The sequence below is a fragment of the Solea solea genome, chromosome 12 (assembly GCF_958295425.1).
Source record: "Solea solea chromosome 12, fSolSol10.1, whole genome shotgun sequence".
Lineage (NCBI taxonomy): Eukaryota > Metazoa > Chordata > Actinopteri > Pleuronectiformes > Soleidae > Solea > Solea solea.
In genome coordinates this window covers 12,240,119-12,310,633 of record NC_081145.1, presented here as the reverse complement: position 1 = coordinate 12,310,633, position 70,515 = coordinate 12,240,119, and the positions used below count along the sequence as shown (strand labels likewise).

The 70,515-nt window shown below is 41.3% G+C and overlaps 2 protein-coding genes across 2 annotated transcripts in view; one reads left to right on the top strand and one right to left on the bottom strand.

Moving 5' to 3' along the window:
- Positions 1 to 11,888, top strand: part of LOC131470560 (homeobox protein aristaless-like 4) — a 19,895-nt gene extending 8,007 nt beyond the window's left edge. Inside the window, exons 2-4 of the mRNA XM_058646463.1 lie at positions 1,156 to 1,469; positions 7,721 to 7,849; positions 9,187 to 11,888. Of these exons, the coding sequence (XP_058502446.1) occupies positions 1,156 to 1,469; positions 7,721 to 7,849; positions 9,187 to 9,507 (764 nt within the window). The 3' untranslated portion in view covers positions 9,508 to 11,888. The remainder of the gene's footprint in view (positions 1 to 1,155; positions 1,470 to 7,720; positions 7,850 to 9,186) is intronic.
- Positions 11,889 to 23,347: 11,459 nt separating this feature from the next.
- Positions 23,348 to 57,293, bottom strand: tspan18b (tetraspanin 18b). Its single transcript, XM_058646618.1, has 9 exons — positions 56,990 to 57,293; positions 36,601 to 36,684; positions 28,838 to 28,933; positions 27,816 to 28,010; positions 27,441 to 27,515; positions 26,988 to 27,086; positions 25,625 to 25,801; positions 24,829 to 24,912; positions 23,348 to 24,181 (listed from the first exon to the last, which is right to left on the bottom strand). Exons 2-9 carry the CDS (start codon positions 36,601 to 36,603, stop codon positions 24,134 to 24,136), a joined length of 777 nt encoding a protein of 258 aa, XP_058502601.1. The 5' UTR covers positions 36,604 to 36,684; positions 56,990 to 57,293; the 3' UTR covers positions 23,348 to 24,133.
- Between the last annotated feature and the right edge of the window lie 13,222 nt (positions 57,294 to 70,515).

Below are 70,515 nucleotides of genomic sequence, written 5' to 3'. Positions count from 1 at the left end.
GACATCACTTTCGACAAAATGCAAAGTGACAAAGTGAAATGGATGCACATTAGCACACAGCTATTAAGTTAACTATCGTAAACATGATCAGAGAAACATGGCTGCACTATAGTAATGCTCACAAATCGTTCATGTGGAGGAGGCCATCATGTGTTGGTTTCAAACCAACACAGTTAGGACAGGTCGCTCCCCGTGCCCATTGGCAGGAAAGGCAAACACAGAGCCTGACAGAGCACACTGTTCTCAGAGCAGCGCAACCAGAGCCCCTCAGCTTATTTATTCACACAGTTGTTTGTTTATTGAAGGAGAAGGGACAGCCTTCTTCATCTCCTTAAAGGAAACAAAAAAGCTGGCAGTCGCTGACAGAAACAGAACTAGGTCTGTCACAAAATGGACGCTCTCGAAATTAAGGGTGACAACAACAATGTTGTTTACATGTGGGGGGCAAAGCTGTGGGATAAGCGTGGTCGCCCCCGCGCACACACACACACAAGGCCCACCATACAGGACACCGAGACCATGCAGGCTTTGCGTGGCTCGGATTTCATGTGGCGTGATTGAGAGATGTGAGGCAGAGGCCTGCGATGGTTGTGTCAGAGGTCACGCCAATGTATAGTGACATACCTTTCAAACAGAAAAAGACGTTTCTGCTCTGCAGAAGTCTACATTTTTAGACTTGCTGGACGCAGACAAGGCCAGTGAACCTAGAGTAAAACATTACAGAGGTGATGTAAGCCTTAGGTTAATGCCATTTCATGTGGATGATGAACAGACTCGCTCACCGACGCCGTGGGTTTTTGTTTCAGTCACATTTGAAAGAAAATGGTGTTTTGCTGAGTATTCCATTTACCGATTAGTCAGTAAAGCTATAGAGCTGCTAATTAAACGTGGCACATTATTTAGAAAATTGGTTGCTATTTTGAAAATATTGCATGAACAAGAATATACTTTTGATTTTTCTTATTAAAAAAAGATTCTAAAGATTCCCATCACACAACTGAAAAAGTGTTTGTTAGAGACAAGCATAAGCTATGGTATCTATCTACTGATGAGTAAAGAACCTCAATTTTAAAAGTGGTCGAATGTACCTTTGAAAAAAAGTACAAAACTTAATCTCCCATATTTTATTGTGGCTACTCTCCTTCACATACACAGGAAAAGACAACAGCGGCCTGACAGAGTCGGAGTTGCCCCCAAGCGTCGACCCTCCTGGGATGGAAGGCAGTTACCTGAACCTCAAGGAGCCTGGTGTGAAGGGACAGAGCGATCGGCCCGGCTCCGATCTTTCCAGCCCTCTGGACAAAAGCGAGGCTGAGAGCAACAAAGGCAAGAAGAGGCGAAATCGCACCACATTCACCAGCTACCAGCTGGAGGAGCTGGAGAAAGTTTTCCAGAAGACGCACTACCCAGATGTTTATGCCCGTGAGCAGCTGGCACTGAGGACAGACTTGACGGAGGCTCGTGTACAGGTAAGGACACCAGGTGTAACATCAGGTTAAATGATGTTACATCAAAAACATTTCAAAACCCAGTGTTTCAAAAAAGAAAAATGTGTGTTCTGTGTGTATAGCTTTGTTAGGTTTAGGCACAAAAACATCTTGCTAAAGTTTAGGAAAAAGTTTGGGCTAAAATAGTTAGGTTTGTTCATGGTAAGGAAACATTGAGGTTTGGGTGTAGATGAGCTGTTGTCATGTGTACAATAATAAATACTTGCTTGAGGTAAAAAAAAAAAAAGAGAAGAAGTTGATTTGCGGTTTGAAACAGGAAACAAACGGCAATCTTCTTGTGTTATACAGTCTGGTGTTTTGTCAACCCGTCCATTCACTCCAAACCTCCTCCTCAAACTACAAACTAAAATGTTCTTTTTCTCCAGGAAAGAAAAATAACTATGGCCACAAGAGGGCTTGAACATAAACGTATGTCATTCTGAGGCACTTGCTGGTTTTACTGATGCTGTCATTCCACCTTAGGATGACAGTATCCAAGAGCCTGAGCTGTGTTGTTTGAGGGCAGTCATCCATGTTTGCATGTTAATAATCACTCGGGGAACTAACAGAAAGCACTGGGAGATTTAAGACTGGCATGTTGACAAAGATTGTTTGGAACAGCAGCGTAACCCATTGTTCTCAATCTCTCTTTCTGCCTGCCAGTTTTAGATCAGAGTGGGATGGGTGGGTGGGATTATGGGAATACATACACTCAACTCATACATGCTGCAGGCTCTGCATAAAAGGTCAGAGGCCAAGGGTTTCTCCCCAACACTACCATGTTCAAACCACTTCACCGTACAACTGTGGAGGCAGACAAGGAAAACTCATGGGAAAAAAGAGAGAAGTCATCAAAGCTATTTGGCAAGGATATAAAAAACACTTTGAGATGCCAGTTTCAATTTCCATACATAGCCCAAGACATAGTCAGGGACAGAGAACCTGGCCTGCTCCCTGTGGTGGTACAGCAAAATAAGTACATTCATGTTGCATTCACACAGACCTATCTATTCCCCAGATGAATATAATTAACTTCCTCATCTGACAGGCACACAACAGACTCTGCTGAGTCTCTGTGAGGTTTGACCCATACTTCTAAACTCATACCCTAAATATGCATGCAATCAAGACTAAACCCCACAATTTCAACTGAAGGTCCATCGAGACAAAGTCCAGGGATAACCAGTTGCTGAATACCAAGGGGCACTTGAAGCTTGGCAAACCATTGGAGAATCCTTTTCATCTCCGTAAGCACAGCCATTGAAATCCAGAGTGCAGATGTTTTCTGCCAGAATGCCAATGTCAAGGTCTTACAGTTTCATCCTCATTTTGATGATACATGTCTTCATAAACTCCGCCGCAGTTTTCCATCATCAAATCTGTGACTTCTGCTGCCACTAGTTTACTCAGTACAATTAGCTTTAAACCTCAGACTTGAACTTCACCACACTGCATACTTTTTATGTAGGAGGCTGAGTGTGAGTGACTGCTGAGGCAGTCTATCAATTGCCGTGGTCCTGGATGACAGAGATGAGGTGAGACGGCTGGACTTCAAAGCTGCTTTTGGAGCTGTGCACTTTGCCCTCCCTCTCTCCCTCTTCCTCTCCCCGTGCCTGCTGGCTCTGCAGCATAAATAAAGCTCTTTAATGGCTCCGTAAGCTGCCTTTTGCTGTCAATGTCTTTAGCAATTACTGTATCACGGCCAAACACATTGCGCTCCAAGGGCAATGAGCTACCCTCACTGCAGATGTCTGCTAAATAAAACAAACACGATTTGTAAGTGTTCACAGTTGGAAAAGGCCAAACCTGTGGGATTCATACAGTATTGGATCATTGTTATTCATTGTTGAGAAATAACAATACTAATAATACAGGATCATTTTAATATTGCTTGTGTATATCCTTCCTTTTCAAACAAATGTAGACATTTTATAGGTTGGGGAATAGGAGACGCAGAGCAGCAAAGGACACATCTGACTTCATAATGTTCCTTGAATGATCTTTCTGCCAAACTATTTGTCTTCCTTCTCAGTTCCTCCTGCTGCTCAAAGGCAAAGCTACGTCGAGCAAACTGTCAGTGAAACATGACACACTCACTAGTGGCAAATATGTGTTTAGATGTTGTTGTTTGCTTGTTTGTCAAAGGTTCCACTCCGAGTGTGAGAGAGTCCAAGTTAGGCAGCTTTTGTTAGTGACTCACTGTGAATTACATAGTATGCAAATGTGTTTTCTGTGTGCATCCTATGTACATTTGTGTGTGTGTGTGTGTGTGTGACTGCATTTGTCTGCACGCCTCTCAAAGGTCAGAGGGGTTAGCTGCGGAAAGCCAAGGGCTTAGGCGTCAGGAAATTAAACATGAAATGAAAACAAGCTCCAGTTTGAACATTCTCCCATCTCACTTTCCAATATCCCCACTTCCCCTCGCCGACTTAAAAGGAAGGAGGGAGGAGAGAAGTGGAGAGCAGGGTTCGACAGTGGGGGGTGGGGGTGCAGGAGTGAAAGAGAAGAGGCTGAGCTTCAAGTGAGGGGAGGCAGTACACAAAAAAGAGGTTAAGAAGAGCAGAAGAGTACAGTTATCTTGATCCATCACAATTAAGATGACTTCTTAAGGACACAAAAAGTAACCTTTTTTTGAAAATGTAGAACATCCATTGCTACACCAGGCAAACTTGTGAAAAGGTTCTAAGTTTCCATTAAATAAAATGGATTTCATCCAAATGGTTTCTATTTGTAGAAAAATTAGATGAGGTAAATTTATTTAATAGACATTTGGCAGATACTTTTATCCAAAGCAACACACAACTGCGGGATGACAGCGAAGCCTCAGTACAGAAGAATCCTAAAGCAAGAACTAGTACCAAGTGCAGGAAATTATTTATATAAAGTGCCCCCAAAGTATACAGAGTAAGCTCATGTTAGACATGGTAGGGTAATTGGGGCATTAAAGGAGGAGGAGTTTTCCTCAAGCGGTGCAGGAAGACAGACAGGGATAGCATTTAGTAACTTGCTCCACCATTAGGGAAACATAAATGGGACCAATGTGGACTGTGATGGCGCATTAGTTTGTAAGATTGGGTTAAAGTAGACGGTGGATCTAGAGAGAGAAGATTTTCTGTAGCCAAGCATTGGTGAATCGGTTTTGACTTGGATGAACAAGGGCAGCCAGTGGAAGTTGATAGTAATGTCGTGGTGATTAAAGACCATGTCCACTGTAGAACATCTGTATGTTTTACTGTGCTTTGAGTGTGAAAGAGGAGTAAGGCGAAAGACAACCATGGTCCAAAACAAGCTTGGCGGTGTATTAATTGTGGCAAGAACGTTGAGACAAATGCGACATGGTCGGATGCCCAGGTTTCTCTTGAAGGTGGTTGGGTTCAGAGATGAAGAGGTCATTTTCGATGTTAAGATATTGTACCTGAAAGACATATTAATCCCTCGCAAGCGAAACTATCATGACTCCCCTGATAATTCCACTGTACAAGCACTTTCCAGCATTTGTGGTGAGGATTATTTTTTTGGAAACCTTTGATGTTATGAGCTAACAAAAACCAATGAATTACCAAAGACGTGACTAACCTTAAAAAAAATAATAAACCCCAAATCCCTGGGGGAATATAAAAGAGAATCCATCTCCTTCTAAACATATGATATAACTCAAAGGGCAACAACCCTCACCTTGACACTGCCGTTTGGTCACAACCTAAAATATCAGTTTACTTGGTTGCAAGGATGATCTGTCCTCTAATCTCGCCAGCTGACCTGAGGAATGTTGGAGTCAGATGACATTTCTTTACGTCAGTTTCCTTCTCAAAACACGGGCAAAAGCCATATGGAGGCTACAGGACGTCATATGTGCTCTTCTTTATTTTACTGGTAGTTTATTTATTTACTGGTCTTTATAAGTAACTGGTAGTTTTGTTCCGTCCAAAATATGACACACCAATTTGTCACATTTATTAATTTGACAGACAGCTCATGTTTATCGTTAAGCTCTTGTGTTTACTTCTGTGTTGGCAGATAGAAATGGACAGAGAGAAATGCGAGGGAGGATTTGAAAAGGATGACTGCAGCAAAATTGCATATCAGGCAATGTGAAAACCACAAGCTGATTGGGCTGGGAAGCAACCCACAATCCAAGTTCAAACCCCAGTGTCGGGGCGGGACCGCTCTCTCTTCTCGCTTTGAAGAAGTTTCCCCTTCCCCCTTGGGAGGACAAGATTCAGACAACTAACAAATAGATACAGATAAACATGATGAGGCTCCCACTCTAACGGTCTATTCTCTTAGTGAGACGTGAGAAAATTCTCTTAAAATCCAAAAAAGACAGCAAAACACAAGGTACAGCTGCTTATATAAGGGAAAACATAGATTTGTGGTTGGAAAAGGAGTAAAGAACATAGGGGGAATGAAGGGAAGTAAATGAAGAGACTATAGTGGATTTAACATTGAATAGCCTTGATTTCAGGTTAAACCCTCCTTTGATCTTCAAATTGACTAATTCATAAACATGATGTGACCTTGCAGTCGATTTGAACCTCATATCCCTTTAAGTAAAACAAATACACCCTCCAAAGGACCAATAATGTAAAATAAGATTCATGGAAAGAAAGAGCTTTTTTAATTGGTTGGAATTATTTCCAAGTATAGATTTTTTTAGTACTAACATCACTGACAGTATATGGTACGGTCCAGCTCTTTGTTTGGAATACTGTGCCTATAATGACAAAAGCTTTGCTCAGACTGCCAACACAAATCTGTTTTGTGGCCTTTTCACATCGGTTGATTCTCGACAGCAAACATAATAAAGGGAAGAAAACAAACATGAGCTGCAAGTTTTTGCAAACCAGATTCAAATCAAATATGGAGATGGTTTAAAATGCAAATATGATCGGATCGACAGGCACGTCTTAGTCTAGAAGCTCCAATCTGATATGATGGTGTCATTTCAGCTGCTTGGTAAACAGTTCAATAAGAATGGTAAATCCAGAGTTGGATCCTCCAGAGATGACGTTGTTACTGACGCACAAATCCAAACTTAGCACTTGAAATAATACTTTTGCCTGCAGTTGGAAACAAAACCATAGTTCACATGGGAATGAAGTTTTCCACTCCTGCAGGTAGAACTGTACGTTTGCATTTTGAGACATTAGACAGAGTTTTGAGTCGCAGTGATCCCAAATACAGAAGTTTATAGAAGGTTAAACTGTACTGGCATGTTTGCAAATCATTTTCCTAACAGGCCACATGTCGTCTCAACATAGCTATATAACACTGATTTTCATTATTAATTACTCTGGAAAATATTCTCTAATATAAATGATCAGAACATCCATTACAGTGCCACAAGTTAAAAAGTTAAATACAGGAGCTTGGATCTCATGCGTGTGCACAACAGACATAAATTACAAGGTGCCGCATGCAATAGTAGTATTAAAAAATATTTCCATGGATTCTGATCATGTTTAAGAACTGAAACTTCTTCGCTTTCTTTCATAAACCTCATAACCACCCCCCCACCACCCCTGCAGCTTTCCTCCAGAGTTGTCTATGTGCTGCACTTTGTCTGTCAGCAAGTTCCGAAAAATGAACATTTTCAGCAAAATGGCAGTCTCTACATGCAAAAAAAAAATAGGAAAAACCTTCTTTATATGCTAAACACAAAACTTAATAAACCCCAAACTGAAACCAAAAACGCATATACTTGGTCAAGAGTTGAACTTTTGTTTTGTGGATCGTACAGAGGGATTCCCCACTGTATCCCACTGTGCTGACATGTGGGGGAGAGCACACCTTGCTCAGAGTGATTTATGAATGGCTACAGGCCCAGATGTGGATCTGTCGACGCTGGCAGTCTGAAGGGAGGCAGACGCCCGTGTATCAAAGGGAGGAGCTGAAAAACACAGCACCAGGGGAGACCCACTACTTTCACATCAATGGCTCCGTGTGGACGGCACATTAAAGACACGTCAAGTCTGAAAACCTGGGCCTGGACTTTCATGTGCAGCAGAATTTATTTGCTTCACTATCTTGGCTTTATGTGGTTCAGTTTCTGACTTTGTCTATAGCTGAACCTGGATAGTGGCTCTGCTTTGCAGAATAAACTCACTGGATGTGAAAAGGGATTTGAAAACTTAGAGAGATATTAATTTATGTCAACATAACATTAAGGTTTTGATTTGTAGTGTCTGCTCTGTATTTTGAAGCATTTACCTGATGGATTATTTTCTTTGCAGGTGTGGTTTCAGAACCGCAGAGCCAAGTGGAGGAAGAGGGAGCGTTTTGGCCAGATGCAACAGGTCCGCACACATTTCTCTACTGCTTATGAGCTGCCTCTGCTGACTCGGCCCGAGAACTACGCACAGGTAAAATAAATCAACAAATAACCCGAAACCAAAGCCACGCTACATAATGACTATGCAGTGTGTTCACACTGGACACGAGACAAACAAAGCACAGACAGACTGCAGAATAAATGCAGTTAATTTTTGAGTTAGCTGCATGGACACAATTATCCCCCAATGCAATGCACAAGGCAATCGGTAGGCAGCACACAGATGGAAAAAATTTAAACAAACTGTGAATGGTGGGGAAAATACTCAGAGGAATCTTGGAAAACGAACAAAAAAAGAATAATCTCTTAGAAAAAACAGTCTAATGTGTTTTTGTCAAATTTAATTGACAGTAGTTTTCCAAGGTCAGTTTGATTCACATCCAACATCACACTAACTGTATCCTGTTACTATCCTGTAACTGTTGAAAGACTATAACTATGACCAGGGACGTTTCGGGAGACTTTGGGAGCCCTAGACAAAAAGGACCTGAGGATCCTACATTATAGCAAGCATTTAGGGGTTTACTACCAAGGTGTAGTCGCGGTTACCTGTACATAGCTGTATTAGTTAGGAAAACTATTATATTATAGTATTTAGTTATTCTCAGGGGCCCTTTCTTAGGTCTAAGCAAGTCTTACCTAACCTGTTGCAATGACTATGACAGTTATACCTCTTTCAACCTGGGTTTAAACAGGGTTTTGACCAGAGGGAAAGTATTTTTTATCAGCATTAATTTGTGGGTCAAAAATGACTCTGCAATGCATGTGAGTTTTTATCAGCTTTAGCTTCAATCTGCATTAGTTGGAAAGCCCAGGCGAACATGCTCATTTCATTTGTGCTTGACTGTTGACAATTCCCCAGTTATTTGCAGCAGAATGCACAAAAAACAATAGTCCTGCAGTTAATACAACATTACTGTTTAGGGATCGTGTTCAATATGTTTTACTTCAACAGTCTGATCAATTGAAAGAGTGATTGAGAGAGGGGTGAAAGTAAAGATGCAAAATAGTAAACACCATAACATTGTAACACTGAGCTCCATGGTAGTGTTTTCATTTTTTATCCCTTCTCCTCCTCCTGTTTTGGTGCTTTTGTGACATCACAATTCCAACACGGGTGACGCAGAGGTGGGAAAAGTTGGGATTGTTTTGTCTGATTCTTCCAGGTTCAAAAATCCCAGCTAATTTAAGTGTGAAAGAACGTTCAGTTTACTATTTAGATTTTGCACATAGAACAGATTTGAGACTATGAGCAGGTATTCATTATATAACACTAAGTATCATGATCATAATGGTTGTAAAGAATGGTTTGCTTCATAAGTTCAGTTGGTTATTCTCACACTGACAATGACAACGACTCATCCTCAGATCCAGAACCCTTCATGGATTGGGAGCAGCAGTGGAGCATCTCCAGTGCCAGGCTGCGTTGTGCCTTGTGACTCCGTCTCCTCCTGCATGCCACCTCACCCTCATGGTCCTGGAGGAGTCTCTGATTTCCTGGGTGTGTCCAGTCCAGGAAGCAGCCACATGGGACAGACACACATGAGCAGCCTGTTTGGGGGTCCTGGGATGGGCGGGGGAATCAATGGCTATGACCTCAATGTTGATCCAGATCGCAAGTCCTCAAGCATAGCTGCGCTGCGTATGAAGGCCAAGGAACACAGTGCAGCCATCTCTTGGGCTACATGATGTCCCAGCCTAGTTCCACCCAGCCCCCACAGGGCCCCCTTTCTCCAGAGCAGCCGTCAGCAAGTGCTGTGAGGAAGGAGGGACTTTTCCTGAGAGCACTAATGATAACACAGGTCAAATGAACAGGGAGAGACTGTGGAGATAACAGAGGCCATTACAGCGGCCAAAGCAACCAAGATAACAACTGTGACAATCAGCAGATGCTGAAAGTGAGAGAAATACAGAGGTGTGACTTAGAAGATGTTATGTTCATTCTTGATTCTTGATCTCTCAGGTCTCATTGATAAACTGGGTATCGTTCAAATTAGTGATAGATGATTTCAGTATAATAAGCAATATAATATATATGGTTTACAAAAAAATGTATAGGATGCAGGAATTCAGTGCCAAATCCAGCCATACCATGCAGTACTTTCATTAACAGAGTTGAGCTTGATTCATATTATTTACCTCCTTTTGCTTATTTTTATACCACCCATCCAACCCCACTCACATTATTTGTGCAACTGCCAGTTGAAGCGTGTTTCTCATATTGTATAAATGATATTCAAATATTTTCCTGTCTCGTTCTAGCGCAAACTGTCCATTAAAGCAAAAACCTTTGCCTGCAGTGTGCAGTTTATGCTCCTGCAATGAAAGGCAGAGGTGCAATGCGAAAAAAAGCAAACAGAACCTAATTGAGCAAGAGCAGACACGGCCTGTGCCAGTTTATTCTGGGAGGAGGGCAGGCATTGGATTGGCAGTAATTTCCAAACCAACGTGTCATTTCCTCCCTCAGGGCCGCCTGCACAGGTTCCCCTGCTCGGCTCAGGCCTCAGGTTACAGGAAACAGTGTGTCCACTGGCAGACGAGGTACAGCAACACACAGCAGCAGCCATCAACACCAACTAACCACGTCAACTTCAATCAGCAACCAACAGGAATAGATGCACTTGATTAGCATCAAAGTGAGCAGTCTGGCCCTGTGAAAACCACATCACATCACAGAGTACATGGCGAAGACAAACTGCACAGAAGCTGCAATAATCAATTCATTGTATAAGTTGGGCTTAGTAGAGATGACACTTGGATTCGTGTTTTGCTAAGAGAACCCGTCACATGCCAGAGACTGCAGGCCAAATCAGTGGCCCTAATCATCCTGCGGAGCATTCTGTAGAGTTTAGGTAATGTGATGACATTAGAGCTGGACTGCAAGAATGTGGTGAGTATGTGCAGTGATTGCAGGGGTGTCTCTGTGTATTACCCCACTGGAATATGCCTGTCACCAGAGCTGGACTGCAGGATGAGGCCTGAGACAGGCTTCATTAGTTTTTTTGGCTGATCCCTCAATGACGCCTGCTGGGCTACATATCTATTTTCTTTCCCCTGATGGCAAGACAGTCTGGTTCTGCTCCTCATAGCTGGATGATTACTTAAACACGAGTTCCCATTACAACAATACTATACGAGTGCAAAACTGCAGCTATTAAGGTTTTTTTTTGAGTATCAATTAATTTATGGAGATTTTTGTTTTGTCGATAAGCCAAAACCCTTTACCTATAAAATGGCAGGAAAAACAATGAGCCAAGGCTCCATTCAGTGAAGGAGAAATTGAATTTTAAAATGATATAGATTGTGTTGGTTGTGAGGGCTGTGGTCAAACCATTATTGTCAAAATTTCAAAAGTAAAAACGGAATAAATTTAAAATAAATAATTTGCATGACAACCTATGTAATTGAATTCCTACTTTGTCTTCTTGCTGGTCCTCCCTCAGAGCACCACTCCTCTGCAGCTCCATCCATGTTGATACTACTGAAATAAAGCAATTGAAATCCATGGTTATAATGTTGTATCGTGTGAATGTGAACAATATAAAATATATTGTTCTTTTGCTTGTACATTTGTTTTGCTAATTTGTCAAATAAAAAAATTCCAGAGATAAGCCAAAGAAGTATTACAGTAATATTGCCAGGAAGTGTAAAATGATGTTCTCTTGTTATTCTGATGAGTTGCTCTGGACTTTTACCAAGGTTGAAATTGCTTTCTAATGTTCTTATTGCTTCAAACTGCTTTTTGTATATTAATCAAGTATTTCTACTTCTGATTGTAACTTTATGTAATGTGCTGTTGCAATAAGTTATTGCACTTACAGTTGAAGGTTGTTGTTTTTTTTTTTGTCTTTTATTTTTACATTTAATGGGACAGTGTTGTCTTTGACAGAGTCATTTGGCTTTGGCAGTCAACAACTGTCTCCTATGCCCGTCCACATTTAGCACCATGAACAGCATCACTGGGATCTGTCTAAGGTGTCGGCCATTTGTTTGTACAGAAGTAACTTGCTGTTTCTGTTGATGATAGTTTTGAAGTGATTTTGAAATAAATGAATCTCCAATGGTTGAAATGGGTCCAGGCAATTTTTCTTTAAAGGCCCTCAAAGTCTCTTACTGATAACATCCATCCACAGTTTTTGTATTCAATTCATCTTTTGGAATAAATAGGAATAGTACTTTTATGCATTTTAATACATATGAAACATTCATTTGACTCATCACTGATGTGCAGTGTCACAAAAAGCAATTTAAAGATACAAGAAAAAAAGATAGTGAATACACACTCACCACCACTGTATTAGGTACACCTATTCAAGTACTCATTAATACAGATCTGTAACCCGGGGGGTGTCAAACATATGGCATTTGACCCACCAGAGGGTCCAAATCTGGCACGCAGGATGAATTTGTGACAATTTTGCAGTATGATTAGAACCTAATCATAATGTTACATACTATATTCTTCAGTTCCAGATATCTGTGACTAAATGTTTTGTGCCTTCGTACATCCACTGTGATCTGGAAGTTGTAATACACATGTGTAACTGGTAAACTTAGACATAATATTGTTGAAATTGCACTTATTTTTCTCAAGAAATGTCAGGTTGTTCATAATATGTTTTGTAAAAAGATACTTCATGAAATGTAAAAACAAAGGGAAACATTTGTAGTTCTTGTTGTTTATAGTTGGGGTATTATTTTACCGTTCCGGCCTGCTTGAGATCAAATTGCCCTTTATGTGGCCCCTGAACTAAAATGAGTTTGACACCACTGATCTAACCAATCAATCCTACGACAGCAACTCAACGCATTTAGCCATTTGATTTAGGCCAAGACAACCTGCTAAAATTCTAACCATTCTGCCCATCAGACATGTCATTTCTTTAAATATGGCATGGTTGTTGGTGCCGGACTGGCTGGTCTGAGTATTTCAGAAACCGATGATCTACTGTGATTTTGATTCACAACTGTCTCTGGGTTTTACAGAGAATGGTCTGAAAAAGCAAAAGTATCCACAGCTGTAGTTCTCTGGGACAAAAATATGCCTCGACGATGCCACAGGTCAGAGGAAAATGGTCAGATTGGTTGGAAATTATAGAAGGGCAACAGAAACTCAAATGACCACTCTTTACAACCGAGGTATGCACAGGACTGCAGATAGCAGCAGAACAACAGCAGAAAACCATATCAGGCACTTTATTTGGTCGACAGTATCTATAAAGAAGTGGTCAGTGAGTGTCCACAAATACACGCACAGAGTTAATGACATAAAGAACGACTGTTAAACACGGGTGATATGTGATCCCATTCTTCTCCTCGCATCAGCAACTTCCAGATGGGATGCTCTGTCTCAGCCATTAGGCCCAAAGTTAAGCCTAATAGTTTGAATGGGCCTTAAATACCTCCAGGTGGTCTTTGGCAAACAGTCTGGCTATGGCTGTAGTGAGAGAAAGCTGCCATGCAATACAGTATGCAGCATCATTTTACACAGATGTTCTTTGTTTCTGCAACACAAGCTCAATCATGCAACAAAACAGTCTTGAGAAAAACATTTTCATAAGCTCTTCTAAATATCCTTCCCTAAGCAGTAAAAGAGGCCTGTGATCAATCCACCCTTTATTTCAAATGTTGTGCTGAATATCATCCACAGAAGGCACAACCACTTAGGACAACTCTTACGTAAGACAAAAGGAAAGGCATGGCCAGGAACAATAATAATAATAAAAAAAAAAACATAATTTTTTTTTATAATGTGTGCCAAATCACATCTTAGCATTGATGTGTTCTTTGCCCTTCAAAGAATGTTGGAACCCTACCATATCTGCTCCCTCCCAGCAACAATTGTCGTCTTTTCCACAGTTGTGCAAGAGTTTAACTGGATCGGTCTGATCGCATGAGAATGTCACCCACTCCAGTAAAGGAACTGGAGATCATCAATAAGACTGCAATGGACGGGTAGATCGACCCGCTTTGATGCAGGTTTGTATCTGTCAGAGGAAGTGGTATGGTACGACAGACATTTTATCCGTTATGTTCTTTAAGTGGCAATTATAGTAACAACAAATACCTTTCATCTTTAAAAGAGAATTGGAAAAATACTTACAGCGCTATTACAATACATTTTTTGGTCTGGAAATCTCCAGTGAAAACACTGAAACCAAACCAACTATATTTTATTTTGTCTGTTTATTTTTACTTTTATAGGAGTAAATTGTGCATTCGCGTAGGTTGAATTAAGCTTCACATTTTGGAGGCTAGATGAGGACGTGTGACGTGGCTGTCATTCAAAATAAAGTACCATGCCCAAGACCATATACAGTATAATGACCACTTATAAACTATAGGTCATTTAAAAGGGATATGCAGAGACTCCACTTCTTAGAACAATTTCAGTGTTGGTGATTTAATGGGATCTGTTGACAGCATGACCCTTGTGAGACCATCTAAGGCAGACAGACTTTGGGGGCCATATGACTGATAAAATCAGAAACTCAAATGACAAAAAGGAGCACTATATAAAGAGGCAACCCCGGGGCCTCTGCACTCTCCGTGTGTCTAAAACGTGAGTATATGAGATAAATAAACACTTGTAGGGAGAAAGAAGAGCAGCCCACTGTGCCCTGAACAGCACTCATTAAACCTAATGGGTCACGCTGCTCCAGCCAGGCTCCACTGACACCCTTAATAGAAGCCTGCATGGTTAAGGGACCATGAAGACCATTAGGGCACTTCAAAGTTCACTCCACTACATTAGGGTCCTGCAGAAATGGCATAGAGGGGACAGATCCAATTCCTCGTTCGCTGCTTTATTTTTCTATTAGTTGACCTGTAGATGCTTGAGCTGCTCATTAAGGGCCTTCATTAGTAAGACCACGGCAGTAAATCAGTGATATATCGCCTTTCAGCACAACATTTCTTATCGGTCATATTTTAGAGCTGACACTTGTGCTTGCATTGTTAAATGATCCCACTGGTTTGAAAATAAAATTGCTGTTTTCACTGTAAATCTAATTAATGCAGTCGCCTCTGGACCAATGAAAGGACACCTATGAACTGCAGAACAGTGGAGCCAAAGGAAAGTGACAAGCACACCAGTAAAAAATAAAACACACTCCTAACACGCAAACCTGGTGATGCACTCACGCCATGTTTGCTACTATGAAACTAAAGTCTACCATATTCAAATAACTTCAAGCTAAATCTAGCTGTAAATCAAAAGAGTTGCTGCTGGCCTCGTATATTGATGCTGTCCTGCGGGACATAAAAGGCAGAGTAGTCCCCTGCCTGCTTTGGCTATAAGTCAGAACTATAGTTCCTCAGTATGGCTTTATGGAGAGGAGGGGGGCAGCTGAGGAGGAAACAAGACGACATGCATCACTTTGTCCTGGAAAACGTTCCTCATTACAAGCATAGCATATGAAAAAAGAGCACAGATTTAGGTAAGCTTTTGACACACATACGAAACTAATCCTAAACAGCATGAACATACCACTGATCTAAAAGTAGTAACATCTGTTTTTTTAGCAAGATTTTCCATCAGTACAGAACTAAAACAGCGTGAACCAGAGACAAGATGGTATTGTCTCATATAAAAATGTTACAGAAGTAATATCCGCTGGGACATTGTACGCACGTTTCAGAACAAAAAAAAAAAATTGCATGTCACCACATCTATACTTCACAGCATCTGACAGGTCATTGTGTCAATAATAGGAAGTAAGTGTAGGAGGACTTGACAGAGGGATAAGATCAGAGCGGAGCTTTATTAAGAGAGGAACATGGATACTTCTCTTCCCTAAGTGCCTTCTAATGGGCTCTTTGGCTCTGGAACAACCTTTCCTACATCAACTTATCTACAGTACAACTCCATCGATGTGAACACTTTCATCTCTTTTAACACTTACACTGTCGTGGACATCTGCAGAGCTTTTAATTTACAAATATAAAGGTTGTTCCAAACAAAATGTGTTCATATGCATGCAACAATCTGTGAGACATTTACTTAGGCAAATGCAATTATTAAAACAATAAAAAAAAAACAGTTTTAAAATCATTTTTGATCATTCCATTGGGATATTTGCAACTCCTTCACACACACTCTGCACCCTGAATCTCACGTTGCACTGTGCGAGTCTGGTGAGTGGGTAGAAACACTGTGCAAAGTTTAACATAATCACTAATGATAGTCAGTCATCATCTTTACATGTACATTTAAGCTGCGGCTGTAGTGCAACTTTTTAAACGCTAGCAGGGAATTTATTATTGAATTAAGTGTGTCCACCTCCACTACACTCTGTGGTGATATGCCCTGGTTTCAGCTTGTCTGTATTAGGCAATTTCTCGCTGACCAAAACAACCAACTGCTAGTTTGTAGCATGTCGAGTCTTCCTATCATTCCAGAAACTATTTAATTCTTTAAGCTGACTCGATCTCCTCGTTAATCCCAAAACGTTATCTGCCTCTTTTTCTTGTTTTCTGTGTAAAAGCCTCTTATTTATCAAAGTTCAGGGGTGGTAACTGTAGTAATTTGACTACATCCTCAGGAGTGTGAGTCAAACTTTGAGTGTTCTGCAAGCAACCAGCAACTTTAAGAGTAAAGTCAAACTGTCAGCTGCTTTCATCATGGTGTGTTTACTACAGTGATAGCAAGGCCAGCATATGTTGCATAGTTCTGCTTTAAAGTTTGCAGAATATGGGATACTTTCCTGTTTTACTAAATTCTGAGTGACATTAAGGACACACTCCTTAAAACTAAGGTTTAAACTTCAATGTGCAGACCATTACTGGACTTCAAGAACATTCTCTACTATACCACGCCAGATTTCACCACTCAGGAGTGCAGATATTGAGTGAAAGATCAATATCTGATTGTTCTTTTCTGTTTTCTTTAATTAAAAACCTGGCTATGGTGCAAAAATATTAGTTGCCACACCTGTAAAAAAGTAAGTGACTCACTAAGTGAGTCTATCAGAGTGAGCATCTTCCCAAGTCCCTGCATCTGAGCAGGCAGCTGCTTGATTCGTTATTGCGTGGTCACTCTACAATTCCTTCTCAAATTTCCCTTCAGCTGACAGCGAGCACCGAACAGCTGATGGCCAGCCAGCTGCCTGACAGGCATCTCTGTGGTCTGTTACCATGGAAACAGCCTCACATTGGCTCACATCATTCACCAACTCCAACTAATAAAACTTTATTAGAGTGTGGAAATATCTAGTGTGGCTGTTTGACATGCTAACATAAACAGAGGGGAGCGATTTGAAGTGGTACTGACACAGAGTAAGTTTACTCAGGCTCAGAATGGATGTAACTGGGTTAGTGGGTTAAATCCCCATTTATATATTGTTGCAAAGCCGCAATGTTGTTAAAAGTAACAGGAAAATATAAAAGTGCATATTTTCAGAGTCATTACATATAAGACCAGATTTATTAAGTTTATACATGAAGCCATCATTTTGCATTTACTAGACGCACGTGGTACAACGTAAATAACAAGCCTGATAAAACATGCTTCAGCTGTCAGATGGCATGCTGGGGCAATTAAAGGACTCACTCTCTTGAAGCCTTTAGTTTTTACTTCCCCATATTCAGCCTTTAATGTGTAAGTCAACATTCACAGAGCAGCAGTCTTTTCACTGATTCCCTCCTCACACATTTTAAGTTTGTTATCAGCTGTGCTTCTAACCCCTCTAACCTCTTAGCTCCAGAGCGGCATTTCATCTCTCCTCTCTGGAATATGCTTCCAATTATGAATCTTGTGAATATGGGGGCGGCGAGGCATCCTCCTGATTTATCGTGTGTTCAAGTCCAGCCTTGTTCTTATGCATTTGCACACGACGCCCTCCCGCTGCAGAGCTCAAAGGTCAGACATACACAACAGTTGACCTCTCACAGACTCATGTGCGCCAGAGCACCTCAGACCTGATTGACAGGCAGAGATGACAGCAAAGGCCACAGGGTGAGAAAATCTGGGGTGCAATGAGCAACTAAATACTGCATTAATCTTCGGCTGTGAGAAAACTCTCTAACTGAGAGAAAGAGAGGAAAGAGAAAGTGATTATTAATGGGGACAAATGAGGTGGCGTCATACAATCACTATCATTTGGCTGACGGGTGGTTGTTAAACTCCCCCCCCCTTGTAACCATAGAACATGTTGTGGTCTTTTCGCATGGAAGAGCTCAGGCCATCTATTTGTAGTCATCAACTAAATCCAAGTCCTGCGGACTGGAAACACATGCTCCGCGAGTGAGTCACAGAGCACAAGAGATCTCTCGAGACACTGGTGACGCTCTGCCTGAGAAACAATGCATCCCTACAGAGTAATATCCCAGCCAAACCAGCTCACTTCCTGTTTCACACTGGATTATGGGCACCGCACTGCTTTATGATGGCTCCATGGACACAGGTCTCATGGGTCTTGATGGCAGTTGGACAATTAATTTGTTCTTGACCACAACAAAGCCTTACTGTTTCAGTGGGCTGCAGCATTATTTGGCTACTGCGAGGCCTGTATTTCAAACTATGCTGTCGAGTGTATTTTCTAGATTCTCACATTTTCACATTAGGTTTTGCGGTCTGATCACAGCAGATGTGAATCGTCTGCCCCCGGTATGGTTTCTATTGAATGGTCCTTAGGGGTTTCTCCAGGCCCTCAAACTCACCACCGGACCTAACACCTTTCACACTGGATAAACACAACACAAAGGAGAAAAATAAGTTTTATGTTAGCGGGTTGGCTATTACATGCAGGAGAAGGGGACTCTCTAAATCCCCTGAGCAGCTAAGCACTCATAAATCATCAAGCAATGAAAGTTTCCTCTCCAAACAGGGGGCTAAAACAAACTGAACACGGAGCCCATCGCCCCACTTTCCCCCATGCCTCACTCTCTTCTTCCTTTTTCCTGGGAGGAATTTTTATGAGGAAAGAAGAGACATAGTGGTGCAAGACTACACTGGAGCAAAGAGCTAAATACTACAACATCAATCCCTTGCAGTGACCCCAAACTACAAAAAAATCCAAGATTATTTTAAGGGATTTTATACAAGTTTCACGAACAGCAGGAGGAGGACTACAGACCTACCACTTTAACTGGTAACATATTGAGAACAAAGGAGTGTTCTTGAATGTATGTTCATCTGTGTTTATTCTTGCATTAAGATTTGTTACTATAGAGAGGATCCAAAAGCTTTTTCAAGTTTTTTTTTTCTAGTGGACAAAATTAAAACAATGTAATCAGAGACGCTCTGAAGGTTTACCACAAACTGTCCCATTTGTATCTCAAATTCTAAAACAGAATAAATTATTTATCTTAGTATTTATTCAGTCAAATTTGTTTAACGTGTATTATTTAGAAATAAAAAATCACACTATGTCAACACACGTTTGTGTCTGGCTGGTTTCTGCCCGATATTTAAACTCAGCTGCATTTAGTTTGATTGCTTGGGCTTCTGTCTAATTTAAAACTTTAATATCTTTCCACAGTCAGAAGCAAAGTTTGCATCCGTACTGGAAAACAGTGATATAGTCTGCTATGATGCCAACAGGAGGGCTGCTCAGTAAACCACCAGCATCAGGAGCTTCTTGTCTTGACCACCAGTAACACTTAGCAGCTGTTAACTACACACTGAGAACCTGACATGCACCATTGCACACACTTCTGATAGAAAGGATTTTTGTGGGGGGGTTGCACTGACATGGCGATAGCTACTGGTGCTTACTTACTGATCAGTAGGTCAAACAGAAAATGTGCCTAAAATACCAAAGACACACTGTTTTAATTTGAGGGTCTGGCCTTATAGTCACGTCAGATTTGCCTCAGTCAACACGTTGAGTTTGCAGGATAAAAATGCCGGCCCTCCTGAGAGTTGTTGCTCTGCAGTTCATGTTTACAGAGTCAACAAAAGGGCACCATGTACCACTTCTATACAGATGGTGTTATGGAATATTAGACTAGCAAACAGCTGCATTCATTTGTCATTCCATAAACTACGATCAAAATAATTTAAAAAAAGGATTACACTAATGAATAAATGAATTAATAAAGCTGCTCGATTCCTCATGCTTATGTCAAAGAGTGAACACAATGTTCATGTTAATGCTCTTGAAGAAAATCAATTTACAAGCGCTGAATGGAGTAATAGAAGGAATGCTACTGCCCTCTTGTGGTAAAAGAAATAATTGTTGGCTGATGCACTCGAGGATAGTGAATGTGGAAAATCTATAAGCATTGTGAGACATGATGATAATAGATTGATGACCTAATGAGTAGGAGTTACAAAAAAAGACACTGATATAAATGTTTTTATTTAATTTCTGTGTAGCTCAAAATAAGATGTGGTTCTGAGATACTTTACTTGGGTTTTGTGTATTTATGATTCAGTTTGGTCATGACTCATGCACTTGACACCAGTGGTTACTGTTATGTGATTATTTTTGATTGCCAATGGCATATATGACAAGAGAAACAAAACTGCACATTTCTCTTTTTATTGGAGGTGACTGTAATGAGCACCAGTATATGGTAATGAAGCAGGGAAACTAAAAAAAGCTCCGTCGGCTGTCTTGAACACGAACAGAATATATATTCATACTACATTTCTATAGTTTTTAAAACCTATGTCAGGAAAACTGGAATCAAATAAACTGCTGCATTTCAACAATTACAACATTATTATCCATTCATTAAAACGTTGGATACAGACTATTAATGCATACAGCAAAATGTGTCTTGCAAAATGTACCTAATTAACCACAAGTATGTTCCATGTGAATAGAACTTTAAAATACATTTTATTTAATGAGCCTAAATTGTTAGCCACTAACCACCCATCTTGAGCAGTTTCAGAAAGTGCTGTCCATATTTTCACACAATATCCTGTTGCCAAACTTAGACTATAACTTTATTGTACCCAGTGGGAAATTATGCTTTCCACATCACTGTATGGTCAACAAACAAGATACAGTAGCCAACTTATAAAAATCAAGATAACAGCACACGACAACACTGTGGTTGAGTGAGGGTGTACTGCCCTGTGCTATTGTGGTTTTGATGGATGTTATAGACTTATAGTTCAGTTCTGTAAGACTGTGTGTAGAAAGACTGATTTTCTTGGCTGCAGATAATCACACAAGCATGTCTCAACACGTGGCTTGCCAACACTGTTGTGGAGAAACCACAGAATTATTGGCTCACCCTGAAGCCATAGATAACTCCCTCTTTTGTTTGAAATGTGTCCCATATTAGCCAAAATATCTGAGTTACAGATCTGTACCATTGAGAAACCATTCTCAGACAAAGGTGAATACAATTTTTTTTTTTTTTTTTAAAAAGGGGGGAAACACCTCCAGGCAGATGAGTTGAAACAAACGGAGCAGTGTAAGGTAGGTGTGGAGAAAGATGGCAAAAATCTGTCTGTCAGCAGCCCAGCCAAGGATGGGGTGGGTTAGAGAAGAGTGGATGAGGAACACCTGTCTTTGAGGAATTTAACTTCAGATACACTCCCAGTTTATTTGGCTAGCCTAATAGTACACTACATTCATTTATCTATAATGGGACAGTACATATTAATGAACATATAACTGTAAATAGGCCCTGTGAGGGACTGGTGAGCTGTCCAGGGTGTACCCCGCCTACTGCTATGTCAGCTGAGATTGGCACAGCACCCCCTGCAACCCTCATGTGAAGGATATAACAATAGAAGATGGATGGACAAGTGTAAATATGCAAGATTATAGCCAAAGGTAATTTTCCTCTTCAGTCCTTTGACAGGCCAGGACTAGCCACACAACACCAGACAACAATAACAGTAACAGTAAAAGGAGATTAAAGTGCAGAATAATAAGAGACAATGTTAAAAAAAAAAGAAATCTCAGACCAGAAAAAAGGACCACAATGACCAAGATGTTAAAGTGCTAAGTGCTAAAGTGCATTAGAGATAATTAAGGTGCTCAGCACTGGTGATATTGCACATTGCCCGATTACATAATTTACTAAAGTGCATTAATGAATTACATAATACCCACATGTTGGTCTTAATGCACGTCAGCCAGTTTCACAGAATTTTAAGTGTTTAGTGAACTGCACGATGCTCTATATGCACACACAGGCATGTGTTCTGATAATATTGCACCAGGTTTGCATACATGGTTACACCGATGTACACTGGATTGAGAAAAAAAATGAATGTATGAATATATATATATATATATATATGTATATATATATATATATATATATATATATATATATATATATATATATATATATATATATATACATACTATACTATACTGAGCCTGAGTCCAGCCTGCCTATACTCTGAGTTCATTGCAATTTAACTCACCTGTGTGGCTTGTAGACTTTTCCAACTTATGGTTTTGGGCCAACATTTATAATGTATGGATGAGACTGAGGTGATCTCATGAAACACCACAAAGCTTCTACAACTGTTTTTATGACCTAAATCTAACGTTTTCGAGAGGATTAACCCAGTAATGGCATACAGTATTGAGCAGCCATTTTGACAACGAAAAACCACAGGTGTAAATAAACAAATAAATGATGTCAAGTTACATTTATCTTCGTCAGTTTCAGTGTGAATGTCGGTTCACTGTTTCACTGTATTGACGCACATGAGCAGAAGTGAGGCAAGTTTTTAAATCTCGATCTGTAGTTTGACTCACCGGATGTCAGCGTCGTGTTTCACGCGTCATCCTCTTCCTCTTCCGCCATCTACGTGTTCCCCATTTAAAAACCCAACATTGTTAACCTACAGAATGAAGAACCCTGAATTTCTTTCTATTTTCAATAAAAGCAGACCGTCCCTAAATTATATCATAAACATTTACAGGAATTTTGAATGTTTAACTTCCTTCAAACTTATTCCCGATCAACTCACGAATCACAAACGCCCAGACTTACCCTGCCTCTGATTGGCTCAGGGTTAGACAAGAAGAGTGCTGATTGGTTGGAATTAAGGCAAAATTGTAATAAGCCAATCACGGGAAAGCTAGGGGCGGGTCTTTGCCCACGATTGGAAAAATACAGAAATCCAAAACTTGTTGCCGGTCTTGTACCAGTGTTGGAGAGGAACTGATATAAAGGTTAATATGTTATGGTTAAATTGTTGTTATATTTTTGAGTATCACATTTTTCAGAAACATTGCCTTACAAATGTCTTGTAAATTGTTGATGTTAATGTGTCATTTTTGCAATGTATCATTTCTCTCAAAAATTAAATGATAAATGGCAACCATGCTTCATGTTCCAATACTTAAAAAAGTGTGTAATAAAGAATACATTGAAAGTGAAAGAGACTAACAACCAAACCAGAAAATCTTTGACAAATAAATTGTACTTAAAGTTTAATGGGAATAACTGATTTTCATTTGGCCTCATGAAAAAAATACACATACCAGCATTTCATTACATTAATGTAATTGTATTTCTGATAAAACTGTGAATAATACAAATAAAATGACCTTAAGATGTGCAACCAATTTAAGTAAAAAAAAAACCACAAGGACAGTGATCCAGAATGCCATTTATGTCACTGGAGAATCAACAATCTAATACAAATGCATACACTTAATGTACAGTTCACTGCCTAAAACCACATAGGCTATAGCCACTACTGCAATAAACATCACCATACGTTTAGAAAAAAGTATCAGAAGTCTGCTTTCAAGCTTGGGTGGGGTCATGACAAACCACAAACTCACATGCTCACAAACACATTCAGAAAGAGCATTCAGTATGTACACACACACACACACGCACACACACACGCGCGCAGACACACAGCTTATATAGTACAGCATTAAAGAAAAGTGGCTGTAAAAAAGGCATGTTGAGGGAGGAGTGTTACAGTATACAGTATGTAGGGGAGGGGTAACAGCCAAATTGTACATAAAACACTTTTTTTTTTTACATTTAAGCCAACTTTAATTAATATAAATATTCTTCATCCAAAAGTCAGTGCAGTGCCTTCTGCTCAGGCTTCACCTGGTCCTCATGCCCGGTCAACTTTATACCCAGTCTGTGCTAGACTTGGTCCACAATTTACTGTTTCCATTTTACACAGAAATCGTTTTACATCAGTTTTGTATCTGCTCTTCACTATGGTTTGTATGAGTGTGTGTGTGTGTGTTTCTGAGACTCAGTACCTCAAAAGTCCAGCTGTGAAGTACAAGAGTTTGTTTTCTACCTATTAGCCAATAGAAAAAAAGATCAACAAATTAACAAGTGTCCATTTTATACTTAACTCCTGAATCCCTTTTTCTTAATAAAAAAAAAGATAAGAACACAGACAGCAGCTCTACTGGATTCCCCTGAAGAGGCACATTGCAAAGACCATGGCAAAGAGCTGATGAAAAGAAGAAAAGTAAATTACTATCACACAAGGAAAAACACAGCTCATTTTTAATACAAGTATAATAGTACAGCTGCTGCACAGTCCAACTTGAAATCAGTCACAACTACATTTTGCATAATTGTTTTTGTTATTATATTTATTATGACTTCACTTTCATATATATATATTTTTAATCTCTTTTATATTTCTAACTACACACTGCACTTTAACATGACCATATGCATTTTTAAAAATTCTGGTCTGTAATATTTATTTATTATAGATTTGAATGGAAACACACTTTTTGTCTGCACTAATGTTGTACATACAGCATAATGATAATAATCCTGTGATATAATGGCAGCTATGTGTTTTTAGTAGTGCATTATGGACATTTAACTTGACATCTGCACTAAGAATTTTAAAAGGTAACCTTGCAAAAAACACAATTATATACAAGCAAGAACTATCCTCTTGTAATACCAAGTTTCACCACTAGATAGAGGTCTTGCCAAACAAAGAGCTTTTCCAATAATATTTATATAGCACATTTCTTCAGCTAAATGCAGAATTCTCCATTTCTCAAATGAACATCACTGGAGAGGCAAGACAAAAGCAGCAGCGTGTTAATTTAAAATAATAATAAAATAGAGATGTACCTCAATGGTGAGAACCACAATGGCGAGTGCACCAGCCACATAGATGTACAGTTCAAAGTAGTCGACGACTGCAGAGTAACACCCCTTTGGATACACAAAAACATGGTGCTCGGTTGAGAATCAATGGGCTATAAACTGGCAGAATTACAGAGACAATTAAACTAACATCACGGCTTAAACTGAGCGATGCTTTGAACAAAGTCTTGGCTGAATGAGTGGGAAGCAAGGCCCCCAGCCTCACTGCCTTTTAATGAGGACTCTTTGTGTTAAAGAACAGAGACACACACTGTAGATATCTTGCATTGTTCTAGTTATATTATTTAAAAAAAACAAAAAAAACAGGTGGGGAGTGCAGGAAAATCATCCTATCAGCTTTCACTGTAATTATATTTCATTCCAAAACTTTCTTTATCCTCAAGGAAACAGGGATGTGGATGTATGTGTGTGATTGTGATACACACCTAATTACGTATATTCATAAACCATTATCCTGTAATTTGCTCACATGCAGTGTGTTCTCCAAAAGAATCCAATTTATCCATGCATACACACATACAGTACAGAACACTGACACACATGCAGAGGTGTCGCCACACTATTCCACATAGTAGGATGGTCTCCTATGACAACCAAAACATGAAAAAGGACTAATCAGCCATGGAGGAGTCAGCTATAGTCCCTGGGTGTCATCCCTCAACTATCTCCTGCTCTAATTAAGCCTAGAGGTGGTTTGGAAGGAGGGCGAAAGATAGGGAGAGAGAGAGAGAGAGTTGACACAGTCGATGACAGAAGTTACCTTGTTATTGCGAAACATCATATTGCCTGATAAGCACTGCTCCTGGCTGATATAGGCCAAGTCCCCGGCCTGACTGGCACGCAGACAGCAGGCTTCTGGCACCATATGATTTTGGTTGATCAGCCTGAACAGGCTGTCCTTAAAATCCTCTGGGCTGTTCACACCACAGCAGTCAAACTGTAGAGAGGAGGAGAGCAGCATATAGAAGAGGAGACATTCTTTCTATTATTCACCTGACAGCAGTCAAACTGAAGGCAGGAGGGAACAGGAGAACACATCGGTATTGCTGGCTGGCAAGGTAATGCAGTGGTTAGTACTAATGGAAGGATGTTCTGCAGTCACACCTTCAGGTCAGCTGGTCAGGGCCTTTCTGTGTGGAGTTAGTATGTTCCTTCACTGTCGGTGTGTGTTTTCCCCGTGTAGTGTAATTTCTACCACAGTCCAAACACGTGGAGTTTGTGTTAATAGAGGTGTGAATCTGAGCATGAGATGTCTCCACACTCAATTAAAAAGTATTAGATTTAATCTAATATGTGTGTTGCTGGACTAAAACTAGAGTATTAAAAATGCATGAAAACATGTTTGTGTGACTGAAAGTGTATTAAATCGAATTTCGGAAAGTTGGACTAACATATTCAGATAATGCAAGTGGGAGTTGAATTACTATTACGTTCAGCATGCAGCAATTTAGCTGAACTCAAGCTGACCTAAGAGCTCCGTGCATGCTCTACAGTCTGAATCCCTGGCCTCTGTCCCAGAAGTAATAGAAGAAGTTTGTTCACAGAACAAGACAACAACGAGAAAACATGACGGAACCAAGTCTAGTGCGTCTTTGGAATGATAAGGAGACTGAATGTCAGTTTAAGGAATTTAAAATTGTGACATTTATGTAGTTTTGTAGAAAAGTGGTGCTCAACATGCTAATGACTAAACACCAGTTGGTGAAGGGGGGGGGGGGGGGGGGGGCATATCACCATGTAGCGTATCGAAGGCAGACACACTTGAATTAATACATTGATTCCCTGCTAGTGCTTTAATACTGGGACAAGGGCAGTAGTCCAATTAAAAGGTATAGTCAAGCTACAGCTGTAGTAGTGACTCTAATGGACTGCTGACCTTTGTAGGATGTACCCTGCCTGTCGCACAGTGTCACCTGAACTGCCTCCATCTCCCAGTGACCCTCAAAGGATAAGGGCTATAACTAATGGATAGGCCTGCATGTTTGTGCTCTGGTCTGTGTTCCAGTATGTGTGAGTGAATCCAGCATGAAGACTGACCTACATGTCTTGGATTTTTATCTATAAAACATATTCCCCTGACACCAGACAGCAGAAGCTACCGTGTGTGAGCTCTGTGGCCTTACTGTAGTCATGATGGCGTTCCATGTGGAGGTGAAGACGTCAGTGTTGTTGTAGCCCTGATAATGTCTCTTCAACTCCTTGGTGAAGTACTCTCTGGTCAGCTAATGCAACAGACACATACAGGTTAGTATCAGCATAAAGAACTGTAACAAAAAAAAAAAAAAAAGTAGTAATAATAATTAATAACAAAAGAACAACACTGGACACAAGGGTTTGGTAACAACTGCCTATGAAAAAAGATATCTTTTGTCATTGGTCAAGTAATGTAAATTTAATGTTTTGTAAATAGAATAAGAAAGATAGCATTTCAGATTCTGCTGCTTCAATTTCTTTTATTGATTTAGGAGTGTTTTAATGAGAAATGCCAGGTTTTAGTTTTCTGACAGACATTTCAGCAATACATTTTGACGTAACTACTGGTAATCAAAGGAGGATTGAAGACTGAGGCAACTTACATGTTCCCTGAATATGAAGGCCAGAATGGCAGCAGCCAGCTCTGCTAAGAAGATGAGGAGGATGAGCATGAAGAACTGTATTCAAAAAACAGAACAAACACAAAAGAGAAAGGGAGACAGGGTGGACAAGGTGGATAAGTATCAGAAAAACTGCACATCAGTCAGTAAAAATCACACTGTGTGGCTGTGCTCACTTCACTCAGCATTAACAATGCATGAGGCTCAAAGCACCGAGGAAAATACAAAGGGCATTTTGCTCTTTAAGCTTTCCGTCTAGGCATGACAGTCCAAACGCTGGCAGACAGAATAATCAACACACATGCACACAAACAAGATCAGTAACAGATCCACATTTTAAATTGTCTGTCAACTCACAAAGAGAAGCAGACACTTGTTTTCACGGATAGCGCCACAGCAGCCCAGGAAGCCCAGAAGAAAGAGCATGCCTCCCATGCCCAGGATGATGTAGACACCGGTGAATAACAACGGGTTGGCTGCTACAATTTCCCTGAACCCGGTTGGGTCCACCAGTACCCACACTCCCACTCCCAGGAGGAAAGAACCCCCAAGCTGATGAAGAAAAAAAGAGCATTTGAAAAGTTAATTGGAACTCAAAGGATCACTCAGTGCCCCTACTGGCACATGAAACATTCAACACAATGGAGGATGAATTTGTGCTTTTTTTCAAAGGAGAAGATAATGGGAATGCAAATCTCTGAACAGTTGGGGTGAGAGTTAAGATAAAAGACTGAGTATCAACTGAGGCACAAAGGGGTGGAACGCTTACATGTAGATATCTACTCTTCTTCAACTAAACAGAACCTTACATCAGCCGGGGGCTGAGATTCAGGAATGAGGAGAAGAGATAGTCTTTTGGAAAGCTTGTTGGGTTTGAAAAATGCTGTTAAGTTGCAATGGCACTAAAAAACAGTGCCTGTTACTGAGTGATCGTAACAGCTGAGTTAGTTCTTTGCTCTACTGGTTGCATTATTGCCTCCGCTTGCCGTGAACCACATTTCAGTGAAGTCTATAAACGGTTTGGTTGCGCTTAATAAAGCAGGAAAGGGGACAAACCTTCTTACTGTGACCCTCCCCCCTTTGTAGGCTCCAACTTAACAGGATTACCCTTGATTGTCTGATCAAGAGTGATAACATCAGGTGCCAGTCACAAACTCCACATGGCACAGTGAGCCTCAGATGTGTGTCAGCACACTAAAATCTAATCAAAAGAGAATTTGATAGAATCAAGATTGCCTCCGTCTAATGAAATGCAAATGTGGCTCCATTAGTCAGTCAAGCAGAGGGCAGCCAGAGGCCCATCTAAAATCATTAGGCTGACACTAACTTCACAGATAGCTAAATTAAGTGTCTTTTAGGAAGAGATGAAAAATACTTACGAAGATGAGGAAATTGAAGACAAACATGAGGTACTTGATGCAGCTGAGACAATCCCCCTCCATGGTTGTGCCACGTGCTGAAGCCTCTCCCTGCCCCTGAGAGAAAACAATAAAAACGTTTTGTTTTTTTGTAAAGTGCTCCTCCAGGAAAATGCATTCTCCTGACTTGAACATGCATTAAGATGAAAGTATCACGGAAAACGATACTTGGCAAAAAAACTGCACACAATTTAAACATACAGCACGCACACTGGCTCGTCACTTCATTTGGACCCATTTCAGCAGAAAAATCCTCATATTATCCCCTCAGGTGCACTGTAGCATCTATAGCTTCTTAACAGTCCTTCAGCAACAACTTTAGTCTACACAATGTCAAGCCAAACTGACACAACTCACCTTCTCACACACAGACACACACACACAGTGACACTTTATGTAATTTTAAAATGTCCTGTCGCGGTCAAACAGCCCAATTTCCTTTCAGCACTTCCTGTCTTTGGACAGATGGGGCTTCAGTTTGTCTCAAGAGTGTGTCAGAGCATCTTAAGGATGTGAGTCTTGACTCGGGCTCCATGTGTATTAACTGACAACGTATGACCTGTGCTATGGAGTTTCTTTTTCTTAATGTAATGAGAGACAGGGGCCTTCCTTCTCCTCAGATCAGGCAGCCCACTATCTGACATCAACACACTTTCACTGATGAAGGCCTGCCCTGGAAGCACTCCTGCTTAATGAAGAACGCCTCCTGTGCATTAAGAGACAACATGGTTGCATGAGTATCCATGACCCTGTATACCTTTATACTCTATAGGTGATGCATTACAAAGCCTTCATTTTTACCTTCCAAGCAAATGAAAAAAAGGTTAATCCATAAGAAGCATAGGAAATGTCTCAGGTAATATTCCACACATTATCCACATAGTCTAGAAAAACTGAAATGTAAACAAGGGTTGATTATTAATATGGAAACTATAACTAGAACTAGAAACAAGCAGAATAAAAAGGGATTTCTCGGAGGAATTATACACCAATTTACACAAGCTATACACTGCCACCTGCGAACTAAAAAAAGTTTCAATGCTCCTCACATCTTTTGTCTGTACCCGGATGCACATCCGTCAGATGTAATCTTATAATCTATAGGCAGTCTTTCCACAGCCTGGTGTGCTGTCAGAGAAGTCCTCTGGATGAACTCTCTGCTTCTCTGAGGCAGTAGTGAAGCCTGAGGTGTGATCAACACAGGTTTTCATTCCTGCCTCTCTTTGTTGTCGCTCATATGGGATTTAGCCTCGACCCTTTCACCCTAACTTCCCACAATGGACTCACATTTTCAGGTGAACCACAACCTCACCACAGCACTGATTTAAACAATTGATCACTGCATATTTTACACCGCAATACAGGTAATGAAAGCAATAACTCACATCTTCTCCTAGTCTCTTCTACTTATCGTGGCACACTTGCACTGATTTGATTTCCATTGTTAGTTTCATGGATGTTATTCTTTTTTTTCTTTTCTTTTTACCTCATTGTAAGCTTGCATTAGTCGGGTGACAATTAATTTTAACAATACAGATGATGTGAAGACAGTCTTTGTCTGCCGGGGAGTGAGTTAATATAAAAGAAGACTACTCTCTTTCACCAGCCTGAGGACTTGTTTTTTTTTTTCCTCTTCTCCTTTCCTATCCAGGCCCAGTGAAATTGATTTAGAGCTATGGTTTAACACCTCCTCTAAATCATAATGATATGCTTAGGTATTGATCACCATCCTTATGGCACTCTGAGAGCAACCACAAGCCTCATTGCCAAAGATAGGTTTTAATTAACCCCTCCTTTTCCTAAGCCCTGCTGGCCTAATGAGGGCACAGGAGGTTTTAATGGAGATTTGCATACATTACAGGCTCACTGGAAAGCATCAGAAAATGTCCTTTCTCATCACTCCCGCTCTCCATTGGCTCCTACAAAAGAGTGCAAACTGTATTTATTGAGGCAGAGGAAGAAGAGGTGGAATGAGGGGGCAGGGGAGAAAGGGGTGGCCTGGAAAAAAATCATAAGGCTCAGCTCTCATCTCTCTCTCTCTCTCTCTCTCTCTCTCTCTCTCTCTCTCCAAACAAAATGTCTGAATTCTCTTCCAGCATCACCCTTCTCTACAGTCTCCGGATCAAACCAACTATAAGATCTGCAGCCACTTTTCTTTTATGCATTAAAATACTTTGCTGCTTACAAATAAAGTGGACTATGCAGGCCAAGCTGAGCTCTAAATAATTAGCCCATGGTGCAAACCAGCTTCGTATAAATCAAAGTGCCACAGAAACCCCAGAGAAAGTGCAGAGTAAACAAACTGGTCTTTCCCATGGCTCCCATGGGATCCCAGTTCTTCATCGATCACAGTTGTAGAGATCAGACCACAAGGACTCTCCGGATATTCTGCAGGGTGCATTGGGTAGACAAGGGAAATGTGGTTCACACTTCAGAAGCTGCAGGGTTACAACATCGACAAATTCCTGCCAGATTAAAGGCAAATCCTCCTCAGGTTGGCTGTTCTACTACAGCTATATGCCGAGTTTAGGACAATAGGGTGGCAATGTGTTTCGACACACAAAACAAACACTCATAATAAGCATCAAACAACATGACACATAGCAGCAGGCAGTGTTTCATTCTGCTGTGTGAGTCATGTTTGTTTACAGACTGTGTTTTTAGCAGGAAATACAGAACGTGTGCCCTCAATCTGACAATCTAAGTGGCAGTCTTTGCCCCGAGGTATATGCAATAAACGCTGCCTCCATCTACGTTGTCTGCTGGGTCTCCCATTACTGGCATCATGAAATACCACATGATCTTATTATTCAGTCTGGCTGAAAACAGATCCACTGGTATGGTATGGTAAAGTTTGATCGTGCATTAATGAGAACTGATCATAACGCAGCTGCACAGTGCCAACAGAAGCTGGAGCTCTGTAATGAGGGCAAACCCATCTGACCTACATTTTTCTCAGTGTAAGGATTCAGAAGTCTAAAACACTGCCATGGGCCCTTTTCTTCATGCTCACTTCGAAAACCAGGGGACGCTTTGGCCAACAACTACACTATCAATCATGATGGTCGTGTCAGCTCACTGTAATTAAAAGATAAGGAAGACATAGAAGACCCACATTGGGAATGCTCAATATAGAAAGCAAGCAGCACACCCTTGGGTGATTCTCCTTGAAGTTGACACTGTTGGCACAATTAATGAAGCGAGTCCATGTCCCCTTGCTCCACTGCCTGGACAAATCGAAGAGCATGACAAGGACACTGTGTCTGCCCCTCGCCAAACTCGCCACCCTCCACAACCTCCACACCCCCAATAACCAGAGCCAGTTCACTTCATCTTGAGCATGAGCCTGCATTACAAATAATCATTCATTCTGAAACCCATGCTGAGATGATCAGAGTTGGAACTTGACCCTTTAAATGTCATTGACCCTCTAAATGATGACTTGTAACTGAACCCTGGGGATGGTGCAAACCATCCTCCATCTCCCTGATGCCGCTGGAGCAGGTGTGCTATTCCATCTACTGTATGCCGCTCTCAAGCTCTCTCTGCCTCGTCCAAATACTCTCTGATGGTGACTCTAAGGGACCACACACATGCCGCATCACCTTTTATCTCAATTAAAAACCCATTTTCAGATTTCTCCACGACTTCCTAAATCAGCCGCAGCAAGCAAACACCCCAAAAAGCAAATAGAGCCAGACTCCTCTGGCAGTGAGCAAGGCTCCCCTGAGGCACAACATGTCCCTTAATGAACCTCCAATTAGGAGAGAATGAGCCCTGGGCTGTGCTGTCACATCGAGGAGCTTTGAAATGTGCTGAATATTAACTAGCTTTAGCACCGTATGCTGCTGTACTGTATGCTGCTCTAGAGGACATACAGCTTGCGGAACAACAGAAAGAAAGTGTATGAATGTGGCTCAAAGGCAAAGCAGCTCAGAGCTTGTGTGGGTGTAGCTCATACAGAGAGCAGAGCAACCAAAGTCAGGCGGGTTAGGAAGTTCAGGAGACTGCAAGGCTTGTTGTGAAGGTCCAAAGGCTGGTTAGATTCCCAGGGTGTAGACAAAGACTCCTCCTCCCTAAGGCAAGCTTAGATTAATGAGTTTTCACAGTACACATATAGGATTGAACATTATCAGCTTCTGCACATTATGGCCATTGTTGGTTTCTCACAAAAAAAAAAAAAAAAAAACAACATTCACTAATGAATTTTCTCTGCTGTGAAAAGCAATTCATCATCTAAGTCTATTGTTCCAACATGTGCAGTGAATCCAAAGCAGTTCTTATCGAAGCATGTGAGTGTTGCACTCCTGACCCATTAGGTTTGGAAATGAGGATGTGTGAATCTCTCGGACCAGGCAGCTGACACACTCCTGAACAACGGGCTGATTAACTCGAGATGACTCCCAGAATGAACAAATACACAGTCAGACACACACTGACCATGTGTTGTCAACAGCACTGCAGGCCACATTCTTGACTTCCCAACTGGGCACACTTCCAGCTGTTGGTTCAGTGCTAACAGTTGCTCTATTCCTACAGTGAAATTGATTCTCCAGCTCCTTACTTACAGACCGGGAGGGGGAAGGGCATTAATAGATTCTTGAGGGGAGAACATGTGATTGTTGGGATGAGCAGATTTTTGCTTATGTTATCATCACCAGTATAACTCTTGTGTGTGTGCGTGTGTATTGCAAGCGTGCGTCCGCGCGCGTGAGTGTCTCAAGCGTGCGCGAGCGTGTGTAGTTGAATGGTCCTTACGCTCTCTCAAAGCTTAACTCCTCACTTAATTGTGTCGGCACCTCTATCTGGCTGAAGATACAAACTGGCTGCACAGTGCTGGATCAATACCAGGCACAGGCACATGGTCAATGATGCATTGATTCCCCCGGAGTTCCAGCTCTGAGTCCTCTGCCTGTCTGGTAGTGAGGGCATGTGGTAGCAGCAGCACACAATGAACACATAAACACTTCCTCGCAGCTGCCGGTTAGGACTCTGCTCGGGCTTTTCCCACGGGGTGCTTTGGAGGATAACGCGTTGCTGTCGGGGCTTTCCATAAAACTGAGTTACAACTCAATTCAAAATTAAATGCTCAATAATCACTATGATAGTAACAGTGGGGACTTATTTCCTAACTGTTAGGAAATAAGTCCCCACTGTTATCATCAGTGGAAGTGTTAGGACCAAACAATTTCTAGTTAGGCCTATTTATTTTCTTCCCTTGGCCAAGTAGGATATATTTTTGGCCAGATTTGTTGGCAGCATAATTCACGAAAAGTTAAGGACAGATTTAAATAAACTTCTCTGGGGATATAGGTTATAACCAAAGGGAGAAAAAAAAATAGAGTTAACCTTGACAGATTAACACTGCTTAAAAAAAAAAAAAATAGACTCATATAGGTCTATATTACTTGGTATTTTCACAGTGGATAAGTGAGTGGCTGTGGTGGAGGTTTGTGCTGTCTTTCCTTTTTTTCTTGCATATTCCTGTATTTGCCAAAACCTATACTTATGTCAGAGTCACAATGAGTGGAATCTAAACCAGGTAATTGTTTTTCAAATATTTAGAAAAATCCAATCAATAATCTTCACAATTTAACTTAACTCTGACCAGAGTTTGACCCTCAGGCAGGAGACAATTAAAATGTTGGTGAAGTTCTCCCTGGACCTTGTTATAAAGACTGTTCCGAGTAGAGATTGCTGTCTTTGTCAAATCTCCTTATGAAGACAGTTTACCTCATAGATCGCCTTTGGCATAAGTAAACAGAGGGAGATTCAAGGAAAGACAATACTTCAGCCTCAGGGGACTAAACACAAAAAGGGCTTTCAAGCATAAACATGTGCATGAACACAAAATACACACAAAGTGCTCTTAACAACGAGTACAGAACAGAAAAAAAAAAAGAAAAATAAATGTGCTTTTTGCTTTTCTGTGGGTGAAATTCAACATTTTGTGAAACCCACTGGGTTGTTTTTAGAACATGTTGGAATCTTTCCAGCCCTCCACTAAGGACACAGGTCTCCACGGCAACCCGGATACAGGGTGAGAGTGGCCTTTGTCTGCAGAGCAGTGATTGGAATCTCCACTTAGCACTAGTTCCTGTTGAAAAACAAAGAGGAGCAGAGCCAAGCACTTTACGACACAGGGACAGCTTGGCCAGCCATTTGTCTAATGAGCGATCACTCACACCGTGTGGCCATATGTTAGTTGGAAAACAGCAAGTTCCCCCCACGTAGAAGACCACAGAGCTGTTTTATCACTTACTTACACACACACACATACACAACTTCATAGACAAAACCAAGCCTTGTTAATGCCTTTGCATAAACAATGTAGTAGAGAAATAATGGTTCTTTGCTGAAGCAAATGCACTTTGTAATATATGTATTAATATAACTATATACTAATGTGATGCTGGAGTTCTAGGCCAATTTAAAATGGTAATTCTGATTTTAATGAAACAGATTAAGATTCAAATTCAAATTCCAAAAAAAAAACAAAGCCAACATGGAGATAATGTTAAAATCCCAGCTGTTGAACCTCTCAAGGAACATTCATGAGATCAAAAGCCCATAGAAAGTTAGACACACTATGTGGTTGAGACCAAGGATCTCTTTATTCATTTGTGGCATTAAGACACATCATGGGTGATCTGATCACAAGTAGACAGTTGTAAATATAAGTATGAATGCAGCCAAGATAGAGGACGCACTGAGATCAGAATGCTCAAACCACATGTGATGGTCTGGACCGCATATGGCCACATTCCTTTGGCACTGTGTATGGAAATGTGTTTTAGTCCAAAGTGAAGAAATGTAAATTCACCTGATAGACTCAGTAGAAGAGGAGGTATATGAACTAATTCATTTACAATAAAGAAGTTTCTCTTATTGTGTCCATGTTACACAAAATTTGAAAAATCAAACATGGTTGGTCTGAAACAGGCTGATTTATCAGTCTCTGGTGTTTACAATGATTATATTGATATTTTTTTCAAATAACTTTTGAGATCTGGGAGCAAAGTACAATTATGGTTTAACTTAGCTAAACTGAAAAAGAGCACCCCAATGTCTTATTATTAGAAAAATAATCGGTGAATTGCACACAAAATAATACCCAGTTTGTCATAAACTGGAATATTAATGGAAACACTATTTTAAAAGGTTATAAACTTACATGTCGCTTTCACGTGTCTTTGTCTGGTTGGCTACTATTTTGCAGTTTTGTGGTTTGACTGATTACGGCTGATGTGTCTGGGTCTAAATTCCCCTTTAACCCTTAAATCTATACATGTCTGCTGCTCAGCCATGCCTGGAATACTAATGTTACAAATGCCAATGAAAATCAGAGGCTAACAAAGACCAGCGCTGGCCTGCTGAGTTTGTAAATGAACAAAAGCACTTGTCTGCCTGTTTCACAAAACCAGCCCAATGCACCCTGCAGCCCTGTGCCTCTTGTTGATGGTAACAATGGCTTTGCCCCTGTACTGTCAGCATTTTTCGCAGAGTCTGTCAATGACCACCTTCTGTTATTTCTCTCGTTCACTTCACATGTGTCTGCTGGTGTAGAACTGATGGTTCTGGTGGAAATCATCCACATTACAAATGCTGTGGGAAAACTAAGAGCAAAAATATGTTCCACAGAGGAATATGCGCTCAAGATTAAAGTTGTGGGTTTTTTTTTTAAGCACACGTATCCTTCACTTGTAGATGGAATACTAACTTACCATGGGTATACGCTTGTGTCTTCCCTTGTTTCAGATGAAAATGATGACTTCTCTTTGTCTCCTCCCCTCTCCTGTTGTCATGGGCTGTTGGACAGAAGCACAAGGGAAGAAGCAGAGGTCAGGGATGAGCTAATGAGATGAAAATAAAAGAGAGAGGAAGCAGCAGCAGCAGCATGATGCGTCACATTTGTCTTAGAATGCGTAATGCATTTTCACGGAGTGAGACCGGGAGCAAGAGAAACACAGAAAATAAAATTGTAGCATGCTTAAAATGAGCGAGGTTGCATTTATTATGTATGAAGCAGTCGCCCCCAGCAGTGAGCTAATCTAAGACTGCAAGTGTGTTTTATCTGTGTGAGTATCTACTTCTCAGCTGGAAGGCAAAATTCAAAAGGACAGAAAAAGATGCATTGCCTTTAATAGCAAAAGTACAGGCCTGTGTTCCTGAAAAGGTAATTTTAATTTGAGTGCACATGTGTGACTTCTCATGCAGTTAATTATCACTTATTAGCAGCTCCAGCACACCAGTCACCTCGTACAGCTTCTGACAAAACCTCGATGAGCATCTGAACTCATGCATTATTCACTGACGTTCTGTAGAATACCTTGTTTTCACATTACTGGCCTGCATTGTACATCTCCAAGCAAGCGTTTCTGAACGCATGTATGCTTTTAGAAACTCTTCCCTGTTTCTACATGTTGTGCCACACATGTCGTCCAGTTGAAAATGATGACGTGTCACTTAAAATGCTAGCATTTCAACCTCTAACAGCACTGGCACGGACAACTTTTGCCTCACATCATCCCGCCGACACACCATATTGCCAGCAAACATCAGACTCACCGGGTTGAGGCTGACACTGGCAGCAGCACACCCTCCCCCCCCCACAAGCACAATACACAGCTCTGATTGTATCTACAAAAAGACAATCAAAGTCTGAGCGAGGAAGTGTAAAAACTCTGAGAAGTGGAGAGATGCACTGGAATGATGCGCTCCCTTATCACAAAGCCTTGAATTCAACCACTACAGAGCACAAGCTCAGGGAATCAATAACATCCTTGCAGTGACTACACAAGCACGGGGACCCACATGACGAACAGCTCATCCAAAAAGTAATTTACACAATATTCACCATATGGTTTTGTGAGCGTATCCCCAGGAAATGCAACACTGTAATCTCTTTTCATTTTGTGTCAGTCTGTAACAGCAGCAGCGGATACAGTCCATACATAATCATCGCGGCCAGGTGGTCACATTTTACCCTGAAGCCTGTTGCAGAGGTAGTCACTTCTAAACCTCTGTTTAGAGAGCTATTAGCCAGTGGAGAGCTACAGTGCTGAGGGTCCGCATTATTTTTCGGTTTCCATGGAGAACCTTTTCATGAGAAAGCGGAGCACCAATGGGATCGCAGAGCCTCACTGAATCAGTTATGGGGTGAGAAGAGACATCGGTGCAGACGGCTGAGAAGGCACAACAATAGGCCGAACCCTCGAGGGAGACTAGAAAGGCCAGGCCACGGAGGGTCCAACAAAGCGGAGGACAGTTCAACACTAGAGAAAAGGTTTCATCTACATACACTCAATGGTTTGCCTTTTAAATACATCTCTCTCACCAACTTGTCATTGACATTTAAGCTCACAAGCATTGTGGGCAATTTCAGCATCTATGCAGCCCTTCGATGATTAGCCTCTGCTGATATTTCAGGCTCTGACAACATGATTGCATCACTAACATCTATCCAGTATGTGAGAGAGTAGCACATTCTAAATGATGCCCTTTACTAACAGGATGCACTGTAGTTATTCCCCACAGCTCAATTCATGACAAAGATAGAAGAGGAAACTGTAGGAGAGCTATGAAACAATAAGAGGGATTAAAGGCGCCAGTGCACTCCAACATTAGTGCCTGTCAGATGACCACTGTATCCGACTATCATTGTGATTGGTCAGGTGTGTTTATGTATTGTTTTTCATTGATCACACGAGGGTTGCAAACTCTGTGCGTTTTCTTTAACCGTTGGTTGAATGAGTGAATAAACTAGTCACTTCATCATTAACAATAAATTATAGAAACTTGTTTTTCTTAGTATAAAAACAAAAGTTAGGTGAGTCAAATAAATAAAACAACGAGGCAGTTGCTTGTGTCATCCTGTCAGTGAGTCAGTCTGCAGAGAAACTTTCTCCAAGAACAGAGATATCGTGGGTTACAGATAATATTCAACCAGTAAAGAAGAGTTTTCAGTAAACAAGGGCCTTTCTGCATGTGTGGGTTCTCTCCGGGTTCTCCACTTTCCTCCCACAGTCCAAAAACATGCAATATGGGGATTTTGTGGGCGTGTCTGCCTGCACTGAGATGAAAATATCTAAACTTCCTGAAATGTAGCAAGTGCTGTCTGTGTGTTTTTTGATAGTAAAGCCAAAGAAGTAGGTCAAACTGGACTTTGTCCTCTCTGAAAGAAGCTTTAAACACAGCTCCTGAAGCAGTTGGTGAAGCAATATGAACCCAGACACAGCTCTTTTTATATTTTTTATCGCAAGTGCACGCAAAGCTGCTGTGACGGACATGCAGTGCTGATAATGCACTCTTTGTTTTGTTAATAAATTTAGTGAGGCTGCAGCTTCCCAGGTCTTAGTTGTTTATTCTCAACAAACAACAGCACAACCCTACAAGTGCCTTGGTTAAGAACCTCTCTCTGACATTTTTTTAGCTGCCGTATGTGATTGACCCTGTGAACAGGTCTGTTTCATGCCTTAACTAAATATGAATTTCGTTAAGAAACTCACTCACTCAGGGCCACACGGTGGTATAGTGGTTAGCACTCTCGCCTTGCAGCGAGAAGACCCGGGTTCGAGCCCCGGTTGGAACAAGGGCCTTTCTGCATGGAGTTTGCATGTTCTCCCCGTGTGTGCGTGGGTTCTCTCCGGGTACTCCGGCTTCCTCCCACAGTCCAAAAACATGCAATGTGGGGATAGGTAAATTGGACACTCCAAATTGACCATAGGAGTGAGTGTGAGAGTGAATGGTTGTTTGTCTCTATCTGTGTGTGGCCCTGCGATGGACTGGCGAACTGTCCAGGGTGTACCCCGCCTATCGCCCGATGTAGCTGAGATTGGCACAGCACCCCCCGCGACCCTCTGGTTGAGGATAAAGCGGTAGATGATGACTGACTGAACTCACTCACTCACTCAGCACCTTCTACCTCTTTATCTTCCACATATAGGGCGGAAGTCACCAGTCCATCACAGGGCCACACAGAGACAAATTTAGAGTGTGCGATTCACCTAATCCCAAATTGGCATGTTCTGAGGGAGGAAACTGGAGAACTGGGGTGGAGTGGCTCAGTGGTTAAGACCCTACCTTGTGTACGAAAGATATCATAGTCGCAAGTTCGATTCCACCCCTGGCTAATTGTACTTGATTCCATTGTAAGTCGCTTTGGATAAAAGCGTCTGCTAAATGACATGTAATGTAATGTAATGTAACCCGGAGAAAACCCATGCACACACGGGGAGAACATTCAACCTCCATGCAGAAAGGCCCTTGTTCCGACCGGGTTGCGAACCAGGGCTTTTTGCTGCATAGGCAAGAGTGCTAACCACTACAGTACACCAACCTTCATTTTTTCCTGAGATAACGGTCAACCTTGACTTCAGTGTCAGAGGTCAGACAACAGCTGGTGGTTTGATCTCGGACGCTTCCTCCGGGGACAGGAAGTGGACAGGAACATTTAGGAAGGAAGTAACCATCTTTACATTTGCAGCTCGCAGCTGCAGTGTTGAAAACACAACATTTCCTATCCGAGCATTTTGACCCATGAATCTGTTGAACACAGTTAACAAAAGGACAAATCTGCATCTCTAGATGTCAACACCCCTTGTAATCTCTTGCCAGCCTCTGACAGAGTCCATATCATGCTGTAATATTTTAAAAATGAGAAAAGGGCTGCCATATAACCCGTGGACATTCATTTTAATGAGGGCAGTGCTGAGGCAGAATTATCACTTTACCCCATGTGGATTTATTGATCTTACAGTGTGCGTCAACCATCAGAGATTAAGATAAACCGCCATGATGGAGAAACGATTCCCATTCTGGTCAGAGAGCATCTCACATATAATCACTAAATCTCCTCTAGCCACAGCTAACCCACTGTTTTACTGTGTTCTTTCTTCTGCACTCAGGCATGAATGTATTCACTCATTTCAAATACACAATTATTCCACATAATAAATGCAGATTGAACTCATTACGCAGTCTCGTTTATTCAGTGTTTAATGTTTTGGGATAAATGGACACCTGATACGCATGCAGCCACTGGAAGTATGATCGATGGTGCTATTTTGATGCTGATGAAAGCTGACACTGTCCGCCACTTCAGTCAATCAGAGACAAACATTCAGCAGGCCTCAGGCTACAGCCCGCATCTCTCAGCTCTGCAAAGATGCCCACATCAAAGAACGGTTCACGGCGGCGTCACAGACGCTTTCAAACATCTGCGACCTGCTTCTGCAATTACACAACACCAACGTCTCACTGGTGACAACATGATGAAGAACAGCAACTGAACTACTTGTTGTTATTTTCTTTAACCCATGCCTGTCTACATTAACAAACTGCTTTATACACCACCTCACTTTCCCTCTTCTTCCCAGGACCCCAAGGCCAGCCTGTGTCTCGGAGCAGCCACGAGCCCGAGGGCATCACAATGCCGCTTTGAAGATGAGCGATTAAAGAGGGGAAGACCTGTCGAATTGGGATGATGGTGCTAAGATTGGGAGAGGGGGAGGATCAGTGCGCGGGACAGGACAGGCTGTGAATACTGAGAGCACAGGGGCCCATGGGACACAATTAAGAGCAAGGCTTTTTTAGTGAGGGTTACCAAAACACAGAGAGGATACCAGTGGTGCAGCCTTCCAAGCCAAGGTAAGAGTTCATTACTACATACAGAGAGGGTGCTGAGGCTGTTGCTCACCAGCTACCTCTGCTCACAGACCCTGCAAGCTGATCCACATGATAACCATTTTCACCCCAGTTAAATCCTAAAGCCGAGTAAAGTTTGAGAATCATGGAGCTCACAGCTCACACAGTCTCCAACTCAGAGAGGAGTGGAGATGAAGATCCAGGCTGCCCGTACAAAAAAAGGACATTTTTACAGCATGTTCTCTTCAAATAAAACATGACACAACACATCACAAATCAATCAATGACATATTATCAGTCAAACTGGTCACAAACCTAACCTAAACTTATCTCTCGTATGGCAGCTATAAAGGTTGATGCTTTTTCATGTCACTACAGCTGAAAAGCGTTATTATTCATTTCTATTTCTGTGCTAAAACATATGGTGACCTGCAACGTTTTTTTTCCACAAAACACTGCATGTAGAAATACGTGGCAACTGTTGTCAGAGAAGTCAAACCAGCCACTAAAACACATGTTATGGACACATCTGTTAACCATTTTTCTGCAAAAGGTTGTTCTGTATATTGGTTGAAATCAGATTGTGCAGCAAAGACTGCTTTGATCATTACCGCAAGGTCTTCAACACAGGAAACTCTCCTTTACCTGAAACGTTGGCTCTTACTGGGAAGACTGGTTCTTATTTGTGCCCTCACCTTGACCTTCTGTCTGTTCAAGACAACATGCATGCTAAATCAAACTCTCTATTTAGACGTGCACATAAGCTCTGTATCAAGAGTAATATGTATCCATACCAACATACTTGAAAGTGCACATCAAATGGCCATTCATATACAGTGCCCAGAAAGCAGATTGTCTTCTCTGGAGCCCGGTTGCTAAATCTAAGAAAATAATATGAACCAGAATCAGCAGTGGGGAAAATTAAATGCAGGGATTTATTTTCTTGGACTGACAATGACTTGGAACTGTTACTGAGTGTTAACAGTGCTTTTCATTCACAGATAGTTGAGTCAGGATTGATAAGAACCAGTCAAGGAGTGAATGAGGGGAAACTGCGTCATTGTTTCCAATCGTTTAAACATTTTTCATGTGTTGTCACTAAAGTGTAACCCAGGAGTTTCTAACTAAAATTAGAGCAGCAGTGTTTCCAGTGTTCTGTTTTAAGGGCTCAAAAATTCCAAAGTAGTGTGGATGGCGGGTGTGACCTGAACGACAGTGATGAATTTGACAATTTAAACCTTGTAAAGCCGTTAAGTGTGCTGACAAACAACTATTTTGCATTAACACTTTTGCTATTGCCAGTTGTGTCCACGAACAATGGCTACTTAACATCTGTGCAACATTTTTATGAAAAAGAAACAAACCCTAAAAGCACACTGACTTGGAGTAAAAAGTGGCACCTCGATATCTGCCAAGTAGTTACAACATCAGTTCTGCCAAAGCCGTGAGGCCCAGTGGGTCTGGTTCTAATCCCTGATGGTTTCACTGCAGACCTTGGTGACCACTCCCCGTGAAGCTAACCACGAAAGTCACACTCCATCCTGAAAGTCAGAGGATGATGACGGTGTGACATTTATTTATTTATACATTTGTTTGGCTAATTTGTGTTGTTTCCACCTATAATTAGTTCAAACGTGGTAATAAAAGAGGCTGACAGAAGTTTCTTCTTTCGTTTACAAGCACAAACATGTGAGTCACATCAAGTTTAGCTCACCCTTCAAGATTTTCAACCAGATAATCTGCTTGCCATCCAGTTTGGGCATGTTGCGGCTAATGGGCCACAGTAGACCCCTGATCGGCAATCCATCACATCACAGACTCAATCTTATTTCCAACAAGCCAGAATTTTGATGTCAGCAATTTCTCAAACCACCCTACACCATTCAGAGAGTGGGTGCAGGCTGACAGAGGCTGAAATCTGAACAGGAATAAAACAGTGGTCCATGAGAGAGAAGGAAAATGGAAATACAAAATCAAAACAGAGATCTGGTGACAGCATTATTACAATAAAAAAAATCAACAGTCTATGTCAATGTATGACATGAAACTGAGCTAAATTAATCCTTGTTTCAACATTCCCTGCTCACATGTGTTTCTGTGGTGACCACATGTGTTTTAATGATGAAACGTATCAGTCGGCAGCTCCTCCTGGTGAAAGATGGTGTAGTGTGTGATCCTCATCACTCATGAAGTGTTAATTCACAACTGCAAAGACTGCAGATCACAAGTCAGCTCGCCATTTAGTGTGGGATGCACTCTGCTTCTACTTGGCTTTACTAAACAAAACTATAGACACACATGGAGGAATATGGCTTATTTTATTTCACAATAAATTGCCCTGCAGAAGTAACAGATGAGGAAAACAAACGTTATGTATCTGGAAAAATGTGTTTTCCAATATTTATGACAATGGTGGATCAGAGCTATACATACTATAGTAATTACAAAGACCATTTTCACGAACACTACTAGTGAGAAACAACATTTAAATGATAAGAGTGGCCCAGTATTTCTAAATGACAAGGAAACATACTTTAACCATCATACTTGGAGCAGAATTATATATTAAAAAAGAATGCAAAGAGACCTTCAAATAAATGAGGCAATAATGTTTTTATCTTATACAGACAAGTACGTGCATGCTGGAAAAAAAAAGTGTCTGTTATCCAAGATAAATTCTAATTGGCTATTAGCATTAAGGTGTCGTTTAGCACCTACTAGTTCTGAGGATGAGCAGAAATTTGTTGTTAAAACCCCCCCAGAACCATTTAGATAAAATTTAATGAAAGCCATCAGGGTGTTTTTCTTTCTACTAAAGCCCTGCTGCAAGCAAGAAACAAGTATTGTGATACTATGACCATTTCAAAACTATTAACGCTGGAGAAGCAATTCAAACTGCAGGAATGCATAACAGTGGACTTGTTATGAGTTCACATTCCAATGAACTGAGGAGCAACTGAGGCAACAGACTCTTTCAGAGAAAATATTGTTTTTGCTCCACTAAAATGTGAAAAGAAGAATGAAAGCCAAGATGCATATATTGTGCAAAGCTGCAACAGCGTGATACAACAGTGCTCCTTCATGCACAGAGATGGTGGCCCTGTGTTCCTTTGTGGATTTGGTAGGAGCCTGTACAGAAGCAACAGGGCAGGTGTCCCACTGGGTTACGAGAGCCAGAAGCTTCGCATTTGGATCATTTCCTCAGCCCAGAGGCCTCTACACGGGCAACTCCTCGTAAAGTTCCACATGTGCCAAAGAAGCCCAGATCCCCCTGAATGCTTCACCTTTGTCAGCCTGTACGTGGCGGCTGTGGTGATAGTTGGTAACAAGCTGTGACAACCCGACAGCATCACAGAGAGCGGAAGCAGTGAAAATGACTTGTGCTTTTTGTCTCTCACCCCATCAAATAGACCCACACTACTGACCAAATGGCCTGAAAATGTCTGCACGGGGTGCAAAAGAAATTGATTTGTCAGTGGTGTTTTTCAGGAGAGCCGGCTGTGACAGATGTCAGGAGGATTACTGGAGCAGCAGCAGTGAATACCAGGATACAACTATAGACTGTGTATAAAAATGTATGAAACTTTCCAGTTTAAAAGTGAAGCCCACACAGTAGGACAAAGGCCACCAAAGGCCAGACTTTTTTTCATTGATTTCCCAGAGGAGTTAATGTCCCAATCACTAGTTTCTGGTCTCCCTAAACACACTGGATGTAGTCTCTGTAGGGTGAAAGGAGTGTCTTCAAAATCAGCAACAAATGGCCTAGTTTGAAGATGATGTCAGGAAGCAGCGTGCGGTCATGGGAATCGTTGTCTTCAGCTGCAGAACATGCAGCAAATTGCAAAAGACAACACAAAGACTAACTAATAGTACTGAATATTTCCTTCCACTATCTGATTTTTCATAGGGAGTTTGCCACAAACGTGCTCTTTCAACACTCATTTTGGTACCACACTCGTGTCAGAGAACAGATTCATTTCTTAACTTGAATTTATAGCAGGAGGACATGAGGACAGCTGGTGTGACAGAAAAGGGATAGGGCAAGATGGAGGCAGATGAAGGTAGAATAAAGGGAGAAGTCAAAATAAGACAAAGAAGATAAAAAATGGGAAAAAAATAAAATAAAAAAATTATGCATTGATCTCTATTGATTGGATTATCTTGTGACTTTTGGGAAGTTGAATATGCCAGGCAACAAGTCGAGACTGTCACTCGCGACGAAATATCATGGACACATGTACAGACACACATGGAGTCTGATTTGACTGTCTAGAGCTAGACTATATCTCTGAGTGCTGAAACATGTTCTTTGTCAAAATGTCATAAGAAAAAAATATATATATATTATGAAATGTATGATGATAATGGGGGCGGGACTAGATAAGCTTTTGCTTCTCCCGCTTTCCCTTTCGGTTATGTGTATTGTGTGAACTGCACTGTTGTGTGATGAGTGATCTAAATGTCATGACCGAAATAAACATATAAATAAATAAATAAATAAATAAATAAATATGAATGGACACTTTATGGTTGACAGCTGGTACTGTTTGATAGGTGCCTGGTGGCAGGTGACCGACATTTCCAGTTTCAAAAACTGACATGGCGCCCATGAAAATACAAGTCTGGAGGCTTCACAGTGAAACTTAGTTTTGCAACAGGAGACTAAGTCCATTTTTATGCATACAACACCATTTTCAAATGTGCGAGTGAGACTTCTGCCTGCACCAGGACACACAGCTCTCCACACTGGTTGACACTGAGCTTGATACTGCCTGAACTATGTGTTAAAAAAAAATCCTTTTAAGAGTTGTCCTGCTTCTCAGTAAGTCCCAGGAGCGAGCCAAGAGGGACTGAAATGTGGAAAAAGGGGGTTGGACATTTTCCATGGTACAATCACACGAAAACGGAGGAGTGCTTTAAGAAGACATTCCTGTGAATGGTGGAGAGAGCCACAAGCGGGGAGACGTCAGGAGAAATCATGCTTGGCTCAACACAAAAAGCACTCAGAGAAATGAGATTTAATCTGCTGAGCTTGGAGTGTATTAGCCAGATATAAACAGTCAGTACCAGCTGTGAGAAAGTTAACTGCCACAGTTGTGCAGCTTGGAAAAACAATGTATAGAACATCCAACATTAGCAGTGACAGAAACTCTGCAAACACAGATATTTAAAGGCCAAAATAAAACTTTCACAAGCCATCCGGTTGTGGGAATCAGAGGGTTAAGGTTAACTGGCCACAGCGAAGTATGTTCTCTCAGAGAATACTCTGCCTTCAGGCCTGAGCTGTGGGAAAGGGAGTTTATGCAATTACATCACATTGATTTATGGGAGACAGAGCAAAGATGGGGAGAGAATGGAAACTGAGCTGCTTGGAGATGGGCCAACATTAGGTCCCCGAAGAAACACGAGTCAATAGGTTTACACCACAAAACATGATGAATCCGAGACAATTGTGCGGGAGATGAGTGTGGTCAGGGAAGTGCTGGCAATACGGAAAGGTCAAACCTATCTGAAATTATTGGTTTTGTGTTAAGTCTCAAAACACAATGCGGACAACCATAATTGTAATGCAGGAGGTTTTAGAAGAACCTGCTTAGGGAGCACATGCTGACAACGAGTTCAGAACACCAATGACAGCACACTTGAGTCAACTTCCAGTTTTCTGAACTCACGGAAACTGATGAAAACTGTCCTGCTCGAGCAGATGCCGCTGAAGCCGTCTTAAGTATTAATTGGGGCCAGTGATGAAATTGTGAGTAATGTACCCAAGTGTGCACTGCAGCACTGGCGAGGTTAGCATGTCATCATCAGCCCACTGCAGCCTAACTGTTACAAATAAACAGGCCATTTAGTGCTTTCTACTTCTGTAACAGGACCATCAGAGTGACCACATCTGGGAGATTTATGGTCAAACACATTCCTGTCTTTCTGCTTATTTAAATCTCTGCATGCAAAAGCTTCCTCTTCTTTTCTCCTGTGAGCCAAAGCATGGCCACACTGTGACTGACGTGGATCAGCTCCATTTAAACCGTCATAGACGAACGTTGTAGAAAAATAAATCTGGCCTGAATCACAATTAATACTAGTCGACACAGCAATGGAAAAATGTAGCTCATTAATTTTCACGGCATGAGACTTGTGTGTTGATACCAGTCACCAAATGGTGAAGACATGAATAAAGCAGGAGGAGATAACAGAGGAGACAGAATATAATGAGCTGGTTACAGTAGAATACATTCAACGGTTTTGTTGTGTAAACTTCTCAAAATCCCCAACTGTCTGCAAATTCTCAAGCTTCCTGGAAACACAACAGACTTTTGGCTCAGGCCAAAACTAACAAGATAAATATACACATGTGAAACGCCAGATAAATATTTAAAGGGGGTTTGTATGGAAAGTCCACAATATAGACTGGATTATCAGGGCTGGGTGAGTGGCTGAGGTGGGGGTTATTGTACATGTGGCAAATATATGGAAAGCTTACCCAGAGCTGAGCTTTGAGTAAGGAATCGTTGGACATCTGTTCCCCATTATGTAAAAAAACCAGCTTGTCTAAACTGCCTGCAGTGATAAGCAAAAGTGGTTTAAGTAATTGCTTACATCACTGGCTTTATCCTGCTTTATTGTACCTTGTGTATCATTTTAATGGGGCAAGATCAAATGAGATCATGTCCGGTTACTGAGTGAGAATAAATTTTGATCAGGTTTTAAATAAAACAACGTAAAATCTGTTTTATGTGTGTCCTGTTTAGTCCATTTAAAGCACCACGTTGGATCCACCAGCTGAGGCTACGAGTTTAGGGGACAAATGGCTTTTTTTTATGGCTAAAGGACCTCTACACATCCAGGAGCTTTCAGAGATAACCACAAAATTACTTTGGCATCAGCACTGGTGCCGAGCCATTTCACAGGGGATCTGACTCCTGCCAAGTATTATCGGGAAAGATGATCTGATCTGAGCTCTGGGTTTCTCTGGGATGTAGACTCAGGGAGAAACGCCTGAGCTGTCTGTTTTGTCCACAGACACTTCACAGTTTTGAGTGTCACACCCAGGTGGTCAATATTGGGTTGGGTGACTGTGTTGCTGCCTGTCATCCTGTTGAAGGACAGGTGACAAATCAAAAATCTGTACTCACTTAAATCAGTGAACACTGCAGCCAGATACTGGAAACGCCTGCTGAGCCTGCACTATCTCTGACAAACACATGTGCAGGTGATCCTTGGTACAAAAAGAACCGCTGGGACTCAAATACATTTTCATAAAAATATCAAACTCCTTTAAAATCCTTCAAATGGTTAAACACTGGCGAGCGCCTCGATGTGGTTGATTCTCCTTTTCCTCTAAGCTTCAAAGGAAGGGATCTGCAGCAAGGTATGGATTAAGGCAAAGGGGGAATTATATTTCATGGCTCGCATGTGTTTAATGGTAAATACATTTACAGTGAGGAAAATCCCTCTTTCACGCAACAAGATAACTCTGCTTTTATTATTCTCGCCTGAGAAGTGGGAGTCTATCCACCAGGTTTAATAAATGCAGCACATTTATGTCACAGTAATGGAAGCTTGGTTTGCTTGTGACCATAACACATTGCCTGGCAATGACCAACTGTTTGCCCAAAGGACAGAGGCTGACTTTTAGTGCAGTGACCCATGAATGCTGTCTGCAGGAGCACGCTTTTAAAGTGGCAGTGGGCTAAAAATTTCATAAAGTGCCATGAAAGAATCATGAGACAGAGAAGGGCTCAGTCTTTGCTGTTTAATTGTTTCCCCCAATGAGGAGCAGAACTAACCATCTACACACATGTGCATTTGATAAGCTGTTAAAAGCCAATTATTCAGCCGGACATGCAGATGCTGCACGGAGAAGTACATTCGTCATTTAACAATCAGCTGTCGCTGCAGTCGTCACATTAACTGGTCTGGACTGCTGACGGATGCCGGGTTGCTTGAATGAGCTCAAATGGCTTTATTGTACCATAAGCCACAGTCCAGCACCCACCGGTGCTTCAGTGTTCAACCACATGTCACATAAAGGTGTGATTGTGGGCAGTAAACAGAATGACTTAGGGGAAGCGGGTGAGATCAGGTGAGATAACATAAATGAGTTTGGACACAAGCGCTTCCAAATGCAAACAGTGGAAGAGCAAATCTGGGAAGATGTAAGTTAATTTAAGCGTGGACAATAATCCTTGAATTATGCTGAATGGTGTTTATTGATTGATTGTTTACTGGTGCTCCCTTTAGTGCAGTGAGTGAGGATATGCAAAGTTGATTAAGCAGAAAGCTGAGTTAGTTCTTAGGAACTGTTTAACACCAGCTACCACTCACAGGAGACTGAAGTTACTGTGCCTGCAGGTCATTATTTTGACACACAGACTGAATGTCACCACACACCGTTTGTCCTCACCTGCACTGCAAGTGCTTGATGAGATCTAAAGATTTTAAGCAAAGTTTTTTCTTTCATGTGGATGAAATTAAATATCAACATCTCTCTCAAAGGCGTGTGATCGTGGCAGGAGGGAGTTCATTAGTGGGCCCTCCACCCCAAGTTTCCTGAAGTCGAGACTGGAACCTGCTGTGGACTTTTTTTAATCAAACATTGATCTGTCCCTCTGATGCTGTGGAGGTCGACAAGAAGCCCACGTGTCGTGCCCACGTAGACATGTGAAGAATCTCGCCCTGTGGGAGAGACTGTAACAGTTTGTTGTTATCCCACAGGAACTGCAGGGAGCAGCGGTGTGGACAAGGTGTGTGGGCTTCAAAGACATCAAAACAAAGCCAGTGTAGCGGAAAGAAAAAGTTTGTTTTTGAAAAAAAAAATAAAAAAAAAAGCTGACTATAACACTGGATTTATATCTGGACGCAAGTGTCCATGACCAGACTGCAAGAAGGGAACATTAGCCCAGTTACATCTGAACTGTATATCTATGTAAGCATTCACTCTGCTTAGGTCTTTCTGTGCTATTTTAAGAACGTGAACGCAAAATATTTAGCCTACATATGAGCTCCAAAGCGCCCTGATTTCTTTTAGCGTTCTGCCAGCAGCACCCAGGCTGCATTGGTGTGTGTGTGGGAGAGCTTTGTTTACAAAGGTGTTTGTGTATTTAACGTTTGACGGTGTGCAGTCAGCAAGATTGAGATGCAAACTCAAATCATGCTCCAAATAAATCTCTGAGACATGCTCTATAATTCAGCCACGTTGGAAAGACTATGTCAACAGTCCTGCCCAAGGCTGTAACTCTGACGACGACATCAGATGCACCGTTTCAGTTTCGTATCGCGACTTCTAATCATCATCAACTGAACACAGGGAAATTAGATAATGAGCTAACGTGTAGCTTCACCACCCATGATGCATTTAATTAGTTTTAAAGCATAAAGGCCTAATTATCTAGGTCATCGTTGAAAAACCTTCTGTCCATCGCTGCAATAATTTGCGCCCTTTAAATTGCTAAATTAATTTGTGGTGAGAGCAAGTGTGTGTATTTGTTAGTAACAATCATCACATCACATTACACCACAGAGCGCATCGTCAGTGATTAAAAATAAACAGGATATTTACAGGGGCCCGGATCCCCTTTAGGCTGAGGAAATAAAAAATGCAGTAGGCTCTGGAATAAAATAGGGCACAGTATAAAAAGCCCCACATCACTAATGAGGGTATTCTTGATTCCATAAACTTGCATAAAAAGAGCAACTGTAACCAATGTGAGGAGGAGAGGGGGAGACTGTGGAGTGAAGGAGGGTTGGGAATACAGTCATGGCTGGAGCAACAAAAGAAGAGGAAGACCAGAAGCTGGGAGAGTCCCATTTTATCAGAAAAAAGCCTGAGTCAGGAGACGGGAGAACCATTAGGCCCAGTGAGTCACGGGGAGAGGCTGAAACAACAGATCCGAGCTGAGCTTTGGCTCACGGAACCATCCATTCAAAAACAGCCCAAGAGGAGTGGAACCGTGGTCCACAGTGAGGTGAAATGGTTTTTCAGGCCAGACACATGTCTCCTCTCTCAATAAATCAACTGATATTAGCTTATTGCAGTTTTGTCTGTATGGTTGTACAATACATTAAGTCACAACAAATGAATCAGCACAGAAACGCCACACTGGTTTTGGGGTCAATTAGTCTAACAAAAATAATCTGTCCAGTCTCTTGGTCACAATTTAAATGAAAATCAAGATAAAATCTAAGGAATCTACAGTATTCAAGATTGTTATTGTTCCATGTGAAACTGTGCAGTGGGTAACCATGGGTGGCAGAGGAGCTGATGCATATAATTTTCATTATCATCAATCAGCCAGTTATTTCCTCAATTAATTATTAATTTCTCAAGCCCGGGCTTCTCTCTGACAAACAGTCCGGGCACAAAGACTCAGCTCACAGTGGGAGGAACGAAGCGCTTGTGCAAATAAAGTTGCCCGTTCATTTTAAACATCAGCTCAACTTTCCTGAAGTGGACAAGTAAATATCGGACCGCAGGTTTCATGAGCTCAGTTCACAGTATGTGCTCTGAAAATACAGACAACTGTGACATTCTCTATTCGACACACATCTTTGCTTCACATTGAGCGGAGAATTCCTCCATTAATGTCAATAAAAATCAGAACATTGGGTCTTTATCAGCATCCATGGCAGCAACCAAAGTCTTACAAGAGTTCTTTATCTACGAAATATTTCCCTGAATATGATCAGTAGTGAAAAGCTCCAGTGTTGGGCAGCGACTATTGAAAACAATCACACATCCATAAAATGAGCTCTTCCTCCCTGGTGCTACTTGATTAACGCCCTGCTTCTTCCTGCACAGTGCGCCAACAACACTGAGCCACTAAGTCAACTCAGTACTATTGTGTGGATTTAACTAAAGAGCTTATGGTTCATTTAACTGGCAAATTACTCTGATGTTTCTTTCATTTCTGGTGCACGAAATGTTATATTCTTAAACTTCCCCATCATTCAGCAGATCAGAGTTTGTGCCCAGGCTTCTCTGTAGTCGGGCGGGAAATCTCTCCACACATAAGCCCTGTGTCACATACCAATCACACCCACACACCTGGCCAGCCTAAGCCTCGACCCGAGCTCTGACTACATCGAGGGATAAAAAGAGCACAAGGTGAAGAAGAAACCTGCCGGCGGAGGCAGAGGGATTTACTGAGTGAGTTGGTTCTGGATAATGGCCAGTGGGTCCTCAGCAGCAGCCTTTAATGGACACCTGAGTGACACAGTTTATTAGTTTGTGAAAAACATTATGCAGGGGGGGGGAGAGATGGCTGAAGGGGATTGTGAGAAAGATGTGAGTTGAACATCCAGAGACAGCTCTGAGTGTAGCTGCAGCTAAGTGTGTACCAAGGTGTGAGCCTGTCTGAGAAGCTGCTATCTGCCGAGCCCAGCTTGTCAATTACATACCATTGACCTTGTTACCTGCTCTGCACAGCCGTTATAGAGGGAAAGGGGATGAATGCAGGAAAACCACAAAGAATTCTTGGGCTGAGCACAAACAAGCAGCCTGCTTCCTCCTGATAAAAATGAAGTGTCACCATGCAGTCGTTCCCCCCTCCGTTTCCTGAACTCCAGGGCCACCAGCTGCCCAAAACTTAGGTCACTCACTATTTCCTGGCCTATGCAGAGGCACTCTCAGGGGACAGAGAAATGCATGAACGCATGAATACCTCTGGATTGTTCATCAGTTTGTGGTCTTGCATCAAATTCATTACACGTTTATTTAAACTGGATTATACGTCGTGTAAGGGGTTAAAAGTAAGAATCGTCACAATGACCAATGGCTTCTGATTTATTGTATCGGAGTTCACATTTTATTTCAACATCTGTTTAGCATCTATGGGGAGAATATTAACTCTTAATAAATACTTTACAACTAGAAATGGCTCAATACAACTTTTCTGTGTCCAATACGATACCAGTTCAAAAGCAGTTCAATATTAGTACAATATTGGTGTTTTTGAATCACTTTTAAACTAAAGCTGATGTATTTACCAGACAAAAGCAGCCCTCGCTTACTTTTTGGTCACATGACTACAGTGGTGCGTGTCTCTCTTTATGTTGCTTTCTAAAGAAAGTTTAAATTTCTTCCTGATATCCATCTTGTGATTATGACCCGTGTTAGACAGGCCTATCCCTATTTATAAAACACAATAGGGCATTTGTAAACATTATTATTTTGAATAATAATTCATTTATAAGCCTATGCCGATGAAACAGATCATGAATATAAATATGCCCTCATGTGCCCTTCATTGCCCCTGTATTAAAATGTTATAAACTATTGATTATGTATGAATGATAAATGTGGGTTAAAGGTAAAAATGTTAAGATTGCAGCATCAGATTTCACCCCCCTGATACCATCACTTCACTGATGTCATGAAAATATGAGGAGATGGTGCAACGAGATAAAGATTCCTCCTCCGTGTGCCGTGAAACCACTGCGGAGGAAGAGGGTGCAACGCGATGACGTGATCAAAGCCGCCACAGTCAAAGCACAAACAACAGGGTGACGTGAGAAAGAGATGGAAATGTGGAATTTATGGTTTTTTATAAATGGTTGAATTCTCCATATGACTCCATGCGGATCTACCGCTGCCATTTTTCATCATGTAAAAGGAGCGGGCGCTTGAGTGGACAGTAGCTGCCTGTGTTTGTATTTAAGCCTCCAGCAAATGTAAAAAACAGGTTTGCCGCTGCTGCAGCTGCAGGTTCTGTAAGAATCCAGCTATACCCAGGCACCAAACTGGGCGGGTTTATATGGTAGCAGAGTTTTGACATGACATGACCTTTACATAAAAAAAGCTGTCTTCAGAATCTCACATCAGACTACACTGGACATTCAGCGCTCACAAAATCCAGAGCACACAAATACAACAATATGCGCCGCTGCGGCTTTTAAACGGCTGATGAAAAATGCACCTTTCTGAGAGTAAATTATTTCTGCCGGCTGAAAAGCAAATTTCATTTTCTCATGTCTCCTGACAACAAAGACGCTGAACCCATTACTGGCCAAGGCCTCTGCATCACACACATTAAATGAAGGGTCCTCTAGCAATCGAAAAAAGCAATTTTCTCATTGAGCCAATAGATACTCCATTTAGTTCCGGGCTCTCTACGGACCATCGCTGCTGTACTGGGGCTGATACAGGAGCAAGAGAGAGCGGAGTGATGACCCAGCCTCGTTCTCCCTCTGCCTTGCTGCTCGGAGGCCACTGATATAGATACAGGAACGCTCTGCAGGCTGGATGAGCTGGATGGTTTAGATAAGGTGATTCAGAGAAGGAGATGGTTGCAGAAGAGGAGGAGGAGGAGGAGGAGGAGGAGGAGAAAGGTTGTGGTGAGGCCAAATGAATCAGAAATGAAAAAAACAGGGCCTTTGATCAAAAAGGCCAAAAAAGAAGAGGAAAAGGGAGAGAGGGTAGAGACGCCTAACCATGTGGAACTGCAGATTGATTAATTTCAGGCCTTTAATGAGCCATGCTCTGCCAGACCAGGCAGCTTTATGTCAGTCACCCCGTCCCTCTCAGCAGGAGCTGCCATACACTGCAATTCACACTTTCCTCTCTCTGCCAACAACTGAGAGGAGCAGTGAACTCACTCTCTCTCTCTCGCTCTCGCTCTCTCTCTCTCTCTCTCCCTCTCTCTTTCTCTGAGACTCACAGACTTTCCCTATCTCTCGCTTACTTCCCCGTTGATGTGTTTTGCTGTGAGTTTCTTCGCTGGCACAGAGAAAGTGTTATAAAGAGCAACACATTATCAGAGGCTCTTTCAGAATGAGCGCACAGATGATCACCAGTGGCAAGTCTCACACCAGGTGTTCTGTGTCTGTGGGTGGAATAAATACCACGTTGGCTTGATGGAGATTTTAATCCACTTAAAAATGCTCCCTCCTAATTGCCATCCACCACAGACTGCTGAGGGAACCAAATACATCGGTGCTGACCTTTATTCCCTGTATAATTTACACTATAGGTTTTATCAACCCTGTTTGCATCAATTTTTTATTTGCGTGACTAAACTATTTCCCAACACTCGTGTGAAACAAGCTGAGGAGAGAACGGCTTCAGGCAGGAGTTTAGTCATTCTTGTTGGCAGCTGCTCTGAAGCATCAATACTACTGTTTCTTTTTCTTTTCTTTTTCCCTTTAAAAAAATAAATACAAAAATATTCATGCTGTGTGTTTGTGCACTTCTTTCTCAGCAAATATCCATAACAAGTGAGTATGGGAGAAGACAAAAGGGTGGAATGAGGACAGAGAGAGACAAAGAAAGGGAGAAAAACTTAAATGCAGCAATGAGGCAGGTGAGGTCATTAATCATGACACAATCTGATTTGTCAGGTTGACCAAGTTGCTGAAGCGTAATATAGTTCTTCGCCTCCTCTTCACTGACACACTGCAAGAGCCTCAGGGAGATGGAGAGTTTCAGCGAGTGGATGTGATTTTAACTTGGAGGAGGAAAACCCAACATTGTGCACTTACCTGGACACTGGTGAATGTTAATAGGTCCCTTGGGGCCAATGTCCATGGGCGAAATCTGATTATAACCTGATTTCAGGGAAGCAGCTCAACTTATTTCTCAAAAATCTGCACTTTTTCAGCTGTCGCTTTTCAAACTTTCCACAGGTCAAGTATACGCTCCCTGCGATACTGTGCCTGCACAAGTATTGTTGCTCTTCAGTGTGTCCTGTTTGCTCCAGTGGAGATCAGACAGAGAGGAAGGCGGTTATGGACGATGTGTTCCAGTGATTAATGCAAACCGACAGTGAGTCCCTGCCCCACGGCAGAGGTACCACCGTCAGGGACATCCATCTTGTGACCCCACACATCTCTGCAGACATCCTCCTCCTCGGGTTTGGCTGGAGCGCCGTGGGAACGATGCCAGCTTGGAGGATGACCCACATTACCCCTGCTGTCAGATTTCTCATTATACATTATGGATGGAATATGTTGAATGTAATGTATATATGAGCATTTTTCACCCTCTCTTTTAGGGTGAAACCACAACCTGACTAAACTTTTAACACCATTGTAAATAAATGTTGACGACAATATCAGATGTGGGACTTCAATTGTTCATTCTAAACCAGGGTTTCTGCAGTGCAAACAACATATAATTAAAAATATAAAGTGATAACCAACTAAATACTAATTAACTCAAACTATTTCCGACTGAATTACATTATAACGTCAATTATTTTAGTGAAACAACGCTTGTTCTTGTGTTGTCCACCATTGTATCACCTTTTACATGAAGTGCAACTTGACTGAGGGTACAATGTAACTTGGAGCAACAAAGTACGCTGAGAATCCAACAGAGCATCGCCTCTATTTACGTGCACAAAAGCTCGTCCAGTGACACAGCAACAGCAACAAGAGAGGCATTTTTAAAACACGAGCGTTTATCTCGCACCGAAACACATTAACGAAGTTGGAGCCACTTCTCCCAAAAGCCGAGGTTTTCTTTCTTACCTTTAAAACGCGCAGCTCCGAGTCGAAACCTCTGCCTGTTGTGACAAGACGTTTTCCTGCGCAAATGTCACTGAACCGCCTGGACTGAGGAGTGTGTTCGACGGCGGCGGAGACAATAACACAAACAAACAAACGGCCTGTGTGAAGTTAGGATGTCCGCGGAGGTGAAGGTAGCGTCCAAACTATTACAAATCCACCGCTCCGAGACCTGCTCCAGCTCCCAGTGAGAGAAGGACGAGCACAGACGCAGACCAGCGTGAAGACAGTGGAGAGAAGTCAGTGAGCTGAGACTCATCCAGCAACGAGCAGCAGCAGCAGCAGCGAGCAGCAGCAGAGGGCGGAGACTCTCCACAGCCTCCACACCTCCGGCTCCTCTACTGCTCCAAATAACACTAATACATTATAGAAATAAGTCAATAAACAAACATGTAAACATGGACATATGTTCATGTACTGACTCGCACAGATGTCCTTAGAGTGTAGAGTTTATGTGTCCACTCACTTTAATTGTAAAGTTATAACATCATTTTAACATTTTAACAATTACTAATTATCTGCTTTAATGTTTAATGATCCTCTGCCGTCTGTATTCTTATTTTGTTGTTACTTTTAAGATAGATAGATAGATAGATAGATAGATAGGTAGGTAGATAGATAGATAGATAGATAGATAGATAGATAGATAGATAGGTAGATAGATAGATAGATAGTATATGAGTATGAATAAGTACATTTTTGATATAAAATGTACTTAAGTTTTAGAAGTAAATGTATTAAAGAGTGAAGAGTAAGGACGGAGTCATGGTAGCTCAGTGGTAAGGCAAGTTCTCTTTCAACTAGAAGGTTGTGGCTTCAATTCCTGGACACTTGTAAAGCAGCTCATCAACACTAGAAAAGTTCTATAAAAACACAGACCATTATCAACTCTGATTTTATTTGGTAGTAATGAGTAACAAAGATAGTAAAAAAGTACACAATTTATTTAGGAAATGTAGTTGAGTATATAAGTAAAAGTTTCCAGAAAAATAAATAACAAAGTAAAGTTCAGATACGCAAATTGTGTACTTAAGTACAATGTACTTTGTTTACATTACAACACTGACTGGATAGATAGATAGATCCATCAGTAACTTTACTAACAGTAACTCTGTATCAACTCAGACACAAATGTCATCTTTCTCCATCATAAAGCAGCTCTTGAACATAGTTCAGTCAGTGCAAAATGATTAAAGTACTAAAATGTAGCTGTAACATATCAGACGGCCTCCAAGAAATTGTTTACCAGTGTGTTTGTGACAAAGGCAAACTTTTTTTTACTGGAAGTGGGAACACAGTCACTGCTGTCCCACATTTAACCCACATATGCCCTCATTTTGGCGTGAAAAGTGGTTTTGCCGGTTTCCGTGTGGAAATGCCTTTTTTGAGATTTCCTTGTAAATGTGTGATTCACATCACAAGATAACGGTCTTTGATATAAAACGACACAGCAGATGGTCACTTCCTAAAACAGTTGCGACAAGTTGCAGCCGATACTTTAGCACCACAAGAAATGCAACAAATGGCTGCTCCCACTCCCAGCCTCTTTTCCTCTGAGCAACAAGCTGAGCAGTGTTTTTGATTCCGGCGTCAGATAAGCAACAACTTTCAGATAAGCAGCTAATCGTTTGTGTTTGTCCCTTGTTAATTATTCATGCTGTGTGCTGCTCTCACAGCCAGAAAACAAGAGGAGTGCTTTTGTTTCAGGGGTGAGAGGGGGTCCTGAAGTGTTTTCTATCCCTCTGTGCTCCTCGTGTCACAAAATCTACTACAGATGGAGAGCAAGATAAGCGCTCCAGAGACTGATCTTTTTGCCTTCTCCTCTGAGGTCATGACACTGACATTCCCCGTGGCATACGTGATACATGCAGCCCCCCCCCCAGTCTCTTCATCCCATTCTTACTAGCCCTCAGGACCCATTGGCAGTTTTAAGTGCATTTCTGAAGTCAAGAACAAACATTAACCAGCGATTCAAAGGTGACGTTTCAAACACGACAGAGAATAGCTCGCAGAGAGGATGGATTCAAAGCCTTGTCAGGAGTTCAGTTCAGATGTTGGGCCCCTGTCTGTGAAAGAAAAGAATCACAGGAATGGCTTGGCTGCACAGAGAACAGCTGTGAGGTATTTTCTTTTTGGCTCCTTAGGTATTTTCAGAAGACTCGGAGAGTAAAGAAAGGCTGAGGTGAATCGCTGACTAAACAGCTTCCTCCCCCCTCCACTCTTTGACCACTCACACGGATCACTGGTGTTGAGGAGGGTTCCTTTCTTCAGTATGTGACACACTTCAGTGATTATTCAGTTTCCTTTGCTAATCACAAACAATTCTCAAACCAAATTTGTAGGGTTTTTTTGTACTATGAAAATGGAGTTGTGTGGATGTAGCCACTTTCACACAAGAAAAAAATATTCAAATATTAATTAATGACATTTGAGGTCATTCAGATGACATAATTTCCAATTATCAACAGCATCTAGAGATTAAAACAAGGGGAGTTTGAATAATGTGCTCAGTAAACATAGAAAAACATAATTTTAAAGCCTTTAAAGTCGATTGTTACATGGAGAACAGCAGAAACTGTTCTCCATGCAGGCCGCTGGTTCATCACATAACACACAAACTGTGCCACAGTAGGTGGAGATGATAATCTAACGTGCACATTCTTTATCAAACATTTAATTCAATCTCACACACATCATCATCATCATCATAACACATGCTCTCTCATTAAAATACCAGGAGCAGGCTTAGCCAGCTCACATAAAGTATTGTGGTGCACACACAGACGACGTAGTGTAAAGAAATTACCCAGGCATTTTAGTGTGGTTAAGTGATACTGGTGTGGTATTTAGTTTTAAACGTATTTTAATATGTAGATATTGCACTTGTGTAAACATGTGGTGTAGTTTTATATTGGCTATGCCAAGGTACATGAAGAACTAAACCATCATATTATGCAGATTCCTTTCTCCTGAAACACTTGCTGCGATGTAGTTGAGACGATGGTTACACCTCTTATGTATGAAAAGCTGCCAACGACATTCTCTTTTCGATGTCCACAACAGTGTGTAATCAGGGAATCTGTGTAATGTTTTAAAAATAAGATTACAATATCAGATGCTCAGGCTGTGACGTCCCTGCCAGCAAAACAACTTCAGGAAGTCAGTGCATTCAGCTGCTCTTCACCAAGAAACTGTTCCCATGAGAGAGACTAACTCGACTGTTTTAAGAAACAGACCCGGATGTTGAATAATAACAACAGTGTGGACCAGTCGTCACTCGCACAAAAATAACACGTGTAAGAAGATGAGTTATAAAACACTGATGTTGCTTGTATGACTAATTCAGTTTGAAATGTTTGCTGATTTGCTTGAACAAACAACGCTGCAGTGAACTTGTCTTCAGCTGTTCAGTTTGCCTCCTATAATACTCTGATGAATGTAACATCCTAAATACACGGACAGGAATACCTACACACACACACAGACACACACACAAAACCTTGCAGCCTCAATCTGTCAGGGGGCATCAGCCAGAACCCGAGGGAAAACTTACCATGCGTCACGGCTTCCTGCGTCCTCTACAACTGCAGGGCCAAGATCAAATTGTGAGACAGGATGTAGATGCGCATCCACACTCTCTCTCACACACACACACACACACTCTCACTACGAGGTCTACTGCTCAATTTTCACTTACACTTTTTGAACCATCTTCGTTTTGAGGACTAAATGTTTTTTTACTTTATTGAAGCAGCAGAAACTGTTCACAGGGTGCACATGGAGAACATTTCCCACCCAGAGTTTGCCTGAGACACCACATTAAATCTGTGTACTTTCACACCGAATCATCTGTGAATTCACGCATCTCCATCTGGCTTAGAGAGCCTGTCTGCATCTGTCACACAGCCAAGCCAACAGAGAAGGAGGCGAGGCAAGTGACAATGGAAATGAAGCCTTCTGAAGCAGGAAGGTGATGAATCATCTTTATTTTGGAGAAAAAGAAAAAGAAAAAAAAAAAACTTGCTCTTAACAACTCCTGTGACAAACTACTGTGTGTGTGTTACCTGTCTGTAGCTTAGCAACAAGCCCCTGATGCTGTTTAGAGGGGTAATTGGACAAATCCGTAGGCAGAGACATAAAGTAGAAAATCAGAGCATTAACACACTGAATCTGGAATTAGAAAGCTTTTAGAAACAGCTTTAATGATTCCTATGTCAAAGCTTTATTGTGCTTCACTTTTCATTCCTCTGCATTAAAACACACACACACACACACACACACACACACACACACACCTGAAGGCAACAGTGTGGGGCTCTCCTCCACCTTAGTAATTACGGGTGTCTACCTGCAGTAGCTGAGTCAGTGACAGGAGCCTGAGGATATGAGAGCGAGCGAGTGAGGAATAGTGGAGAGAGAGAAGTGGGGGAGCGTGGAGACGTGTGTCAATCTACCGCTATATTTTATACACCTCTTCTTTTAGGAATTCAACCAGCAGAAACATCCGCTGAGCATAACCAAGCAGCAAACACAAACAAAAACAAACTGGAAAGCCGAGGAAGGGGAAACGGCGAGTGTAAAAGATGGAAATGACAAATAATTGGACCACTTCCTCGCTGCCCCCTGACTCTCCCCCCATTCCCCCTCCTCACCTCCCCAGTGCAGCCATTTCTTTACTATGTTGTGGTGATGGACCAGGCATGGCTGCACCCCCTGCATATGCTTTCCCTCCAGTGTTCACAGGAGGATGAACTGAATGAAAGTAGCCAGAGGAGCAACCGCTGCATCCTCCTCCACAAATCTGACTTACCAGGAAGAAATGATCTATTTGTGTGTCATGTAGAATTCCTTCTGTGTTACAATTGGGGAAATTGTTTATCTCAGATCGATCATGCGTTTCAACAGTGATTCCTTATATTCACTCGGTTGCTTCGGATGCGCTTTACATCCTCCATGTTTTGACAAGATGTCAGTTTGTATTTTAATTCAAATAGGTCTACAACCAAGCCCCTTCCTCTGTCAGAGGAATGTGGCTACATACGCAGCACAAGTATGGAGCTCTGCGGTTCCCGGTCGAGCCCAGACACATTTTCTGGTCTGGGAGTCTTGGGGGAGAGGGGTGGAGGGGTGGAGGGGGTTGACAGTGGGATATGAAGGATTTGAAATAAATGAATTATTATACAGTGAACAGAGTGGAACATGGTAGCACTGTGCACTGGAAAATATTGTGACATGATTAAAACACACAATAACTCCCATTAGAATAATTTGCATAACAAACACAACACAATCACTAATACTGTAGATGCTGAACAATATATATGACAAACATGTCTGAAAAAGCAACACACTGAAAAGTACTAAATGTCTATATTAGCGCTTTGATGACCACTCAAATCACACACTACAGTCTTGCCATTCACTCATTGCCATTGCCATTCATACTGTGTATCTCAGTTGGGACAAGAGACATGGAACGAATCAATGGAGTGTCACTGATTTTCTCCATGGAGCCCAGTGTTTACAAAGCAACTTAAACGTCTAACAGGCAAAAATATTCTTATGGTAGTGCACAATTAAGCTTTTAAACCCCACACAAGACAACCCAGAGTGTTTTCATGTGTCGTTCCATGCTGGTGGAATGACCTACCGAGTGCTACCAGAACAGGGGGTGTCCCTGTCCATCTTCAAGATGCTCTTGAAGATCCAGCTCCTCCAAGAGAATCTTCTGTCCAAGCACTTACCTTACCCCCTCCCCTGCACCATCTCCGTCTGCACTTCCACAATCTCACCCTCTGCCAGTCCACTGTTACTATCTAGTGGATTTCGTTCCAATACTTCTTCTATGTAGCTTATTCCTGTTGTAATAAATGTTGGATGAAAGCATCTGCTAAATGCTTAAATGTTTAAATGTTTTACTAGGCGAGCCAAATGTAAAGTAGGTAAATGTCAGTACCACATACAACAAAATTGAATGATCACTTTCAAAATCATTCAACTTTGTCAAGTTCTTCCATGAATATTGTTAAAATAATAGTACGAAATGAAGTGTATTTTTAGTATATGTACCCACTGTCTATGTAAGATTTAATGTATACCAGAAAATGTAATGAAGTTGATAATAAAGCAATGGTTGATTCTCCCATGTGGTGTACATGTTGTATGTCTTTGGTACGTCTGCAGAAGCTGAGATATCTGGTTTTGGGAGGTTGAGGAGATTTTGGTCAGTATTTTTTTCAGCCTGTTGCTGAATGTGGAGTCCTGTTAATACGGTTGGAGCTGGAGTCATTCAGGATCTTGACTCTTGCTAATACTTGATTTTGTCCTTTGAGCTGCTAGAAAGACTACTTTGGACTTGCACTTCATGCTTCATGCTTATTCAAACAAATGTAGCAGAAATCTTTCACCTTCCTTTCTCAGAACTTGTGTACATGGTAAAATATGGATGCAGCTTGAAATCCACTCCAGCAGCATCCAATCTCTTGAATAAACTTTGGGGATGTTTTCCTGCCAACTCCTGCTTGGATACCAACATTACCTTAGCAACTGCATGGCCAGTGGCTATATATGTGCATTTAATGCTGACAGGAGCTGCAGGGCTCAGCTGTTGATGGAACACAGTTATCCTTTTTCTCATTACCGCCAGCGCTATGTGAGGCTCCCCAGGCCTGAGGGAAACCATCAGAGACCGAACCTGTGTGTGTGAGCACGGTGCGGCCAATAAAGGAACAGACGTGCTACTCAGAAGCACCTGTCCAATACTGTGAACCCAAATCTCAGCATACAAACAAAGGATTTCCTCCTCATCACACTCCAGATGTCATCAGATATGAATGTAAACACAACTCCCCCAGAAAATTGCTCCAACACGTTCAAAGCGCAAGGACTCGCATGCATAATTTCTTTCAAGAATAAAAAAAGCACAAATCAGGGATTCCTGTCGTGACACCAGTGTTTACTGACCTGTTTGTGCATGCACGTGAGCTGTAGCCACACATGCAACCACATGTAAGACAGGGAAGAACCACAATCAGCCAACAAAAGCAGCCAAAACACACTGTGCTGGATGAGATCAGTTTCCATAGTTAAATTAACAAACACCAGTAGATAGAGAAATGGTTAAATTATCACAGAGATGTGCAACCACTGTTTAAAACATGCACTGCGATACTATGCGTGTACTCCCCTCCCCAGAGACGACCCAGTCCTGCACGCACCGAAATACCAATCTACAAGAAACTACAGGCTGTAAATTAAAATTAAAATTGTGCATAAACTGGCATTAACACGATGATCTTAGAGGAGAAAACATTTCCTTATTGATTCTCTCCCTACTCACACAGACGTCACTGGAACAGGGCTCCAGCGTCAGCCCCTCGTGGTCGTACAAGGTTAACAGCAAATGCATTTTTCTCCTGAAAATCCCTGCTGACAAACGCACCACGCTCAGCAGCCTTCAGTCCTAATGAAGCCACACAAGCTTTCAAATGGAAACTAGAATATAGAAACATGTAGCTACAGCTGATTTAGCCACTATGTAGATCGATTTGATGTGGTTTCATTTGCTTAAAGTTACTATAATCAGTATTTTTTTTATATATAAAAGTGGGTCAAACGACAATGAAAGTGTGAATTTTAGCAACTAAATCCAATTTCTGCTTACATGGCAACCTGTCACTCATGTCACTCATTTAAGGCCTCAGTCTGATAACATGAAGATGTGATAGATGTTCCAAGATTATCCAGGTGATTGTTTAGAACTGTCCATCATGAGATACTAAGGCCCAAATCTGTAATTATGCCAAGATAAAAGCAAGACAAGGTGAAGGTGAGGAGTGTGAATGTAACCTGAGAGCACAAAGTTGACGATGTGAAATATGGTCAGATCAAATTCCTGCTCGGAGATCAATCTGTTGCTGAATAAAACTTTGGAAAACAAGTCCAATACTTTCTGCACTGGAGGGCCGGATAAAAAAAAAAGGAGAAATAAATTATAGAAGTCAAGCAAATAGAAAAGGAAACACAGCACAGTTTTGCTCTTATTTGACTCCTATTGTCAAAACGTAGTAAGCGGGTTCCACACTGACGGAGCTCATATAAATCTCAATTTCAAATCACAAACCAATGCCTCCTACTCCATCAGGAGCAAAGGGAAAATGTGTTTTTCCGTTGGCAGTGTACATATTCTTTATGAGAAGGATCTGCTTCTTTGATTTGAATTCCACTGGGATGAATGTTCAATTTGCTCTGACTCTATAATACCACTCAGAAACTGACGGATACATGAAACTTTAACGTGAGATGTGGATTGGGGGAATACTGCTCACATCAAAAGGATTAACCCTCCCTCCGTCGGTATTCCTCGTTTGAGCTTTACAGGAAGACTCGTTGTAAATCTTCTGCAGCCGCTCACCTTGTGTTAAGAGCTTTCAACTAATAAACTGTTTATCCTGAAGGAAAGTGCATTGTTAATTACCGCTAACGATACAGACGTTGGCGCCGTGGGGCCTTGTTTAATAATGAAAGCCCTTTCCTATCTGCTGCTATCTGAGGATGTGACAAACTGCACACTGCTGGCAAACTGGAACAAATTACTGCTTGTTTTCTTTTATGCCAACATGGGTCAAAAAATATCAATACCATTTCTCCTTTCTGTACGGCATGTGAGATTTCCTAGAATCTAAACAGGCTACAGGCGACATACTGAACATCTGTTAGCACGATTTATAGTCTCACATGTCTGCTGCGTAGCTTCAATACCTGAGGAAAACATGTTCACCTGTAAAGACACATGTTTTTATGTAAAAAAAAAAAAAGAAAGAGTGATGTGTCAAAACAATATGAATGTGTTTCTGCCTGTGCGATCCAGCGGATCACAAAACCGCACAGGTGGCGATGATGTTTGCAGATATTACAATGAATCCTTCCTTCATCATGATACCAATAATGAATTAAATAGATTTTATCAATAAAAAATGCAGTACGTCCACTGTAAATCATGCGACTTTAAGAGTTCACTGCGCACTTTAAACCCGTGGAGATCGAGCAATATATCGCACACCTTGACAGACTGAATATAACTGACCCTTATAATGCCCCTGGGAGGCTTTTCACGAGTATGGAAACAGCTGGAAAGGATATTATTCCAGACCTACAGTGTCTTGACATCTTCAACTTTCTGATAAACTTTCCCTCACTGGATAATGCTAAAAAAAAGAAACACACACAATAAATAAAAGAAGATATTAGCATTGGATTCTGTAACTTCAAGTGCTTTTATGGCAGTGATCAGGCTCTTTGGTGATCTCCCCTTTGCTGACTGATCTTCACTTTGAACACAGCTGGTGAAGAGACAAAGTGTCTGGCTAATTGCCTCGTACATATGCAGTGAGTTGTACATGTCTGTGCAACTTCCTGCCACAATGGCATTGTTTTAAATCTGACTGTTGCATGACAGGATTAAGTGACGTCAGCTCGATATCTACACCCTTTGTCTTTAAAGCGGCAACAGTTCTCTTAGGTAGATTAATCATCATCATCATCATCATCATGATCTATTGGAACATGGCAGGAAACCTGCTGCAGTTCTTTTGTGGACTCAGATTGTCTCATTGTCTCTCTGGGTGATGCCAGACCGACACCATGATGTGGAGATCAGGTCTCTGTGGGGGCCAAACCATCTGCTGCTAAACACTCCCTGTTGTTCTTGTTGTTGATGTGAGATCAGCTCTTCATATCTGTATGTCTGCAGTTGTTGTTGTTGTTGTGTATTTATTGTGTATGCTTTTCCTCAGCACTGTCAATGTCTTGGAGAGCACTTTCTAGGATTATTTTGTAAGAATGCAGGCATTTTTCTTTTTCTTACACAGTGCAGGAGTGATCATTTACATAATCCTAAATGTAATCTGCTTTTTGATACGGGGGTGGTGAGCTCAGAAACAATAGTACAGACTTCTTCCCATCGTACACGAGGAGGAACAGCAGTTTTTGCAGCTCAACATCAAGTGAATGAAACCACAGGAGTAATAAAAAGCTTTTCTAAGAAATAAAAATAAAATAAAAATAAAGCACGTCATTCATGTTCTACCTGAGGCTATAAATGGAAACATGGATAAATGGTGCTGTTGCATTTGAAAATACTTATTGTTGCCAATGTTGTACAAATGTCTCTTAACTCTGGTTTTAAAAAGGCCCAGGTCTATTGTTTATTGATTATTGATCCACATCAGCTACCTCATCCACAGATGAGTGCTGTTCTACCATTGCATCTCATCTGATTTCGTCTGAATGGCACTAAAGGGCAAAACAGTAAGAGACTTTTTGTTTTAATAAAGTGTTTTAAATAAGAAAAGAAAGTTTTCAGCAGAGTGAGAGGGGAGACGGAAAGCAAAGCCACATCATCCATTCATCGTGTTCCCTGTGAAACCTCTTCTAATGGCTATTCAATCCACAGAACCAATGGATTATCAAAGCCATTTAAAGTAGTCATTATGGGGAGATTGTGAGACAGCCACGGGAGGTGGGTCACTTTAACCAAAAGGCCCGGAGGAAAAGATGAGGAAAAGATGCAAATGGAATTTAAAAAGAATGATTATTCTTCTCCCCCTGTAGACTTCACAAGCCTTCCATATGATTTAATCTGCTATAAAGCTGAGCCCACTGTGGGAAGCCCTCGAGGAGGAGCCGCTATCCTGTACTTCTACCAGAAATAATGTCAAAAGAATCTTCAGAGGGGGAAAAAAAGAGAGACAAAAGAGAATGTGTGTGTTAGAGAACAAAGCCGGAGAGACGGATGGAGACGCCGGAGTGAAATATTACCAGCACAGGAGCCAATAAAATATAGATGTCAAACATCACACTGAAAATACACAGTGACCTTGTAGCCTGAGAGTAAAACCTAAAGCAAAAGTTCAAGCAGTTCAACTGGATTTATTCATTGTTTGCTTGCTTCCACTGTCTCCCCCTCTCTCTGTTTGGACTGTGTCCAGACTCTGTCAAATCCCTCTCATCGTGAAAGTAAATCTGTGCTCCTCTCGGGTTTTGAAAACAGCAACAGTGTGCACAGTGGAAATCTGCACTTATTTAACATGAGAATAACGTGAGAATGGACATTTAAAAACGAGTGATAGAAAATGTGCATTCACTATAGGAATGGGTGAAAACTGTAGTGTAAAGCAGCTTTGAGTGGTTGTCTAGATTAGAAAAGCGTAATATAAATACATAGTTACTCGATCAGTTTTTTAACTATCAAACATCAGGTTCTTATTGGTATCTTCGTCTATTTAAAATATTTATATTCAATTTACAGTCACAAAAACAGTGAAAACAACAAGCCTTTACATTATAGAGTCATATACTGCTCTTCTTTTTCTTCTCTTGTCGTATTTGTCCATTAACTAGTTCCACATACTTCATAGAAACTTTGTTCAAACTTCAAATGTTTTTTGCAAATTTTTAACAATCAAAATCAATTGAAAACTTCATCAAAAACATAAATTATCAGCTTCTTATTAGTTATACGAATGTTCAACTCATTTAGGACATTATTTATTCCATTTAGAATTTTGAAATATTTCATACTTTCTGAAATATTCATCTATTTTCAAAGACAATTTCTCATTAAAATTATTCCAAACACGCTTCAGACACACGGTAACATTCCACTACTTAGTGGCTCCATGTACTTGAAATTAGAAGCTTCATTTCAACTTCAAACATTCATAAAAACAAAAGCGTACAGCTCTTAATGTCCTTCACGGATTTTTCACAGTTGCAGTTAAAAATTCATGGGATTTTCAGCCGTTTCCACATTTTTACATTCATGTGTATTGTGTGCCATTTTTACATTTTTTTTTATTTATAATATAAACTGACCTCGCCCACTCTCTCACAAAAGTCATTTTAAAAACCGACTTTATCTTCACAAAACCTTTATCAGGGTTTTTGGGCCGAGTCTTGTGACATTCACGGTGAAGACATTTCAGCAATACAAAACTGCCGCCTTTGCTTCCAAGTGAGTCGTTGGGAAGCTGCTCTCTGTGTATTTTTGATGACTCTGCTCTGCGTCTCTCAATGTGCCATCACTATAGCAAACACTAACTGCAGGTGCCACGGCTGATTCAGATCAGCAGATTAGTCTGCACACAGGTAAACACACACAATCGCACACAGTGACAGCGAATAGTCTGCTCGTCTTCCTCTGCAAGAGTCTTGTTCATAATGTGGTATTTCATTTCCTTTTTGCAATTATTATTGCGACAACCCCAATTATTCCCTACTTTCAATGTCTCATTTTGCATGAATTTTCAACTTCTTTTTAAACATTCAGACATACAATTCAGAGATTGACCTCTCTTGTCATATAGTGTTTTCAGATAAATTGGATAAGTTAACTATTGTGAACTTATCCAAAAGAAATGACAGCACTTGTGTCACAGAATGTAGTGAATAAAACTCTCCAGAGTAATGACTCGGATCTCAAGCACCGCTGGAGATGAGAGGGAAATTTAACCGTACGGTAAACACAATAAAAGCCTCATTTATGCGTTACATTAAAACCGAAGATTAGTATTTCTGTGTGCAAGATTAAACGATGCCGAGAGACACACTTGTGCATCCACAGATCACTTCATTAGCTCGTGGCTTGGCTCACCACGGGCCACCAGCTCTTCACTGTGAAAATATCTTTCAAAGCATATAAATATTTATGTCCATTAATAGTAAAGAGGCAGCACAAGGAGAGGCATAATGCGCTGTGCTGGTCTTATTTTCAAGGAAGATTCACTCCTGCGACTGCCATGATGTCTCCGTTGCCATGACAACAGAGTTCAGCAAGCGAGAGCCGAGCAGGAAAAAGGAGCACGATTTTCGCACAGTGAGGGAAAACAATGTGCATATTATGTGAGCTCCAGCAGTAATATGCATGTTAATGTTATGTTATGTCGCTACTTAAACAACGCGGCGACGTGTTCTGTTTGAAGTAGAACGTTAGCACACTTCACTGTTACCCCCGACAACAGGCTCCAACGTGGCTATGGATGTGATTTGATGATCTCAGGCCATTTGTAGACATTGTTACCAAATAGCAGGAGCCACACAGAATACTTTGACCATATAAAGATGTGGACTCTTATGAGGAAAGCAGATGTGAGGAATTACAAGCTATCACATTCACATTCCAGAGACTAATGTGTGCATGGGTCCAAAACAGCGTGTTAACAAGGGGGGCAGAGATTTATCGTCCTCCTGCTGCTGTCAGATGTCAGCTGACATTGATGAAGAATCATTATACATATTTGATTTTTATAAACAACGACAACAACTCACACTTACCCCACGTTTCTACATTTCTTACACAGCCATGCTGGCGTTCCAGCTTTTAGCCTGTCACAGCGCTAAAGTCTTTCTTTGCATTAGGAGCGCCATCAGCTCTGGGATGGAAGACGGATGGAGTTGGGGGTGGATGAAAAACAAATAAAAAAACAGGAGGC

Bases quoted from the DNA above. Each gene is read 5' to 3' on its own strand.
- tspan18b (XM_058646618.1), bottom strand. The intron at 27,516-27,815 runs GTGAGTTGACAG...TTTTGAATACAG, and splicing joins ACAAGTGTCTGCTTCTCTTT to TTCTTCATGCTCATCCTCCT. The intron at 25,802-26,987 runs GTAAGGCCACAG...TCCTCTCTACAG, and splicing joins GGAACGCCATCATGACTACA to TTTGACTGCTGTGGTGTGAA.